The following is a 72,089-nucleotide window of genomic DNA, read 5'->3' as shown; positions in this document are numbered from 1 at the left end:
GCTATTGAGCAGACATGTGAAAATTAGCACCCTGTTATGCAAAACAGCATAAATGACCTTTGAGATGACCAACAACTGTCTGTTGCATTTCAGCCTCATGAAATTGAAAAGCAGTATCCGTGTATAACTATCTATAGTACACATGGACCAAATATGTCTGAAGTCCGAATTCCTAAAGAAACCTTAACAACTCCCCCCCACAGAGGAACAATAAAAGCTGTAACTTGAGGAGGATGCATGCAAGGAACAGGTAAACCCACACTTTCTTAAATACATCAGTAACTTATCCCATGTATTATGGGACCACACAGTTATTCATAATGTTAATAACTGTGTGGATAACAATGTAAATGATTAAACTTCTCTAGGTTTACAAGAGACTGCTAATCAATCGCAATCAATACAACCTTATCGCCACAGGCCAAAGACAAAGAAGTCACCAGCATGACTAAGGGCCCCATTATACCCGCCATGTGGCACCTGGCGAATGGCACCATACAACAAAATTGATCCACTGTAGCACCTCGCCATTTCTGCCGGCTGTGCACCTCTCAATTTCTGTAACCTGGCGCGTTGTGCCGCTGACACCACAGCTGAAGAAAAGTCAGTTGAATCATTCAGTACAGAGGAACAGAGATTCATAGATTATAGGTATTGCAACAGTTTGAAAAGATGAGACTTTGCGCCATAATGGCAACCATAAATGGATGTGGCTGTGTGATGACATTGTCGGTGGTGCACTAAGCAACTAATACAGCCTTACCAATTACTGGGGCCTTAAAGGGGGGCAAAGATCACTGGTTGACTGGCCAGGTTGCTCTCTCAGGCATGTGTGGCCATGCTGAGTATGGGCTTTCCCCCTCATAGCTGAGATATGCATCAGAAACTGTTCAATAAACTGAAATTTTCAGACATATTTCTGAGAAATACTTGCACACAGTGAAGTTGAGATAAACACTGGAAATACTGGAAAGGCCGCCTGTTTTTGTGCACACCTGGAATTCTCGGTCTGCGTCTTTAGCCGTCTTTTTTGCCTGCCTGCTCACATTTGTACCGGATCACAAATACACCCTACTGGATAGATGTAATTTTAGCAACATTTTAAAACTAATACTAATAATTTTAGTGTCATTACTTTCATTTTATCCACTTTGTGGTCACAATTTTATTATAGAGCAGCCAGAAAATTCACCACGACTCGATAAGGAATACTCATCCCAAATGTGGTTTGGATGTTTCTGTCTAAACATAGCACTGCTGTAGGGCTGACGCACACGTCTGTGTAGAAAAACCCTTGGAAAATGTTACTCATGTGGTTAAAACTTTGATCATGGGGAGCATACATGGAGTCAAAGGCAGAGAAGAAGACAGTTGAGGAAAGAAGAACAGACAGCTATGTTGGGAATGGCATTATACTGTTTTTCAGCTTTCCAGAATTAAAAAGTCATTAACCTTCTTCTGTGCTTCATCTGCAGTTTGTTCTTGTCTGTAAAGCTCATTTTAAAATTCAGCCACCTACAACCCAATTACTCAAATGGGTCAGACCTGTTAAACCACTGAGCGATAACCTACATGTTTGTGAAATGAATGTGGAATCCATTTACAAAGCATGTGATAAACAGCCTGAGATGTGTTAAGTAAAAGAAGTAAACTTTTAACAATATGTCTCAGTGTTTCCACATTCACCAGCTTAAAACAGCCGTGTCAAACATGCGGCCAGGGGAACCTGCCAAAGGACCCAATTTGGTCCACTGAAGTAATTATTTACTACAGTTTTTTAATGAAATGCATTGTTGCAAAATAAAGCATATTTCTTTATCTTGTTTGAATAATAATAAAGGAAAAATGCTTTTATACTTACTGATGTATAGCTTATAATGAACATCTAATGTCAGACTTATTTTCAAGACATCTCAAGCTGTTTAGCAAGAAAAATTCTTAGACTTTTTTTTTTTTTTTTTTCCCCATGTAGACGATTACACAACGGTTTGACTGCTCTGGCACACTTGATAGCAAATCGGGCTGTATGCGGTCCATAAACCAAATCTTGATAAACAGTTCCCATCTTTAGGGTTCAAACAACTCTGAACTCTGGAAATATTCACAGACATTTTCACTCCTGAAGAGCAAGGCTGGCACACCACACAAGGAATGGAAACAGAGTCAAAATCATGACTTCACCCCTAGGCCGCATGCTTTGACACCCTTTCAGTGTGGCACATTTTGACTGAGCATAGCTGCAAATAATGGATTATTTTCATTACTGATTCAGCCATAACCTAATCCGATTATGGTGGGGGGGACAAAAAAACTGATCAGACCCCAGGGTGACGCTTCCAGTCTCTCACGCCAGCGTTCATAATAAACACACGTTTATATTTGATAAGCTGCTTAAATGTTTACCTTATTTGACCCCCAAACGGTCAGGTCCAGCAACAAATAATTTCAAGTGAGTCATTTAGCCCTACAGTAGAATAATACTGCATGTTTAATGAGAGCACTGCTTTAATAATGCCGTGTTTTCATGTTTGTTCTCACTTACTCCCGTGTTTTTGTTTATTCTTTAGAGTTTTCCTAACGAGGAAAAGCATTTTACACGTGCGGTCCTGTTCCCCGAGTGCCTCAGACTTTCCTGGAAACTTACTGGGCCGGTTAACTTACTGAGGACGGTCTTGTTCAGCTGCTCGATATGACTGTTGTTGCTGACAGTAGGGGAAAAAACAAACTCCTCCCGGACCGCCTGAACTCACTTACTTGCTTTCCGTCAGCTCGCAGTCACCTCGACAGCGGCGAAAAAGTGAAATAAATCCATCACGTGTCGTTCCCGGCAGATAATCGTCTTCTGTTTTTCGAAGAGCGCCTGTGTTTTCAATGCGCCGACAGCTTAAGTCTCCTCCTCATCGGTGCCAGTCTATTATTTTTCTAACCGTTCCGGCTGCGCTCCCTGAGCGGTTCCTCCCAGCTCCTCCCTGTTTCATGACATCCTCGCGCGCGCCTAACTTAATAGGTTTAAACTGTACCTGCCCCGAGGAGGAGAAACCGGTTAGACCGGCCTAAATCCTTAGAAATTTGATTCCAGGCTCCCTTCTAATAGTGCTCTTGAGCAATAGTTCTTCAGGCTTTCTCAAGGCCTTTTAAAAATTTTTCTTTGGATATTGGCTGCTTTTTCACTCATTTGAAGTCCAATCCTTGCACCTGACCATGTTCAGAGAATATTTTTTTGTTTTTTTTTTAACACTGGTCTATGAATCATTTGCATAAAATAGGCGTTTACCATAAGAATTGAAACAGTATTGTGTCTACATATAATAGATAAAACAATTTTAACTTTGCTACTAGCAGCCTGTTGCAAAAACATATAATTTGCTCCCATTTAATTAGTCAAAAGCCTAGATAATACAGTTTTACTGGAATAAAATAATATTTTTGCAAGAAACCATTCTTAAGGATGGGAAACAGGGAGAAAAGGGCTGAGGTATGCCAAATTAGACAAAACTGGACGGTACAATAGTGGGTGTCTACAGACATCTATAAAACACAGGCTCTGTCATGGTTTGGGGCTGCATTTCAGTCGGCGGTGTTGGAGATCTTGTCGGAAAGGATGGAATTACGAACCCAGAAAAGTACCATCAGATTTTCATCAAGCTTGCAACACCACCTGGAAAGCATCTGATTGGCAACAGCTTCATTTTCAACCTTGCTTCTCTAACTTTTGTTTTCTCTTGTCATGTTCAACTCCACCTCCCGTCTTTGTTAATGCATCGTCTCCAGACCACACATCACAGCATGTCTCACTTCTCACTGCTATCCTTCTGTCATAAGTCACCCCTGATGAAACTCATCTCCACCCACTCCACCCTATCTGTTCACTCTTCTTGTAGTGCCTGTTCGTTGCTTTCGGTGGTTGACCCCAGGCATTTAAACTCACTTACTTTCACACATGTTCTGTCTTGCTTCTACTAACTTTCATTACTCTTTCCTCCAGTGTATACGTGTATGCGTGCAGCTTATATAACAGTGTACATTTATTCTTCCCTCAAAATAACTCAATATACAGCCATTATTGTCTAAACCAGCAGCAACAAAAGTGAGTACACCCCTAAGAGACTACACCCGTAAATGTCCAAATTGAGCACTGCTTGTCATTTCCCCTCCAAAATGTCATGTGACTCGTTAGTGTTACTAGGTCTCAGGTGTGTTCAATTTTGTAGTACAGCTCTCACACTCTCTCATACTGGTCACTGAAAATTCCAACATGGCACCTCATGGCAAAGAACTGTCTGAGGATCTTAAAAGACGAATTGTTGAGCTACATGAAGACTGTTATATAAGCTGCACGCAGACTACTTTTCATTGTGTCAAAGTGTCATTTTGTCAGTGTTGTCCCATGAAAAGATATACTTAAATATCTGCAGACATGTGAGGGGTGTACTCACTTTTGTGACACACTGTAAACTTTCTGTCAGCACCTGGAAAGGAGAACAGTTCTTTAAGCAAAAATGCATGATGTTAGAAATGAAACTGTCGCTTTTGACCGACTGAGTCTGAGCTGTCTGATAGCTGAATTTTAATGACTTTATATGAATTTTCTTCCAGGAACACCCAAAAAAAAAGTCAGTGTTTTAATGAAGATATTTTTGTTTAGATTAAAGTATTTGTCTCCTCAAGATACGTATATATTGTGTAATAGATGACAGATACAGAGTAGCAGTAATTTAGCATGTCAAAATAACAAATATAAGCTCAAAGTGACACTCTCTTGCATAAGTAGGTAGGTGAGCATGTAGTCACGATAATCTATCCAGCCTGTATATGTCACACTCTTCTGCTTCAGAAGTTATCACATATATCATGGATTTTCTTTTAATCTTAACAAACAACTTGTACAGAGCACTGATGAAGGGTGAAAACACAACGGACAGCCAGAACTTGGAGGTGTGTGTTTGCATGCGGATGTGCGAGATGGGTGTGTGTCCTCCAAACAACAGGGGGTAACTACCCATTCTTTTTACGCCTAATGACTGGGACCAGGACAATGGAGGTCTGCTGTGTGTAGGACTTGGGGGTGGTAACAGATCCACAGCCGGTGCTCCCATGGAAACAATGAACATCCACCCTGTGCTCATAAATAATGAACTCGAGGATCACATATGTTTAGATGAAGGCTGGACCATGCATACTTTTGTGTCATTGAAGCGAGATTTTTGCCTTTTAGCCCACATGCTTTCAGTGCTTCCTTGAAAGCAGAGAAGATTGAAGGACTCAAACCTTTTTGATGATGCTCAAATGGACAGTTGCAGTTCATTTGGTACCCTTGCAATGTAGTGCCTCTGCAGACTCATCAGATTGGAGGGTATGCAGATATCTGCATGGAATCAGGATGTCCACAGGACGGCCTTACAAAGTACTAAGATTGCTATTTTGAGTATTGAAATTTTACAGCTTACTATGAGCCTAAAAATGTTGGTATTCTATGTTATAGCTATCAACAAATTCTGTAAACATACCAATGGCCCCATTTACTATAGTAACACCCCACACACACATAAGCATGAATAAGCTACAGCACTGTGCAAAATATAAAGAAATGAGCCACCCCTCATGTCTTTATATTTTGCTTGCAAGAACTGAGACTTTTGTTTTTGGACATCGGCTGTTTTTTCCCTCTCCCATTTTCAGTCCAGTCCTGGTGTCTGCTATTTTCAGAGGAATGGTTTTTGTTTGTTAAGTCACTTAACCCTGACCTCTCATTTCCTTCAAGCACAAAGAAGGCACCTAACTCAAGGGATAAAACAGTGTTGTGCCTACACATGACAGACAACTTAGCAAAGAAGCAGTTTTAAACTGTATCTTTAGGCACTTTCTTACTAACAGCCTGTCATAATAATACATAATTTACAGTGGGGGAAATAATTAGTTGATCCTCTGCTGAATTTGTAAGTTTGCTCACTTATAAAGAAATGACCAGTCTCACCAATGGTGTTCTTGGTGACTGTGGTCCCAGCTGGCCTCAGATCATTAACAAGCTCCGCCCATGTAGTTTTGAGCTGATCCACCACCTTTCCCATAATCATCCTCATCCCATGAGACAAGATCTCTCAAAGAGCTCCAGAACATCATTTTATATTTCTTACATTTCCAAATAATCACACCAACAGTTGCCAGCTTGTGCAGATCTTACAGTCTTGTCCCTGATGTCCTTAGGCAGCTTTTTGGACTTACCTGTGATGGTGGAGAGGTTGGAATGAAAGAAATCAGTTCTGTGGGCAGGTGTGCTGTGTGCCACATGGGAACACGGCCAATCAGTGGGAGCCAGAGTTTGGGCTGGGCTGTAGGGGATCAAAGACTTATTTCACTCAAAGATGTGCAAAACAATTTGTAACTTTTCTGTAATGTGATTTTTAATTTCTTCATAGGTCAGCAAACTTACAAATTCAGTAGGGGATCAAATAATTATTTCCCCCACTGTATTCCAATTTCTTTAGTTGATACTACAAAATAAAAGGGGGAAAAAAGAAAAAAAGAAAAGCCAAAGATAAAGCTGGTTTGACAGGAATATTATCAGTCATGGATTGCCCCCCAGAGCAATGTTAATGAAGCACTGTGGGATCATCTTGACAGAGAACAGAACAAAAGACAGCCAACATCCAAAGAGAGTTCAGGCTGCGCAGTACTGCAAGATGAGGCAATCCTGAGATCAACAGGATGTTTTTAATACATTGATAACCATAAAAAATGTCTTCAGGAAATCCCTGTCGTATGAGCAACATGATGGAGAGCCTGATAACAGTACTCCAGTAGTCACATAGCATCCCTGCAAGAGCAAAGAGAGTTTGACAGTTGATCCACCACAGAATATGTTGTTTCACCTCAAAACTCAGTGTAAAATTCTTACATGATTTAAATCAAAATCTAAACTAAAGGGAGTCACGAAGTCTGCTCAAATGAGACTTGCAACATTTTATGAAATACAAATATTCACTTTCTTGCTGACAAGTAATGCGAGTTGATCGATACCTCTTGATCAAGTTCAGTAAGTAAGATAAGATAAAAAAAGATAAGATAAAACTTTAATGATCCCACGACGGGGAAATTTGTGAATCAGTAAGATCAGTAAGTAAAGTTTATTTATATCTTGCTTTTCACAAAGCGCTGTACAATTAAAACACAATATCAAAAATGAACCAAATAGAATTACCATGAAAACATGACTGACTCTCAACAAAAAGGGTATTTTTTATTATATATTTCATTTCACAAGATGCTGAAATTCTCACTGAAGGTGCTGCATACCAGCAACAGACTTGACATGTCTTCATCTGAATCTTTAACACTTAGAGACAAGGAACCAAAAATGTAACTTCATTGACCATTGAAATAATTAAGTCTCGTTACGTCCTCCAATAACACTCCAACAGTATTTTAATGAATGCCTCATAAAGGGTTGAGAATAATGGTTAAAAAAAATATGAAATGTGAATTATCCACTTAAATCTACAGATTTGTGTTAAAATTTATTAACAAATTAATAACTGAGTTGATTGGGCAGGGAGTCTATTAAAGTCCCAGGTGTTCATACTATAAATTATACATTAACTAGTGATCAGAGTTCATGCTCACAAAGACAGAATGCAGGTATACAACACTTCAGGAGATTTGAAATTACACTTTTTTCCCAGTGGAAAGTGTGCTTTGACTTTTTAAATACTAGACAGCAGTTATTCATGATTAAAAGTGAGGCACAGACTGCAGTGTGATAAACAGGAAATGAGGACACATGACGTAACCACACAACAGTGTCAAAATATAACTAGAGGTGGCCAGTCTTTTGCACAGTAGTATGCATCAGCTACTAGTTAGTTAGGTAAAACTTGCACTTGAAAATTTCACTAATTATACAATCACATTTTCTACAGAAAATGATTCCACTTGCCCATTAACTCAGTTTCCCAAATGTAAGAGGAAATGCTTTTATTTTTCCTGACAGATTGAATGTAAATAGGCATAGATGTGGTCCACACCCTGCGGGGAGTTAACATTAATTGCTCCATGCATATTAGAGATCTTCCATCAATCACTGTATCTTCAGGACAGGTGAAGGCTGCTTATCCAGGCTAATAATGTTAACGAGAATAGGATGACCATGGGAGCAGCGGGTGTGAAGGAGGCCACAGACAGCCAGGACTCAGATGTCTTTCTTGTCTGCCTCGAAGAGACTCAGGTGGTCAGTGAGATGCTTTTTACTGTGTATGATCACTCGAGGGTGTCTGCAGAACACAAGGTGTCTCTTCTAGCCGCTGCTGCCAACCAGCTGCTCAAGTATCAGGTTTACTCAAAGTGGGATTAACATGTGGTACTGCAAGTAAGGCGCAGTAAATAAAAGATGTGCAAGAAATGTTTGTACAGATTAAACACAGATTCAATCTGTTTTTTTTTTTTTTGGATTTATTCATTTTGTTTGCTTACAACACTGACTGCCAGAAAGACTTAAATGACACCAAATACAACATGGAACAAATGGTAAGAGGAAGCTGCCCAAAGAATAAAAATTACTCACAGCTGATATGCAGTAAGTCATAAGTAACATTTTCAAATGTTACTTAGAATGAAAACAAAATCCTTAAGAAGGAATTCGCTTGACTTTGTGGTTAAATACAATGCACATTACTTTGATTACAGCTGTCAATGGGAATATTTTTCATAATTGTTGTGTTTTGATATTTTTAAGAGGCTTTTGCAGCTCACTCTGGGGCGCTTTTGTTTTCGGGTCAAAGCAGAATTTGTCTGTATATTTAATGAGACAGCCAGGCCTGCACACGCACACACACACACACACACACACACACACACGCTCTTACCAAAAACCTGGTAACATGGCACAAAAGAATGGAAATAAAGACTAACAGCCTTGAAAGTGGGGGATATTTCCATATTAACAGTTCTCCTAAAGTAGAGTAGCATCATTTTGAACCCAAGGGAGCATGTTTGCAAGGTAACAGTTAAAACCTTGTTCATTGCTTGTTTGATGATTCAGATCTTCAGCCCTTTAGAAATGAAACCATGAGTTTTATTGTAAGAAATAACTGTGTCCTTTGTGGTAAATGCAGAATGAAGTGTCAATTTCACCTTCCGCAGTGAAACCTTATTTCTCTGTCTCTCTCTCACACACACACACACGCACACACACACGGACAGAGTGAAAATGAGGAAATTAAAGGATCAATTGCAGCAACGTTAAGCAACGTGCTGTAATTTTTATTGTAGATTTAACGGTTGAAACTGTCAGACACGCAGAGACACGCACGCACGCACGCACGCACGCATGCACACACACACACAGATCATAAAACTCATAAAATGTGTGTTTATTTTCTGCACATCACAAATCTGTTAAAGGACAACAGCTGCAATTGCTATTGTTGTTTGCCATTAAACTGACTTCTGTATTAACTGAAGGGCAAAACTTATCAGTATTTTGATTCTGGTGATTATCTTTAAAGTGCGATAGACTGTAGATGCAGAATTTACTCATTATAAACCCATGGGGATTTACCAATTAGATGAGGTACCAAATTCAGAGTGATCAGTAACTACAAAGGTGTGTCTTACTGCCATCCTCTGAATACTGTGTATGGTTTGTGTTTTTGTGTGTGTGTGTATGCGCACTGGCAGCAGAGACCTTTTGTTCACTAAATAAAACAGTTGTTGTGACAACATGTGATAACAATGAAAAGTGTTGAATCTCACTGAAATTCTTCCATGCCAACACCAAACAAAAGACAGACGAGTTACTTCATGGGTTAATGTTCCTGCTGCTGAGTACAGACAGCCTGACGCCACCTTTGACAGTGTGTGTTCACTTCCTTCCTACTGTAGGTGCAACTGCTAGGAAACAAAACTCTTAGAAAAGTACAAATGGAGCTACTCTAGGTAACAGGGACTCATGCTAAGCATGTACCCTTTGTGCATTGACTGCAAATGTCACAGAAAGACACATGAAAGCAAATTCCAGAGCAGTGTCCATTTGTATCAGTTAAAGTAACTTTCAGGTTTTTCATCTTCAAAGTATGAATGCAAAATATATAAAAGAAACAATTAAATTACTTAACCCCTTAACTGGCAGCAAATAAAATCACCTGAAACAACTACATAACACCCTCTGGTTATTATTGGCTCTGAACAACCCATTTCATAGCCTATTAATCGGCTGCGTCTGGTCCGCGGGCCGAATGAAGTGCATTTATATGGCAGGCTAGACCCGCCCATTTTGACTGACACCTCATTCGGCCAATCATGTTAAGAAATGGGTTTCCCAGAGCCAATAATACTCAGAGGGCGTCACGTAGCTTTGTCAGGTGATTTGGTGCAGCCAGTTACATGATTGGCCGAATGACGTGTCAATAAAAATGGGAGGGTCTAGCCTGCCATATAAAAGGGACTACAAACGGCCCGTCACCGGGCCCTTGCCAGTTAAGGGGCTACATTACTTTAAGTTCCCAAATTGCAATTCATACCCAAAAAATAAGACAAGGAAAAATAAGACAAGAAACAAACAAAACCAAGTTATACATCTTAAAAACACATTTTAAAACACAATGAGGGAAAAAGAGAGCTTACAAAATTTAAGGGGCCCAAAGTGTGCCAAAAATAAATATTCCCCACAACATTAAAACACCACCACCGTTAATGCAAGGGAGGATGGATCCATGCTATCATGTTGTTTACGCCAAATTCCAATTCTACCATCCACATGTCACAGCACAAAACTCATCAGACCAAACAATGTTTATCCAATCTTTGGTGAACCCTTGTAAACTGTAGCCTCATTTTCCTGTTTCTAGCAGACAGGAGTGGCACCCTTTGTAGTCTTTGGCTACTGTAGCTCATCTGCTTCTAAATTTGATATGATGTGTATTCAGACATGCTCTTCTTTATATCTTTGTTGTCACAAGTGGTTACTTGAGTTACTGTTGACTTCCTATCAGCTCAAAGCAGTCTGGCCATTCTCCCATGACATCAATAAGGCATGTTTATCCAGAGAACTGCCGCTCACTGGATAGTTTCTCTTTTTCAGACCATTCTCTGTAAACCCTAGAGAGGTTGGAAAATCCCAGTAGATCAGCAGCTTCTGAAATCCTCAGACCGGCCTGTCTGACGCCAACAATCATTCCATGTTCAAAATCACTTAAATCGTCTTTCCTCCAAATTCTTAACAAGGTCCATGTCACGTGTTGAGGATCCAGCACATACTGAAGTGGGCTACTGGAACAAGAATACAGCACAACTGGACATGAGTAGAGGCTTTTAACTTTATGTTAATTCAAAGCCATTTTTAAAGCAATCCAATTACTTTTAATTTATTCACATTCTCGCTCTTATTATTTTGACCTGCCTCTCTCCCCTCAGCCCCATCCGGTCACAGCAGATGACTGTCCCTCCCTGAGCCTGGTTCTGCTGGAGATTTCTACCTGTTAAAAGGGAGTTTATCCTTTCCACTGTCGCCAAGTGCTGCTCATAGTGGTCATTTTGACCGTTGGGTTTTCTCTGTAATTATTGTAGGGTCTTTACCTTACAAAATAAAGAGCCTTGAGGCGACTAGTTGTTGTGATTTGGCGCTATATAAATAAAATTGAATTAAATTGGATTATAAAAATTAATGATAATATCACATAACATCTTACACAATAATCAGGTTGATGTAATAAACATGCTAGGAGCACAATTATTTGTCATTGTTAGGTAATTACAATATATAGGTTTTTTTTAGGGCATATCAGGCTCTTTATCTGATGAGTGCTTCACCATGTTCACCATAAATATCAGCTTGCATGCTGTTTAGTGCAGATAGATGTTGTTTCCTGCAGACAGGTAGTGGGTTTTCTCTGGAAACAGGTGCCTGTTTCAGTGTAAAGTAATATTGTAACTGAAAAGCTGAACAATAAGCTGACATTTGCTCTACACACGACACAAGTGCTGCCACAACCCCAACAACACTTCAAAGTTTTATTCAGCCGACCCTCACCTCAAAAAATGCACGCATGCATGCACACTCAAGCATGAATGTATGCACACACAAAAGGATATTGAAGACACTTACTGTAACCTGAAAGTCTTGAGAAAAAAAAACAGCACACTAGTGTGTGCAACAGAACGGGTCACAGTCATGGAAAAGTACTGAAACCTAGTCAAATGGCACAAATAACCCTTCCCACCCATTGGATCCAGCCTGCAGGCATGCAAGATTAGCTATCTGGGTACTGAGGTCATCTTCTCTGTATTAGGAATTTAGGTAACTGCAGTTTTCAATTGTTGTATTCTCCACAAAACAGGATTAAACAGATTGATTTCAGTATATTTTACACTCCATGTATTTATACATGGAGGATTAACTACAATGATGCTTAAGATACTCAGTAGTATAATTAGTACTGTATGTGTTTTAGGGGTTTTTTTTGTTGCCAGGTAATAGTCATTAGGAAACTTCAGCATCAACACTGATTTAACCAAAATATAAACTTAAACTAACTGGTTATTCAGATTAGGTTTGTTTCTGTATTAAATACCTAGAGTTTCTGGCACGCATGTGGAGTGTCGAGCTGCAGATAAAGACAACATGCAAGAACTACTGTAGGATTACATTTTAATTTAATAATCATAGAAAATCAGAGAGAAAATGTTAAATCAGTTCCTTTCTTCATTTTTTTTTTACAGGAACTGTTGTAAGGAGAAGAAGGCGTTGAAATTCTTTGTCATTTGTCTGTTCACGCTTCCTCTTGGAGCAACAATAGCAGCCTTGTAGCTCTTTGCTCAGATCCTGGCAGCGATGTCCTTGTGTCCTGTGACTTTGCCGGTCTGTTCATTCCCCTTACCCAATCCAAGCACTCTCTTTCTCAGACTGATGTGAAGCGATCAGAAGAACATGTGACCACAGACAGTCGATAACGCGTATCAATTAGACGGTAAATATAAACCTGAACTGGATCTCCTGGCTTATCCACAATTAAAACCATCCATTACAAGCTGTGCTATACACCTTTAAAAGCTCTACACTCATACACAGCTCTTGGACAATATATTGGCTAATAGTAGTAATATAGCGATTTAATCACTGACTAAGCTGTCATCCAGATGCTTAAATTAATTATCATGATTGCTTAACATGATTAATATCACTGAGGAAAGACATAGCAGCCATTTGGTCATTTTTTAAGAAGCAGTGTCAATGTGCTAATAATCTAATCATTGTTTTGTGTCTCTAATATCACATGATGATGAGTCTCAGATTAAGTTATCTCCTAATATCTGTGACAAAAAGACAAAACTTGTTCTAGTTTTTGAAGCAGCTTTTAAATTCAAAACAACTTTTCTTCTAGTGAACCTTTCACACTGTGATCCTACTCTGGTTGGTTTATTCATTGTTTGGTTGGCCTAACAATGTTTCCTTACAACATGATGAAACAATATGTTAATCAATCACTTGCTGGATCTCTAAGCCTGTCCTGACTCAGGTGCCGTTTACACGAGCCCGTTTTCATTTTGAAACGGTGTCATTTTGATGCGTTTCGCCCTTCTGTTTACACGACAATGGAGTGAAAATGATGTGTTTCGGAAACGGGGTCCAGAGTGGAGCGTTTCAGAAATGCACCGGCTCTCGTGTAAACACTTGAAACCGAGGTGATTTGAAAACGCTCGACTCGCACATGCGCACTATGGTTGCGACGGCCACAGTTTTTCACGCAAATTGATAAACAGTACTCGCGGATTCACGAGTGCTTCTTGTGCTTTTCTTGTGTTTTTACCGTTTTGTAATTCAGTGTTGTGTGCACCAGCGATCCAACCTCATCGTCAGTCCACACAAAACCTCTCACATTGGCCATTTTGTAAGTAATGAACAATTTGCCGCACTACCTACTGTCACTCCACGCATGCGCGTCTTGCATAAACAAACTTTGCAAAGAGAAAACCAACGCCAACTTGTGGCCTGGCATGGGAACTACATCGTTTTCATGGTTTCACATGTCATCGTGTAAACGCGGATCGTTTCTGAAACGCTATCGTGTAAACGAAAGGCTGAAACGCATCACAACGACACCGTTTCCAGTGAAAACGGCTTTGTGTGAACGGGGCCTCAAAGAGTTTTGAGGGTTGGTTGGTTGGAATAACAAGGTTTTCTTACAATATGATAAGGAAAGAATCTCCAAGAAGTTCTGTTTCAAGTAAAGATTTTTTTTTTTTAATTTGGTTTGTTGGTTTAACAATGTTATCTTAAAACATATTAAGTGCATAAGCTCTCTTCCCACCTCGTGATAACCAATCACTTGTTGGATCCAATCACCCCCCAAAAAACCTGTCCTGACTCAAACAAACAGCTAAGGATTTGAGATGTAGTCATTCATTTCTAGCTTATCTGTTCTTACTGGAACACTGAGAGCTCCACACCCAGTACACAGTATTTAACCTGATTAAATCTGATTGCTGTTTAACTGAGCCATTGACTTGTTTTTATTTTTTTTGTTTTTCTGGTTGGTTGGTTGGTTGGTTGGTTGGGGGGAGGTTGCCTCTGGCACAATCTATACATTGATTAAAAAAAAAAAATGCAGGGTCCAGAGAGTTCACTAGGTGGACACAATGTTTCTGAGAAAACTTAGTAGGCATTTAAACATAATGCATGTGCACCACCAGATCTAATTTAATGTAAATAAAATAAAGAATCTACTATTAGTGTGATTTTTAATGAGTAGATTTTAAAATGTAGTGCACACATCTCCAGCGCTGTTGTGTGTCTCAAACATAATTCTTTGTCTTGAAGTTCAGGGTGGAGGATCTGAGGCTTGGAGAAGCTACTTTACTACTTACTACTTTACAAGGGTCAAATAGATTAAGAATATTGTTCTCAATGTGAAATTGCAAAGAATCTACAGAGTTGATCTCACACTTTGTAACATCATCCTGCATGCTTCACTTAAATAACCCAGCAGATATAGAGTCACCATTGGCAGTGATGAGCAAACAAACACCATCATCCTGGTGTAAGAGATTGAAAGAGATTTTTTTTGTGCCTCTATAGATGAAGACATTTTATGTTTTATCATTCAGCAAGAATCGGGGCTTCAACGCCCAGAAATTTTTGGAAAAGTCCCAGCAAATGTCATTATTTAAATGGCTTTCTAGCTCCTCTCAAAAGGAAAGTTTTTGTTTAAATAGAAAAATTTGCTAATATTTTTGAATGATAAAGAGACTTATTGCATTTCGAATGCACGTCAAAGTCTCAGGCACCATGTTGGGGGGGGGGTGTGAGCACAGCTTTTTTGATAAATGCTCGATAAACTATCAAACACACAGTTTGTCACCGTAACAGTGTTTTGTTGTACCAGACGTTAAAGAGCACAGAAGCTGCAGGGAAGGCTCTGCTCTGCACTTTGAACACTGTTTTCTCAGGAAATCTTCTTTCATGCATTAAAGCCTTCCTCCCATCTTCAGTTTCTGTAAAGTCATCGCTTTGACTTGTTTACTGAGAGATTTTGTTAATACAAATTTCATGTGAATTTCACAGGTGTAGGGAGACAGGGGTCAGCCTTCCACAGGAGGGGCTGGCAGCACCCTAAGAGATGTGAAGAAGAGAGTGGAGTGGGTGATCTGTGACAGAAGGATAGCAGCAAGAGTCAAAGGAAAGGTTTCCAAGATGGTAGGGAGACCCACTATGATGGATGGTTTTCAGAGACGCAGCCACTGACAAAAAGACTGCAGGCAGAGGTAAAGAGGTTAAGATCTTACCTGGGAGGGACCAGGATGGGCAGGATTAGAATTTGATTCTTTTGGAACAAAACTACAGCGTTGTCCTGTATACAGAGATGTATCATTCCATGTTTATGGTTATCATGTTCTCTCGCTTCTTTTTAATAACGTGACACAAAACAAAGTGAGACATCAAATGCTTTATTCAAGCAAGCAGACACGCATATAATGTAATAAGAAAATGTTATCATGAGCCAGTGGATAACCCACTTTACTTTTCCACATAATCTCTGGAGCTTGAAAAATGTAATAATGTAATAAACAAATTTTCATAACAAGAAAAAGAGTTTTGTTTCTGTAATGTCACAACTCATTCGTTGGTAGCAGTCTCAAACTTAGGAGGTGTCTGTGGGGTCCACCATGCGGGGACATAGAGTGGGTCTTCATCTTCAACCCAAAGTGGCTCAGGGGTCGGTGCTTTCTCCGCTCCATGGAAAGGCGGCCATGCCCACTCTGAAACATCACTGTCGAGAGAATTGTGGAAGTGCCACAGATCTTCCTCGTAGCTGGTGTCACTAGTCCAGGGTTGTGGTGATGAGGTGCTCCACACTGACCCGGACGCGTCATCACTCCAGTTTTCAGATGTAGGGCTGCTGGATGGGCCTCCGGAGGACGAAGCCTTTCCGACGTCTCCGCTGCTGTCGCTGGTGGTTCTGTTTGTAGAAAGTTCCGTAGCGCAGAGCGTTGTTTGAGCAGATGGGTTGTCTGATGCCACCCCTCCCCGTAGTCTGTGTAAAGAAAATATATGACCCTTCTGTTCACCAGTCTGTCCCAGCTTTTAAAGAGGGTATTTTTGAGTGAAAGGGCGGGGGTGTTGCAGTAGAGCCTGTATTGTATTGGCCAGTTGAAATCAAAACCTCTCAAAAAGTAGTAACCCCCACTCCCACCCCACCCACTTAATATGTTGTAAGATAACATTGTTAAACCAACCAACCAAATTAAAAACAAAACAAAACAAACTCTTTACTTGAAACAGAACAAGCTCGGGGAGATTCTTTCCTTATGTTGTAAGAAAACCTTGTTAGTCCAACCAACCCACCCACCTACATTCAAAACTCTTTGTTTGAGTCAGGACAGGCTTAGAGATGATTGGATCCAGCAAGTGATTAACATATTGTTTCAATTATCATGTTGTAAGGGAACATTGTTAGACCAACCAACCAACCAATGAATGAACCAACCAACGAACCAACCAGATTAGGATTACAGGGTGAAAGGTCCACTGGTAGAAAACTGAAAAGTTGTTTTGAATTTAAAAGCTACTTCAAAACCTAGAACAAGTAAACTTCTTTTTCGTCACAGCTGTTAGAAGATAACGTAATTTGAGACTCATCATCATGTGATATTAGAGACACAAAAAAATTATTAAATCATTAGCAAGTTGACACTGCTTCTTAAGAAAATGACCAAATGGCTGCTATCATTTCTTACCTCAGTGATATTAATCATGTTAAGCGGTCATTATAAATAATTCAAGCATCTGGATGACAGCTGAGTCAGTGATTAAACCTAAAAAGAGTTCAGTATCTATCAGTGGACATGCTGTAATAGAAATGAGCATGCAGGATGATGAGGAGATTAATACCCAAGACGTGTGTGTGTGTGTGTGTCTCAGAGCTGGTTAAATTGTTAATCATTAACTGTTACATGAGTCACTGTCTGCAGAGACTGCTTTAGTTGTTGTTTAAAAAAAATTGCACCCAGTCAGCCAACGTTCACACTTAATTGTGAAACCTCAGGGTCGTGTTTCCTCTTTTACTGGAAGCACAAAATATTTAAAATGCACTTTTAACATAATGTTTCAACCACAAACCAGCAAAAAACTAATTGTTGTTCCTATTTAGTTCATGATGTTGGTTTCAAACTTAGTGTTGAAGAAAAGAAATCTGCTAATTTCATCTTTCACATCTGACCCACAGGGTCATGAGATGTGATCAGATGTCTGATGTTGACTTCACATGACTTTAGTTTTGACATGTTGCATGTGTGTGTGTGTGTGTGTGTGTGTGTGTGTGTGTGTGTGTGTGTGTGTGGCTTTCCTTCTCCTCATTGCGTGCATATTTTTTTTATTTTTGCTAAAAGCACAGCAGCATGCAGCACACAGAAGGAAAAATAAATAAATAAATAAAAGACAGAAAAACCCCTTGAAATCACTGGAAAGCTTTTATTGTCATAGGAATCATGTGAACACCTCGCAGCATGCAGACTGTGAGCAATTTCAGTCTGTGCTTCCAGCAGGAGATGCACAAATAACATAAATCACACACTATAAAGCTAATAAAGACCATTCCAAGTTATGTGGCTTGAAGGAAATGTAATAAATCTGGGTTGTGGCATTAGAGTGAAATTAACTTTCCAGATCTCTGCAGCCTGCTGCTCAACTGAACTTGAGGCTGATGAAGTTCTGACAGAACCGTAAGCAGTGTCTTCTTTTTTTTCTTATTCTTCTCCTGAATGCTCCTTTTATACGGGGCATCCTTCACACCCCTATTCCTTACATCCTCTCCTTTCACACAGACCCTCTCCTTCACCCATCCTCCTTCATTATATCCATGAACCTCCTCTGCAGTCTTACTCTTTTTGCCCTGCATTGCTGCTCCTTCTTCAACAACCCTCTATCACTGTCCCTCCTCTGCATGTGTCTCTAACTTTGTTTGCAAACTGCTCAACTTGAGCTGCCCCTCTGATATACTCATTTCTAATCCTGTCCATTCTGGTCAGTAACAGTGATAACCGTAGCACCTTAAACTATGCCACCTCCAGCTTGGCCTTTTGGTTTTTTTTTGTCAGTGCTGCCGTCTCCAAACCACACATCATAGCAGGTCTCACTATCATCTTCACTCTCACTGCTTTTCTACTGTCACAAATCACCCCTGACACTCGTCTCCACCCAGCCTGCACTCTCTTCTTCACCTCTCTTGTGCAATGTCCATTGCTTTGGATGGTTGATCCCAGGTATTTAAACGCATCCACCTTCACTGCTTCTACTCCTTGCATCGTCAGCTTTCCACCTGCCTTCTACCATACTTGAAATTAAGGTTAAAAAAAACAAAACAAACAAACAAAAAAACAGACTGAAATATATTTTTTTCTTATTGCAGCTAATTTGGCTCTTGACTCTTAGGTTTTTATACATGCTTACCTGTTTCCACAAAACTCAATGTATATAAACCCCCCCAATTTTAACTTGCAGTCATTAATGGCGACTCCTCCTTTGAAACTTAACTTAATCCCAGCACTGAAATTAGATCGTGCAGTGAATTTGACACTTCCTCTCCTGTTACAGAGCTGTGAAAAGATGGAGAGATTGGGAAAGACAACCCCTCACTGAACACCAGACAATCATATTTTTATAGCAGGGTTTCATCTGCGGTGACCTGTGGCACATGAAAAATCTAAAGTAACTCATTTGCAATTTAAAATAACTAGACATAACTTCACTTGGCAAGAAACAGAAAAACTGAAATACAGTCACAAACAGATGAAGACGACGGGACCCAAATGCAAGACACTGCAGGCTGAACTCCCAATTTAAAAAAAAAAAAAAGAGTTTGAAACAGAATAAACATAAATCCAACCCCCCCCAAAAAAAACAAAAAAACAACATGCACAGGAGCCAGAGCACAGAATTTATTTACTTTTATTTATATAGCGCCAAATCACAACAAACAGTCAACAAACAGAAGATGGCCAGAATTGTGTGTGTGTGTGTGTGTGTGTATATGTATAGGTGTGTCCAGTTTCTTTAATCACCCTGTGTGTATTTCATTCCTCAGTTTTCCTTAGTTCATTGTTGTGTTGTCCCTCATAGTAGTTAGTTTTCCTGCTCTATTCCGGTTTGTACGCTTGATTTGTAGAAGACATTATGTATATACGATGCAAATATTCTCAACCTGTTTGGATAGGAAAATCAGTTTGTGTGTATTTTCATCAGTTCATCCAGGGTTCATCACATTAGATGCTGGAGGTTTGAGTGCGTGCATGTTTGTACTGTGTGATGGTGGCAGTTGTGTGTGTGGTATGTGTGAGTGTATGTGGGGGTGGTTTGTGGCTCAGCTGCAGGGGAGGGGTGGTGTGGTGGGTTCAGGGAGGCCGGCTGGTCAACACGAACCTGATTGTGCCTCTCCATTTGTATGCAGTAGTGTGCTGCGACCGGGCGTGCATGTCTGATGTTCGGATTATGTTTCTTAAAGTATGAACAGTTCCTTTAGAGTGGACTGTATCTTTAAGGAAACAAGTAAACAAGCACATAAATCTTAACCTTTGCTGCTATTAGAATTCCTCCACATGGAGGAAATTCCTGAGACACCACCTACTGTAACCACCTACCAAACCACCGTGCTGAGCATCACTGTTTGCATCTGCGGTCTCCCCACTCTTCTGAAGCTCTGCAGTTATCCCTCCACTAGTCATCACATATGCTTTTGGAATGTGATTTAGAGACTGGGACACAGAGGAACTGGAGATGGTTAAAATCAGAGCAGCCTTAGGACATCTGCATTATAAAGCTGTGTTGTTCTGTTGGGCAACAGTGAACCATTTTAAATAATGTATTGTCAGATGATCCATGCTCGTGACAGGACAAGAGTTAAAGCCATGCGAAGTAAGAAAAAAGCATGGACAGCGACCACAGGATTGCATGATTATGTCCTTGGGTAATAGAGGAGAAAAGCAGAGAGGGAATGAATGAATGCAGAGAGGAGGTTGCAACTTCCTGTGAGGATTATTTTTCCTTTAGTTTGCTTGAATTCTCTTGTTTTCACTTCTTTGATTTGTTTTATTAAAAAGTTGCACAGGAATGCTATCTGTTTTGCACCTACCCCTGCTTCTTTATGTTATGAGGTGTACAAGTATTGTACACTCAGGGTTGCTGCTCCAAATGCAGGATGCAAGGACAAAATGAACAACAGCAAACTTTAGGTTGAATAAACTGATGCTATCATATGGACCAAAATCCCTGAGGAAAGTTTCCAGCACCTTGCTGAATCTATGCCACGAAGAATTAAAGCAGTGCTGAAGGCAAAAGTTTGCCAAACCCAGTATTAGCAAGATGTGCATGACAAAGTGGTCAGCCTTATGGTCTAAGAATGTCATGTTTAAGTCAGTATTTTTGGCTGGGTGGACACTGTCCTCGTTTGTGTGTCCTCTCTGTAACTGCACATGCAGGTTTAATTTTAAAATAATCATTAAAAAATCATGGAGAATTAAACAGATTTGGTTGAAAATGTTGACAATCAAAGCTGAATTTAATGCAAGCAAACAAAACCCTTTTTTTTTAAATTTATTTATCAAAAGAAACACAGATTAACCTGAGTGTGGTCATGTGTCTGTATTGTGTTGCTGTCTGCTGCCCTTGTCTGTGATATAGACTCACACGGGAATAACCCAACAAAGGATGCTAGTTACAGCTTTTTCTCCTGAGACATCAACTACCACAGACGTGGCTGCTACAGAACACTGGATTTGCTCTGTGTCTCCAGAGTATGTGTGTGTGTGTGTGTGTGTGTGTGTGTGAGAGAGAGAGAGAGAGAGAGAGAGACAGAGAAAAATAAGGTTTCACTATGGAAGGTGAAACTGACACTTCATTCTGCATTTACCACAAGAACACAGTTATTTCTTACAATAAAACTCAGTGGTTTCGTTTCTAAAGGCCTGAAGATCTGAATCATCCACCATGCAGTGAACAAGGTGTCAACTGTTAGATTGCAAACATGCCCCCTTGGGATCCATGTGGGGGTACTGTGGGCAGACCCACATGAGGATAACTGGGGCCAGATGGATGGTCGACTGGGGCCCAGCTGGAGGCAAAAAGGGTCCCAACTGGCCCCCTGTGGGGCAGCCTACAGAGTGGGATACCCATACCAAGCAGAGAGGGGCCCACAGTGTCCCCACAAGTAAACCAGTGCACTATAGAGCCACTTGCAAAAAAAACCAAACAAAAAGCTCAAATTCTATCAGACAAGTTAGTCTGTGTTAAAAATGTGGCCCGATAGCTTTCACACTTGAATTTCTTTTGCATTACATCAATAAGATCCAGTTTAGCCTATATTTTTTCTGAGGTTTTGAAACCATCCCCATCTCTCAGCCTTAAATTTTTGACAATGTAACAAAACGTGTTCACTGGTTTCATCTTCTCCACAACAGTCACATTTCCCTCATGGTGTTTCCTTATTATGAATAATGTGCCAGCAAAAATGCCCATGTGAGCCCACGTGAGTAGGTGTGGGTGAACTGTGGGGCTGTGTGGGCAGGGCAAACCCATATTTATCCCATGTGGGTGTGCCAACACAGGGCTCACAGTAGTTTTGGGAAATGGGAAACTAGTAAAGCGGATGCAGTTTTAACGGCAGTAAATCTAGTTTCTATACTCTTGGTTCAAACTGATGCTACTCTACTTTAAGAGAACTGGAAATATCCCCCACTTTTAAGGCTGTTAGTCTTTATTTCCATTCTTTTATGGCATGTTACCAGGTTTTTGATAAGAGTCTCATTTTGGTGTTTTTATTTGCTCTTGTCTTTCTACTGTTGGGTCTCACAGTGCTTGCCTTCTATTTGTCCCCCTCTGTCTTGTGTGCTTGTGTATGTGCCTTCATGATTTATTTAGTTTTTACTTCCTGTCTTTGTCTTACCTCCTTTGTGATTGCCTGCCCTGCTTTAATTGAAAAAGTTCCTTTGTGTAATTGAATTCATAAAAGTAAACTTTCACATCTCTGAATGTTTCACGTGTATCTGTGAAGTGAAGACTTTGTGGTTTAATTTTGATGAATAAGGCTTGTAGCTCATGAAAACCCAAAATCCAGTCTCAAATTACTAGAATATCTTAAGAGCAATCAAAAAGGTCTTGAGCACTTGGAAAAGAAGGCAGCAGGATTAATTTTTGGTTCATTTCACCTCTCATCTAAGAGGCTTCTTCAATTCTGAAAAAAATGCTGGAAAGTCCCAGGTATTTAACCCCTAGTGGGGGGCTTGTTTCCTAAGAGGTGAAACTGTAGTTCATTGACCTGCTGTTAATCATGTGAGTCATCACATGAGCCAAAGTGTGGGGAAGAAAAACAAAAAAAGGAGTGGGTCATTACCCTCAAGGGAAAGATTTGAAATGTCTGTGAGACATTGTCCCAGCCCACCATCATGTGAGCTACTGAGATCTCTTGAGGCAAGGTGTGAGCGGGGGTTGAAATGTCACCACCACCACCACCTCTGTTCAAAAACAGTCAGTCACAGTGTAGGTGACCTCCTTCACTCCTCTCTCAAACTAAAAATGTGAAGGACACTCTTTCAGGCCAGCCTCCTTTAAGGCCCCGTTTACACGTTTCGAGACGTTTCAGAAATGATCTCCGTTTACACGGAGACACAGAAACGGTGAAAACGATGTAGTTCCCATTGCCAGGCAACAAGCTGGAGGTGTTTGTTTACACAACGCACATGCGTGGAGGGACTCAGTAGGACGCACAGGAAAGATTTGTTCATTATTTACAAAACGGCCAGTGTGAAAAGCTTTGTGTGGACTGATGACGAGGTTGGATTGCTACTGCACACAACACCAGTGTTAATTTTGACAGCAAGTTTTGATTTAGTTTCAGTCATAGTCTTTTGACGAAAATGTAATTTAGTTTTAGTCATAATTTAGTCATCTGAATAGTTTTAGTTTTAGTCTAAAATATAAAGGGTGTAAAATATAAATGCTTTTTCTTCAGTTCCCTTGAATTAGTCATTATACACACTTACACAAAATTAAACATTTATTAAAAGTTATGGAATATTATTAATAATATTAACATTAGCGTTTCACGTGCTTCCCACACACCTGATCAGTAACACCACCTCACTGAGATAATACGAGCGTTTTACAGCAGTGCACGCTCTGAAAGGTACAGGGCAGTGTTCAGGACTAAGATTAGGAAAGGCTAATCTTACCTTACCTTTGCATGGAGAGCTGGGTGACTGGTTTGCAGATGTTCTTTAAGATTTGTTGTGTTTTTATCCGAGATAGTCGCTCCACATAGTTCACACATCATTTTGTTTGTCACAGCGTCAAAGGACAAATGTGTCCATACATCGGCTCTTCTCTTTCTCCCTGCTGACATTGTTTACATAACTTAGTTCTATCGGAAGTAAAGACGAATCACAGGCTAGTTTGTCCTTCCCGGGTTAAGCGCAAATTTGTGCAACTGTGCATTTGACTGGATGATTTTCTAACTTGTCCCTGCCTTTCACAAAATTAAATAAGTTCTCACTGTTTGTCATCCCAATCATGCATTTTTGTCGTTTTCATTCGTTGACGAAAGTGTCAATTAATTTCGTCATTGTTTTTATCATTTTAGGTAGTTTTAATTTAGTTATCATCTCGTTTTCGCCATGAAAAAAAGGGTCGTTGATGGAAACTATGATGAAAATATTTTGTCAACAAAGTTAACACTGCACAACACGCAATTATAAAATGTCAAAAACAAGAAAATATCGACTGGGAATCGTGCTACTTGAAGTACGCTGAAGCACACGTGAATCCGCCATTGAGAGTGTTGTTTGTCTATTAGCGCATACGCAGAAAACTGTGGTGGTCGCAACCATAGTGTGCATGTGCGAGTGCCCCCATTTCCAAAAAGTATCATATTTGTCTCTTTACATGGAGATGGAGGCCGGAGGGCTTCAGCAATGCTCCACTCTGGAGCCCGTTTCCAAAACATATTGTTTTTACTTTGTTCTCGTGTCAATGGGAGGCCGAAACGCATCGTGTAAATGGGGCCCAAGTCAAAAAGAAGTCCAGTTGACTTCTTCTCAAGCACTTGAGACTACCATCACCTGATGACTGATAAACTACAGAGATAACGAAAAGGACTTACTATATAAAAATCAGCAACTTCTCTAAAGTATGTTAATTTATGCACTCAGTGCTTGGGTGAGGCTTGTTTACCACGAAGTACAGCATCAGTGCAAGTGGCATGGAAATCCAGGTTGTGCTGAAAGTGGCCTTCAACTCATCTATTTTTGTTGTCAGGCGTTTCTCATCGTCCACATGAGAATACTACATATTCTCTGGTGCTCAAGTCTGACAGGTTGGATGGCCAATAAAACACAGTAATGACATGGTCAGCAAATCATTTGGTAGTTGTTTTGGTACTGGACAGGTGCTTAGTCCTGCAGGATAATAAAGAAGTTGGCACAGAGTTTGTCAGCAGACAGAAGCATGAAGTACTCTGAAGTCTTTTGCTAGATGCTATGTTGGCACTCCAGATCCAACTGTGAAAAATTCACACTGGACTTCAAACACCTTGGACTCAGCTCTTCCTCCAGACTTCAGGATTTTGATTTCCAAATGAAACCAAAAATGTACTTTAATTAGAGAAGAGGAATTTGGACCACTAAGGAACAGTCCAGTTCATTTTAGCCCAGGTAAGATGCTTCTGACACTTCTGACTCAGCTGTGGGATCATATCAGGAAGATTATAGTTGTAGCCCCTATCCTGAAGACATCTGTATTTGGTGGCTCTTGATACACTGACGCCAACCTTGTGAAGCTCTCCCAAGTCTCTGAATCTACTGTTCTTGACGATCCTCTTAAGGAGGCGGTCATTCTGGTTGCTTGTGTCACGTCCTGCCCCAATGGACTTTTACCATAATACACTGTTTCTTTGTCCATGAACACCTCATAAGTGGTTCCTAGGCAACATGATATATCAGATTATCTAGCAGCCACCTAGAAATGGGCTAGAATGACCCATTATTATATGTTAAACAAACAATATCTATTACCCCTTTTGTAAGCTTCTCAGTGTGATCAAGTATCAGCTTGCCAACAGCACTGACAGGTTAAACAATACTGTAGCACGGGCTTGTATTAGTTCTAATATTTTCAAGAGCCAATTTTCATGATCTATGAGATAGACACAAAACTGGAAAAAAAGGGCAGATTAAGGGAACATTAATTATGAAAAAAGGAGAACTTTCATGGTATTCATTAGTGTATAGTTTTGTCCTTTCCCTGATCTGTTGTACTCCATCTATCCACCTCTGGTTCCACATGCATTGTATTCCTGCAGAACGCATGCAGAGAGAAAGTAGGTTTGATCAAAACTGACTGCAAGAAAGCCATTCAGTTTTCGTGACTCAGTGCAGAAGAGAAACGCAGACACGTGTTAGCTGCTGCCTTCACCTGTTTTACTTCCGTTACAGTAACTCGACTCTGCCCTCAGATAAAGGAACATGTAAGATCTATGCCAGACTTGCACAGAAAAAAAAAAAAGAGCAGTTTCTTTTCCCTTTCAGCTGATGTGTGCCAGGCAGCTCAAAGCACATGACGCAACAATGCTCAGTGATGCCATAACCATCATTATTACTACATATTAAACACTGCACAGTGCTGTCAGAGGAACAAATACAAATCTCTGACTTCACTGTGAAAGGGTTGAATGGAGAGATTGTGTACTCTGCTCAAGCTGCATGTCAGGGGTAGGAGGTTCCTGTTCTAGTTCCCCTGAGAAACTTCCTGTTGAGATTGAAAAAAAAAGAAAAAAAAAAAAAAAAGAACCCTGCCACAGATTACTTTTGGATGCAACTTAACAGTTTTGACTGAAAGTGCAAGTTAAGTTAAAATAAGAGTCAGGAAAAAAAAAAATCAGCATTGCATTAAATAAAGGTTCATAAAGGTTTCAGGTCCAGTCCTGAAAAATAGCAATGCAATAATGCACCGCTGGAGTCTGGCGTCCAGATGCACGCTGACTTTATTGAATAAAAGTGTCAGAGTTAGGTTGTGTGGCAAGCAGGGTTGGACCCCAGTGCAGGAGACGGGAGACAATAAACTTGACTTGATGTGCTGTTTTAATACTCAAACATTTAAAAGTACAAAAGCCCTAAGTGCAGAGGCAGAAACAAAGTCCAGAAGCCCAGATAACAAAAAGGGACACTCAGAAAAAAGCACACACAGCTCACAGGAGACAGACGACAACACTGAGACCTTAAATACACACACACACATACACACATGCACACACCAGGTAATCAGGGAAAGAGACAGCTGAGGAGGATGAGGCACAGGTGAACAAAATGACACTAATGACACATAGGAAGCAAAATTCAACACAAAGCATACTGGACAAGGAACTGTCAAAATAAAACAGGAGGTGAATAAAAAAGACAGAAGCACAGACTGAACACATGAGGAGGGAAGCATACTGAAGGAAAACAGACTCTACACAACAGGGAAGAACACGCAGGGAAAACATAAGGAGAACCAAATGCTAAAGCTGTCAGGAACTTAAGAATACAAGATAAACACAACACACAGGAAAACAACAGGAAGTGAAACCAAACACAAAGCAGGAGACAGAGGGCCAAGACACGGGGAAGACAAGGACAAAGAGAAACTAGAGTGAAGTACAATAACTATAACCAAACACAGAATACATAACTATAACAAACCGAGAATCTCAGCAGTAAGGAAAACTAAGATCCACAACTAGAAATATAACAAAAACAGAACCTCACAGAAAGAACACAAAACACTGGGCCAACAGCCCAGGACCATGACAAAAAGTCATGCATGTGATGCCTAAGAAACAGACATTGTAGGGTTATGATGCCACTCTGACAAGAGCAATAGTAAAGGAGGCACTTAGGAGCACTGCTACATGACAATTTGTTAATGAGACCAGACAAAGGCATTTCCTTAAAGTAGGATGCAGTCCTGGTCCACATTCCTTCTTGGTGAGCTTATGTAAAATAAGGCCAAGGCAGAAACAAGGAATCAGTCAGGTCAAAGAGAAGGTAATCACCTGCCATAATGTAGTGAACTTAAAATGCTTGCGTGGTAAGTATCCCATCTCCCCTTCAGACTAGACGACCTCCACATCAGAAAAAAACAAAAAAAAAAACAAGCTGATATGTTAAGGACAAGGCAGCACGCGTAGGTGGACATGTACCCGGGCAGTTGACAGGTTAAAAGAAAAGATGGAAGAGAGTGATCAAATGGCGTGGGCCAATCAAATGGTCTCTATGTTATGGAAAGAGACATTTGATGGGAAAGATGTGAGAAGAGAATGGATGGATGGATGGATGGATAAGTATTCATCTTATTCACTTATGCATTGGTCTCAATTACACCCACGACTACTGCCATAATCTCAGCATTAAGGAGAAGTCCCCCTCCATGATATCACCTTTCCAAGAAATTCAAGAGCCCATTTCACAGAAATTCTTAAATAGTACAATATCAACTGGATTTCAGTAATTTAGGTCACCTTTATGTGTGCTTTATGTTCAAAGGGACTAAACATATGAAAGAAAGAAGCTCCCACATGCTGAACACAGGAGGTAGAAAGAATAAAATCCACTTTTATTACTCAGGATGAGGCCATACACAGATAATCAGTTAGTAAAGCAAACAAGTCCAGCAAGAAACGATTAAAAGTAAACCGAATGCTAAAGATAGCACAAAAGCATGGAACAGGAGGAAAAACATTTGCATCTAAAGCACAGTATGAACACAGATAAGCAAACACAGTGACGGGCAGCAGCTAAGAAGAAGGGCAGGACTACAAATACACAAAGATCAAATTAAACACATGGGTGCAAACACTGGGTGTGCTCATTTTCCTGTGGCTTAAACACAGGCGAGCAAGAAGTGGTGATAAGCAACGGAGGCGCACATGTTTTAAATGGAGAACACAAACAAACCCTGGATCTGTCAGAGCATTATAGTGTCATTAATTGTAGAAATAACGATCCCACAGAGACAGAAGACAATACCAGGAATGACATGCTGCCATAAAGCAGATAAACTGACTTTAGAAATCAATTTAAGGTGGAATTGTTGCCTGGCAATAAGAGTTATCTAGTGTTTGTCTCATGTGGTCAAGAAATGACAATTTTGCTGCTTGAGCTGACCAGGGCAGATATGCCATTTAAATGCTGTGCAGACTCACTTGGGTGTACACTGGTTTTGTAATGGTGTACACCAAATCACAAGTAGTGGGAAGACATATAGAGAAGAAGTAAAACCAAAACAAGCGACACACACGGTGATACTTTCAAAATAAAATGCTACTTCAACATGTAAAGAAAAAAAGGACTAGATCTTTGAAGTCATGTGTACTGGCACCGCTTGTCTGAGTATTTAAAGCACATTGGTTATAATGTATAACTTTACTTTAAAGCTTGTGTGAAACAAAATCTCTGTTTACACTACATCCTGATAAATACATTCTCACAGCTTGGTGATTCAGCTGCTCTCCATAGTAAAGAATTGCTGCGTGGAGCTTTGTTTGAAATGACGTGTTCATGATATTTAACCTGCAAAACTCTCACGTAAATGTCCATGATCGTACATTACTCTAACACAGTATGTTTGACAGTATATTTGTGCATCATTTTAATATTTTTGCTCACCAGGAAATACAGAAATAAGCACAATAGGACAACATGGCTGCATATAACCAACCACCTGTGTTCTACTGAGAGGACCTTAGAGGCACCTCAGGTGTGTGTGTAAGCTTCACTCATGATTAACCTGCTAAAATATTATAGTTATTACTGCAAATGAGCACAATATATGTTAGTGGACAAACACAATTCCAAAAAGGTTGGAAAACTGTGTAAAAATGTGAATTAAAAACAACAGAATGCAATTATTTGTAAGTCTCACACACCCATATTTCATTCACAATAGAACACATCAGAAAACCACTGTGTAGCTTCCCCCTTTCTTTCTAAGCGCCCGTAAAGGTCTGGGCACCAGACTTTTGGGAAAGTCCCATTCTTATCTGATGGAGGATTCAAATAGTTCTTGCCTTTGTCATATTTTTTTGTTTCATGATGCTCCAAATATTTTCAGGTTGTGAAAGGTCTGGATTGCAGGTAAGCTAGTTCTGCTACAAAGCCATGCTGATGTAATAGATGCAGTATGTGGTTTAGCATTGTCTTGCTAAAATATGCAAGGCCTTCCCTGAAAAAGATGTTATCTGAAACCTGAATATACCTTTGAGCACTGATGGTGCCTTTCCAGATATGCAAGCTGCCAATTTCACAGGCAATAATGCACCCCCATACTACCAGAGATACGGGCTTCTGAATTGAGCACTGATAACAAGCCACATGGTCTCTTTCCTCTATAGTCTGAAGGATGCAGCATCCATGTTTTGATTTATCTGATCACAGAACAGTTTTCCACTTAGTCTCAGTTCAATTTAAATGAATCGTTGCACTTTTACATTGAGGAGTGTTATTCTGAAACAATTTGTAGACTCTCTGCCCAACCCTTCTGATAAACTCTATCTCTCTAAGATACTCTTTTTATATATATATCTTTTCTCAGTTTAAACATTTAATGTGCTCTTTATGTTCTGTGTGAATAAAATATTGGTTTGTGAGCTTTGCATTACATTTTTAATTTACATTTTACACAGTATCCTATCTTTTTTTTTTTTGGAATTGGGTTTGTAGCAGAATAATGAATAACTAAAATAACAGAATAATAAGAATGGAAGGGGGTGTCCAGCATCCATTATTGTCCAATTAATCCAATATAACTGTAAGTCCCATAATTTCTTTGATAATCTGCTTGACAACAACTAATTCTGCACTCGGTTTGGCCATGGGCACTTTTTTTACTACCTTAAAATGACCTTCTGCACTTGGTGGCTTTACTTTAGAGTATCTATAACCTCTAATGGTGGTACTGGGACTAAAATTGAATGAAGCTTTGTGTTAAAGTTTGCTGCACACACTGAAACAATGATGACCTTCAAAAAGGTTTTACTGAGACATTTCTAGCGCTGATTCTCAGGAAAGGGAAAGCACCAGGATAACGGGGAAAATGGTTTTCAGGTGAACTGGCAGCATTTAAAAAAAAGGGACTCACCCCAGGAAGCAGTGAAGCAGAGAAGTTTCAGTCATGAGGGTTTTTTTTTTTGTTTCATTTTTCTTTAAATTTCACATCTCCTAAGAAACAAGAGTGAAGTGACAGTAAATGTGTGACTGCGTTTCCACAGTGCTGCGTTTCTGTACTCACTTCCTTTTCCTGTCTTTGTTCCTGTAAGCTCTACTGAAGCTTGAAATACACTAAATAGAAGCTGTGATTACCTTTGGGGTGGTCTGATTTTCATGAATGAAATGGATACATTTATTAATTTTATTTAATTTCTTACTTTGGTTCCTATATTTTTATCTAATAATTTATATTTCTTTCTTTAATGCCAGGTCCCCATTTATTTTCCTTCTCTTCTATCCTTCATATTTTCCTCTCTATATATGATATATTGTATTATATGTTTTCCTGAGCTGTACTATCTTATGACATTTCTTAACTTGAGGATGTGGCCAAATTTCAATATTAAAACCACCACCACCACCAACCTGTGACAATGCTGCTCCCAATTCAGGTGGAGACAGGGTTGTAGGTTGTTTTGCAGTATTTAAAATTCAGTTGCTATGTTACCGGTCATGCTGAATAACACACAGACCTTGTTCTACAGAAAAATTGTTCCACTGAAATCTGATCATGAACAAACAAACAAAAAAACAAACAAACATGCCTAATTTAAATCTGGCCAATCTTCCCTTCAAGGTTGTCTCTCTGAGCACCTCTGGACTGTTTCCAGCCTTGCTGCTGTTTTTGAATCTCCGTGCACACCCGTCTTCTATTTTATGATGGACCATAAACCTGTGAAGAAAGCAGTCATAAACTTCTGTGTTAAACTGACTCACCAGATGGCTGCCCCTCCCTCCGTACAATATAAAGCGCCTTGAGGGGACTGTTGGTGTGATTTGGCGCCACATAAATGAACATGATCACTGGTTGTGAGAGACGGGTCTCTGCCTACAAACCACAAACCAACTGAGAGGCTCTTGTCATGGTCCCACAGTGCCTTGCCTTCCCCTCTCTCTCGCTCTATCCCTTGTGTGTGTATGTGTTTGTGTTTGTACCTCACCTGCTCTTTCTGAATCATGGGCCGGTACACCTGTTTTCCATAAATCCATTTACCTGCACATAAAAAAGCTCATTCTCCATTGTTACCAGATCATTGCAGCTATTAAAATGGTAACAAGTCAAGTCTTTGAAAATTTCTTAGTTAAATTATTCTCAGTGGGCCCTTTCTCTGTGTCTGCTTCAGATTCTATCTGGTCTTCCACCCTACTTTTGTTTGAATATGGAAAAAAAAAACACCATTGTCTGCAGGATATGTCTGTATGGAAGGATACTCACCTCCCTGCCTGCTCTCCCCCCCTCTACTTAGTTTGGACTGTTCAACCCTGGTAATCTGTCTTAGCATCTGCTTTTGTGTCCTCAGATTTAGCCTTGATCTTTGCATCTCTAGTGGAAAACTCTGGAGTGTCTGAACCCGAAGGCATTGGTTCAGGTCAACAGTGTTTTCATTGTTTTGTTTTTGACATTCATGGGAATTTCCAGGAGGGTCAGTGGGGTGGTTAACTGTGACATCTATCAGTGTATATGGGAGGAAATTTATGTGAAAACAAACTTAACTTGGGTACATGCCATTATCCTACACATCGGCTTAAAAACGGAGGAGTTTTTTCACCAACGCGATCTGGCCTCACTGCAACATTGTTTGAGTTCAAGTTGAAGGGTCCGCTTTCTAACTCAGTAGAAGAGAACCATTTGGTTCCAGAGTGCAGTCCGAAGGTAGCAGGACGCCAGGGATAACACAAGAAGACGACTTTTAAAGGAAGTTTGGCCGAATTTACAACAACAGTTTGTACAAGGACTTTCACAGCTTAAATTAAAATCCCATTAAACTTCTGAATAATGAGGCAACATTCAGACCTGGATCTTCAACTTAAGCAGATAAAATCAAATCTTAGTTCATGGCTAATTACAACAGGAAATACAGTTCTCTGTTATTTAATGGGACTTAAAAGATGAAGGTTAAATCAATTTAAAAATACAAGGATCAACAGCTCATCTAATAATAGTCTTTCTGATGGTCACTGAATACATGATGACACAAACCAGGCACGATAGATATACTGTATGTAACTGATTAATAAATGCCCAGTTTGCATTGGACCAGACTTTGTGGCTCAGCCAGTGATGCAAAACAAGGAGCCAGGCGGTCTACTCAGAGCAGGAACAGAAGAGTCAGGTTGTGTTTCAGAGATTAGAGAAAAAGATGAGAGGAGCAGCATTGCTGGACCACAGCAGGAAATGCTGCTGGAACCATACCAAGGTTTCTTTAACCAAGAGCCAAAAATACGGTAGAGCTGCAGGCAAATACTGAGTGCACATGCACACACACTCATAGTTTCTCTGTGCTCAGACACACATTCTGAACACATTTGTGTTAAAGGGAAGCTGGAATCAGAAGCTGGTCTCTAATGGACCACTGCTTCTTGAATGAGTTGCTCTCTGAATCTTATCAGAGTTTTTGTGGGTGTGTCTAAACAGCATGTCTACAAACACAGAATCAAACTGTAACTTCATGTTTACAGTATCAGTTCGCACAGAACATCCTGGGAAGATAGTAAGCAGCTGCTAGTGATGATTCCTCATATTGTTATCATCACACAATGCTTTAATGTTTATTAAATTTCCAAATTAAACCATGTAGAATACCAAAATACAGTAATTTACTTACATTTATATTTCAGTGTGTAGTGCCCGTTTTCAGCATTCACAATGTAGAAACATGTTCTGTTTTTACAAAATTAACACCAAAGACACAGAAATCTCATGCTTCTGATAGATTGGTGCTGTTAAAACATATATAAAAACACTCTAAGTGTTACCACTTTATACTGAGATTCTCAGAGTCTCAGACTTACTGTCTTGAAATCCTGAAAAAATAATGTGAAACTGACCAAAATAAATACAAAAAAACAAAACAAAACAAAAAAAAAATCAGCCAAAAACAACCCCACAACCAAAAAATAGACATTTTGACATAATAACCTCAAATATTGATTACAGATAAAAAAAAAAAGGTCATAGAACTATTATTATCATCATCATTATTATTATTATTTTCTCACTGGCTGTAACAAGCTTCCATACCAAACTGAAGAGATTAGACGGTACTAACTTGTGACCTACTGCTTTCTAACAAACTGGAGTAAAATGTTATGGTTCAGGCTGGGATGTTGTCTCTCTTTTTCCCCATTTTCTCATTCTCTAAAGCAGGGATCCTCAAATCCAGGCCTCGAGGGCCGGTGTCCTGCAACTTTTAGATGTGTCTCTGCTTCAACACACCTGAGTCAAATATAGAAATCATTAGCAGGACTCTGGAGAACTTGACCGCATACTGAGGAGGTAAATCAGCCATTTGATTCAGGTGTGTTGAATCAGGGACACATCTAAAAGCTGCAGGACAGGGGCCCTCGAGTCCTGGATTTGAGGATCCCTGCTTTAAAGTCTCTCTAGTTGTAGGTGAGTTGTGGTCTGGTGCCTGTGGGTGAAGCTATTTCCACATCGGTGTCCTTCCTCCCCAGAGACATTAAGGGAGACTGAGAAACTTGGGTTTCGACAGTCCGTCAAATCACGTGACTTCCGAGGCTGCCATTTGTATTTGTCTGTTATGTGGCATTAGGCTCAGTGTGTTTTGCGTCAAGTGTGCAAGAATGACCACCAAAGGTGCTCGATTTTGCTGTAACATAAACCGCAGCAAGACCCAGAATGGGTCAGAAGAACAGAGTCCACCGATTTCTTACTGACAAAGAGAGGTGAGCGATTAATGCTGTGAGTCACCGGGTCTGTGAGTCACCGGGTCTGTGAGTGTGAATTGTGATAAGCAGAGTTCAATCTGATAATAAATATAGAGAAATATGAGTCAGTGGAATGGAGTAAGTGTTTGCTAATTTCAGAAGCATGGTTTAAAACTATTAAAATATTTTATGACAGGTTTTAAACATGTTTATTTCTGCTGTAAAGTTGGAAATTTTAACATGGAAATCTATGGGATTGACTCACTTTTGGAGCCAGCCTCAAGTGGCCATGAGTGGAACTGCAGCTTTTATCATTTGGAGTTGGATTCATTTTAAGCAACTTCCACAGCTCACTCCAAGGAATCTTAGAGATTCTGCATTTGGAATAATGCTCCTTTGCATCTTTAGTTTCTCTTTAACCACATATTCTTCATTTCAAAATGGTCACACCACCTGGTAGTGGGGGCAGCAATCTAAGCACAGACTTCCCTCGCACTGGCCCCCCTCCTCCAGCTTTTCCAGGGGACACCAAGGCGTTCCCAACCCAGCCGAGAAAGATGTAGTTCCTTGAGTGTGTCTTAGATCTGCTCCTGGGCCTCCTCCAGTACTGACATAGCAGCATTACAATTTCCTCAGGAAGAGAACTCAAATCCAGGATGCTGGAGGTAGTGCTAAATCCAGAATCCTAAACTTCTTTGAGTTCAGATACGGGGAAGTCAAAGAAAAAAAAAATTTGAACTGCAGTTTTTGCCCCTTTAGCAGGAAACAGGGGAATACATATATACTCTGCATTAGTGAGCTGATAGTGAAAGTGACAGGAGGGCAATAAGACCAAGAATTACAAAATAAAACTATGTAAAACCATAAAATTCATGGCTGGGTTTAGTCTTTTTTCCCTCAATGAATAATATATCACTGGATGTCATCTTTAAACATTTGATAAAACACAACCCCATCACCAGAGAGTCTTGATAAGAGGAAAGAAGAAAAATAAAAACACTAAATGCTGCACACCTTTAAACTTCAGAGTCTTGCAAGAGCTGTTCGCGGATGAAAATGAATTCAAGAAATGTAAACAAAAGCAGTGCAGAGCAAACATTTATATGAAACGTGGAGAGTAGAAAGTATGAACAAACTGAGAAGATGAAATGTTTGTGTCTGACCCCACTCATTTGGACGAGCTGCTGCGATGGCCAAAAAAGGGAAACCAAATCACTCACTTCCTTCTTTGTAACTAGCGTGATGGAAGAGGCTCTTTATTTCTCTCTGCCTGTTACAGTTACAGAGAGACCTTTGTTTTTCTTTCACTGCTCAACGGAGGTTTCAAAGCATTTTTTTAACCAGTGTTTTTGCCCTACTGTCAGATAGCCAGAATAGGTCAATGCTTGTAGAATTAAAATGTTTCATAATTCAGGCTCCTTATATAAACAAACCCCTTTGTAAAGACCTTAAGAGTACAGATGGGAAAACAAAATTTACTGTAAAATTTTTATCCCATAGATATCACAGTGAATATTCCCTAGTTTATTACTTTCATACACAACATTTATTTTGACTGAATTAGCTTTAAATCAAATCAATGTGAAAGACAGCAGGTCTGTATCCTACTTCTGTGGGTGTACAGTCATACGTCTGCCGCTGCTTCTCAACCTGCTTTCCCAGTCCTGATATTTGGCCGTCTATCCGTCACGTCTTCTCATTGCACAGGGACCTAAAATCAAGCTGGAGGCCAAACTGAACAGAACATGTGTGGAATGGGATGGAGGTTTAAGACAGACAGACAGCTTCTCTAAATTGTGCTCAGGTGTGTGGAAGATTCGTCAAATGTCCCCGTTCATGTGAGCCTGAAGCAGAACAATATCAGGGAAGTTGTGATATCTGACTGGCGTTTTGGGTTTTGTCCAAACCGGCTAATGCAGAGAACGCCAAGACAAAAGTAAAATGCTTTTGATTTAAGCACCTCACCTTAATGAAACATGTGCCATGTAACTTTATGAGACACACTACGCTCTGCTGAGCGAACCTTCCCAAGTGTTTTATGGGTCGTTGTCTTACTTCACTCCCTCCAGCACACGTGGTAACTCTTGCGAGAAACAAAGCTATCTTAGTGAGCTGTGACCTCAGGTCTGACACAAGTGTTAATGTGTCATTATTTCCATATCTAATGACAGCCATGATAACCACAATCACATAACCAATTCTTTCAAACACGCTGGACTTTTGTGTTACTGCATCACACCTGCTCTGGATATTTGTTCCCCTCTTGCGTTATTGTTTTGTCATTCAGTTTCATTTCCAGTAGTCTGCAGATGCCTTTGCATGTCTCTTCCTGTCGGGGACAAAAGAATTTGCCTGTCTGACGATCAAGTACAATCTGGAAGGTCCCCTCACAGAAGCTCAAGGTTTGAGTCAGACAGCAGCATACAGGACAGTGTTCTTTCAGTTGTATTGCGTGCCTTAGGGCAGGTGGGTGGAGGGACGGTCACACTTGTATGTAAGCTGCAGTTGTTATTTTAAAGTGTAACCTCTAAAAGTAGGTTAAAGGATCTACTGACCTACAAAAAGAAGAAAAAAAAATTCGTCTGCAGAGCTGCAGAGCTGCAGAGTGCAGCGACATGCAAGCAACAGGGATCTGTTATCAAACTGATACATGCATTACCCTAATGGTTCAAAGTATTTTACTGAGTTCAGTTCACAGAGAAAAAGTTTTTCTACAGCTTCCTGTTTTTCTTATTCACCCACTGAGCTGAATTAAAGGATCTGCTGCAGATCTTAGGCCTGTTTTTGCCTTTGTGAGCTGCAGTGATTATGATGATTGCATAGGTTCAAGTTTCTGCATTTATTTATTTTTTAATTTTATGTATTCATATTTATTTATTTATTTTTGTGTGTGTAAAAGCTGTGATTGAGCGTCAGTAGTTTGTGATGGCACTCCCACACAAGAGAGATTAAACCTGAAAAGTCCTTTTTTTAAAAAAAGAATTAAGCAAACTAATAAAGGACATAACACATAAGGAGTCAAGCAGTTTATATTAGAGTGGCCAGGCTTAAGGTCGCTCACTCTTATCACTTGCTTATACAGGCACGCATGCCATATAAAAAAAATGTTTTGTGTGGTTACTGTGGGGTGTATGCAGTATACTGAATCAGCAGCAGCAGCAACAGTGGGTGATGTGATGTCCTTTTCATGTTATCAGGAAAGATCAGTATCAGTGATATATGCTGTTAAATGCACACTAGTATGGATATTTTCTCATGACAGTCTTTGAAAATGAAATCAATCAGATAGCAAGGGTACACATGTACAATCTTGATGTGTGAGCCACCCACTGACATCACATCATCCTCTAACAGTTAATGATAGGCTGATTTGGCATTCAGCATGCAGGATCTGTCATGGAACAGCTGTGTGGCAGGCAGGAAGGGGAACCCAATGCAGACGAGGTAGGTGAATAAACAGTCTTTATTTGGCGTAGTGCAAGGTAGAGCCAGAAGCAAATGCAACAAAACTGAATTACAACAAGACATGAAACTCTGAGAACCAAGTAGACCACAGGAGGACCACAGCCAGGGAGCAAATGGCAACGACAGGCAGAGAAAACACGGACTTAAATACACAAGGATAACGAAGGGAGTGGGAACAGCTGGGCAACACAGGAAATACTAATCACAGTGATAAGACCAAGGGAAGCAAAACAGAACATGACAGACAGAGACCAAATGACTATCAAAATAAAACAGGAAGTCAAACGGGGAAACAAGAACGCAGACCTGACACATGGAAACACAAGGAAGTAGAAATAACAAACTGAGGACAAATACAAAGATAACAAAAAACACTGGGCCACGGGCCCAGGACCATGACAGGATCATCTTAAGACACTGGAAGACCACAAAGTGTCCTGAGTTAAACGAGTGGGTTAAATCAATGACGGGACACAGCCTCCTACGAGGCCATGGTCTGCAACATGAAAGGAGCGTAGGCATTGATTGGAACAGCTTCTGGGATTCATTAAAAAGAATTAAGGCCTCTGTGTGATCTGAAGGGACAAAGGTTTTTTTTTTTTTTTTTTTTTGATTTCCTGGATTACCAGATTGTTGTATGATGTATGGTCTCACCCTGGGGATGGGTGTGTGGGTGTGTGTGTGTGTGTGTGTGTGTGTGTGTGTGTCTGCACACCAGCCTTTCTGTTTTTTTTTTGTGTGTGTATGTGTGTTTTTTTTTTTTTTTTTTTTTTTAGTGAACTTAAGTTTTGAAATCAATAAAAAATCTTAATTATATATATATAAAATGATAGGCTGATTCACACTGATGTGTGCTTGCTTTGCATAAAAAATGTATCATACTTCAGGTCTCATCACTCTGATGAAACCTTTCATCATGCTGTATATGTACACTTTCTAGCTTAATAAACTTTTCTCTGCTGTCTTGTTGACAGAGTTAGCTGAAGGACGTGGGCTATTATCATGTGTACTGTGGCTATGTTATAGATAGTGATGTCATCTAACCCCCTAACCCCCAACCTCAATGCCAACCCTAACCATACGGTAACTTAAATAAGAATTTCACTGACCTCAGTTTGCAGACTAAATATTAAACATTTTGAAAAAATTAAAAAATTAAAAAACAATAATATCTCGTAATATCTTCCATTAACAGTTTACAAGCTGAAACTTTGAATTCTCAAGTATTTATGTAAGGTTTCTCATGTGATGTCATGTGCAAACTAGTTGCAAAGAAGGCGCTGCACCAAAAACCTCCCGCTAATGGTTTGGTTTCTGGCAGACTGCCACAGTTGCCTTTTGTTTTTCTTGTCTGTCTGCTAACAACTTGCTGAGTGGTAAAAGTTGTGCCTCGGTGCTGCAGCCAGCATGTTTCAAAAGGTGCAACTTTTACTCTGAAGGCAAACTGTCTCCATTTCTGACTTGTGTTACACTTTTCACAATTGCACTACCGCTCAGACAGTAGCTGAACAGTGTTTGTCACTTCCATTCAAACTATGGACACAGCAATCTCCTAGAGAACAAACCCAGGACAAACCCTGTACAGGTTTCCAGCCTGCACAGAGAGACAAAAACCATTCACACCTATGGGCAATTTAGAACCACCAACTAACCTAACTCCACATCTTTGGACTGTGAGAGGAACCCAGAGAACACCCAGGCAAACATGCAAACTCCACACAAAGGCCAGGGCCAAGGTAGATTCTGTAACTTTTCGGTTGTGTTCAGTGGTGAAGAGGAGGCAGCAGACGTACTTAGCAGACAGTCAAAAACGCACAGCCACACTGGTACTGGGAATTCTACATATTCCAACATGCTCTTCACCAACCTTATAAAACCCAGTTGAACGGCTGCTGCATTACCATAAATGAAGTAAGCAGAGTTCATACAAACCCGTAACATTACTAAAAGTTGGGGAGATAGAAAAATAGAGGTCCGCCTCTGCCAAAACGTTTCTCCCACGGTCTCTACAGAAGAGCGGTGGCGCACATTTGTGACATCACTAGCAAAAGCTTAGACTGTCGTAACGAGACACCACACAATTACGACTGTTACAATTCGAACCCAGACCTTCAACAAGCAACAGTGCTAACCACCACGCCACCATGCTGCCCATAAACTACTTCTGTTCATTCAATTCAATAAACTTATTAACTATCCTATTTGAGTACTTAAATCAGGAACATCCTTAATGTGTCACCCTCAAAATAAAAAATTTGGGAAGAGTTGATAAAGTTATTCTATTTAGCTGTTAATCAAGCAAAATAAAACTCAACTTAAATGGAAGGTTGTTAAAATGTGTACATGTGGGGAAGAGTGGCTTTAGAAAATTAGTAGTTACTGGATGTAACTTAGTTCTGTAAATATGTGTGCACAGCAGCCCTTTGGTGGTGGTGGCTACGTCTTTACTACAACCCCTGCACATGTGTGTCATGTGAAACATCCACACTTTATTTATGCTGGGGTGTTTGAGATTAAATAATAAAAGAAAGATTATTCAGAAAGCGTTTGGCGTCACTCTGTAGGCCTATAAATGAAGAGCACATCTTAGCTGGCTGAACAGCAAAAAAAAAAACCCTGCAAGATTTTCTATAGAGAGAGGAAGTGCACTCTGATATACAGCTTCAGTCACATGGTAAAGAGAAGGTGCTGTCCTTAAACTATATCATGACACAGACCCACACACACACACCCTGTCACTGAAACCTCCAGCAGACCTTTTTCTGGAGCCCCCTTTTTCTGTAAAATACAGAAATAAAATGTCACTGCGTGCACCTTGACTTTTCAGTTTCATATTATCAGAAGCTGCTATTCTGAGTCACGCAGCACTCTGGGGCCTCTGGTTCTATAGCAGTGGGAGAGATGTGGCCTATTTTCTAGCCTTTTATTTTTGGCAGTTATGATGTCTGGTGTACTTTCACTGTGTGGTTCTGTCACAGTACACCGTTATTTAGTTTAATTTCAGTTCTTACATTCTTCTAGTTTCTTCTTACTTGCTTTCACATCCTGTTTTATCCACATCCTATTTGGTAATTGCTTTTCCTTGTGTCCACCCTGTGGATTACTTCCTGCCTCTGGCTCCCTCCCCCTCCTCATTTTTTTCAGTCTGCACATCTTCAACCCCTCTCCTCACACTTTACTCCCTCCCCACCAGGGATATGAGCAGGGAAGGCGACACGAGGAGAGAGAAGTGGAGGAAAGAGGCTTTTTAACAAAATGAGACTTCCTTCCCTTGGAGACTCATTTTAAAGCCATGTCAATAAATACCTACGAGGGGTGACATAGACTGGATTCCCTGTTTTGAAGCTTCGATTCCAGTTATTTTGGTTGCCATTGTGGTTTTTAGAGAACCAGCAAGCCACAATATTAGTCAGATAATCCATGAAAATGCACCAAACGCACCAACACCACAAACAGAGTGAAGAAGTCCAGTTTAATGACTCAAAGCTGACACTAATTGACTCCAGCTGGCTGTGTAGGGACACCAAGGCAGCCACGCCCTTAACTATAGTATGCAGATTAATTATTTAAAAAATATATATATATAAATCACCCCATTCAGAGTTGTTATGAAGGAGGAACTATCCACATATCCATATCCATATCCATATCCAATGCTCTTTAAAGCTTCAAAGTTGATCATTTAACATGGGAATCTATGGGAGCTGATCAGAGCCAGCTACAAGTGACAGTTTTTGCCTCTTCTGGATTGGCTTCATTTGTCAGCTCTGGAGGTTGAGCCTTGTTTTTGCATTGCAGGCTACACAAGATATTTTACCTTTATTATCTTACACAAACAGTGCAGGGGAGAAGGTTGTGCCTGCAGTTATCATCTTAAATAAGTGAAACATCATGAATAGAAGGACGAGCTGTTTGAGGAGTCCTTCTCCCGCCTTGGTTTGCATTCCTGATTACAGCTCCATCAGAAAGCCTCCTCTCGCCTCTGTCCTGCAGATGCGTTTAGAAATTGAGACTTCAGCATGACATACTGTGACTGATTTATGTGATGCAGGCGGGAGGACAGAGGAGAAAAAATGAGAAGAATGAGAAAGCTTCCTGACTGTCTCAACTTATATTCAGTCTTTCTCATATTGGTTGGTAGTTTTGCCTTCAGTCAGTTCTCTTGAATGCTTTGTGCTTTTGATGGTAGCTGCGCTGGTGTTCATGAGAGTCATTTTTTGTTGGTTCTGATCAAATTGTTGTTCTTTTTACACAAACCACCTTTAAGGGTATAACCCAGCAGCCGTTTTTACAAATGTTCTTCATGCCTTAGGGAAAGAGAACAATCATATAATTGGGTGATTTAGCCCCTCTTGGGGCCCTCCCTATTATAACTCCAGGATCCCCCAGAGTGGGAATTGCTGTATTGGAGAGAGAGTTAATATTACATAAATGACAAACCCTCAACATAGCTTAATAAATAATAAAGATGAGTAAAAAATGAAGTTAAAAATTTTCTGTTTCAGTAAGTGTTGCCAATTAAACATCTTTCTTTTTTCTTTCTTTCTTTCTTCTTTCTTTCTTTCTTTCTTTTCTTTCTTTTCTTCTTTCTTTCTTCTTCTTCTTTCTTATCTTTCTTTCTTCTTTCTTTTTTCTTTTCTTTCTTTTCTCCTTCTTTCCTTTCTTGTCTTTCTTTTTTTTTCTCTTTTCTTCTTTCTTTCTTTCTCATGTGAAACCACCAATCACTGTTCCAAAATGGGCAATTATTTGTTCTCTGAGAGCTGTCAAAGCATTCTGGGAAATGTGGGAAACAGTCTTGGATGCAGCGAAAAACAAGGTAACGTGCAAACAGAATGGATGTACTATGTATCAGTTACCCTTTAAACACCAACCAGGAAATCCAGCCAGACTGGGTTTTCTGTATACTGCTCTCCAGGCAACCGTCACTTCATGTAACCGTCCGCTCTCACGTGGCTAAACTGGATTTAGTGACTCTATACAACTTCTAAAACACACTACCTTCCTCCCCTGAATGAGCCCAGGGATAGTGTGCTGGTAAAGGCTACACAGAGTCATGCATAAGTACATCCTCTCGGTGGAACAGATTTTCACAACATTTACATCACGTGACGTCCCTGCAGCAGCTGTGCTGTATGTGCATCAGCATTAAGATTAGAATCTGCCCTGCAGAGCAAATGCAGATGGTGCTTTTAACAGATCTTGTGGCGGAGTCTGTAAACATTAATATGAACATGAGACACTTTGTCTACAGGGTGAAACCAGAAAAGCACTTCGTGTTTGGATTAAAATACAGACACAGCTTAACAATTAAACACAACACGAGATGTATTTTAGCTTGCTGCTTCAAAGACATTCAGGCAATAATTTTTAGATCAGATTCCATCCCAAACTAAAAGCTCTCAATGACATCGGCGTTGCACAGAGGAACACTGACTTGTTGAAACAGCACAGTTGGAGGCACACTATTAACTAAAATATCTTTGCATGCTGTCATTATCTTTGTCATGAAAAGCAGCCTCAGACAAAAGTACCCCAAAAGGGTTGCGTCATCAAATTGCATGTACAAAGAAATCTCGAACAGCCTGCATAACACAGCCCATTCTCATCCCTGGGTGCATCAATTAGTCCTGCTTTGTCAAAGCTGCCGGCGTGGCTAATTCATGCAAAAAGTGTGCTTTTGCATGTGTGGTGTGTTGCACTACATTATGGCATAAATGAGTGATGGTTAGTCCCAGCACATTTATCAGCAAGCAGGGGTACAGTTTTTTTTTTTTTTTAGGGTTGTGTTTTAACCCAGAACAAACATTTAGCTTATTTTAATTAAATAGTTTTTTTGAGCCTCAACCTGAACAAGTCGCTTTTATGACCTAAGTCTAACCAGCGAGTGGAAGCGAAAGCAAAAACCACGGGGGAAAAATAATCCAAGTGCAAAACACTAAAGTACCAAAGGGATGTAAACCAGGATGTCCTGGCTGATAACCTTGGAAGTGCGCCACCGCCACCACACCACCAGCCTCACAAGGACTTTGCAGGTCTGTTAAACCTGAAACAGGGCAAACATGGTGAAGAGGTCAGGTTCAGTGATGGATTAGAGCTGATGACATTCACTGACATCAACTGGCCTGTACAATTGGTATGAAGAGAAAAGCTATTCTGTTTTTGTACCATCATGCATTTTCTTCTGCTTATCTAGTTCAGGATCACAGTTGGGCTGGAGCCAGCTGAAAAGCAAAGCTGGACATTCTCAATTTCAAAATAAAGCACTTCCTGTCCACGGGTCAGTATTGTTTGGCGTGTTCATAAGCTTGACAAGATGATAATTACACCGAGAAAAGTACAAATAAAAATAGGGGTGGCAGAGCATTTGGTACACATTTAAAGCCAGAGAGATGAAGCCCCGAAGCAGGCTATGTGAGGTTAGACCTTCTCTCTGATATCCTGTATCCTCTGATTGCTGATAACTCCAATGGAGCATTTGCACACACAAATTTTTTTCAGAATTGTTTTTCTAGTTCTGCTTACTATTCGAGTGCATTTTGAAGTTTTCAAGCATCTTGTTTGCATAATATATGACAATCACGCTGTACCTCGGCTCCAGCTGGTTGAGGAGAAAGGTCAATCATGCTGCATACCTCTAAATTAAACAGCCAAAACTATGTAGACACTTGAACATTACACCCACACATCACTGCTTAGCATCTCAGAAAAGGTTTTCAGGCTTATTTTTACATACAAATTGTGCCATTTATAGTATTTATTTCAACATGAAAAAAAAATCCATCCCTTCTTTGTTTACATAAGGTTTCAAGATAAACAAAAAAGACTTCATATGACTTTATACCTTATTTTTTTTTAGCGTGGTAGCCATAATTGGCTGAGTCTCACATTTAGACTGCAATCAGCCTCCCACTGAAAGCGCGGGCTCTGTAACACAGCGAGCTGTTTGAGGAAGTTAATAAGCGGGACTTGTTGACGTGAGGGTGGAGTGTTCATTTCAAACACAAACAAGCTGCAAAGTGCTGCTGTTAAGTGGGAGGTTAGCAGACAACAGAGGCACTCCACTGCTGAGTGTCTCTCTGCATCAGTGTTCGTTCCTGTGGAGGACTTAACTTGGTCTGTCTGCACCCACGAGGATTTACAGTGCACTGGCTTCATGAGTGAGTGATTGCACCTGTGTATTTCTCTGTAATCAGATGTAAAATTTCATCCCTTGTATGTGTGTCTCTATCTGTGTGTGTTTGTGTGTGTGTGTGGTGGTGGTTTTGGGGGGGGGGTATTGCGGTAAGGGTGTGGATTTCCACTGAACTGCAACCCTCTTCCAGAAAGGCAGCTAAACTCACAAGGTGCATGATAGCAGTTTTTTCCTGCACAGGGGAATTTTAAGCCCCTAAGAGGCTTTAGTCAGAGCCACAGGAAAACCACAAGCATTATAATAACATTTTAATGAGTTTTGTTAATTGAGGTTTTGTTTTCCAAAGCATAATATGTATTTTTTAATCAAATACTTGATTTGTGAATGAACGGATGCAGCAAAAATGAAAGTGAAAGGTTACAAGATGTTAGTGAAGACAGTGGCTCTGAAAAGAAAGACAGGAAGTCGAGCTGGAGGTGGCAGAGCTGAAGATTTTCATTGGGAGTGACCAGCATGGACAAGATTAGAAATGAATACATCAGGTTCAGCAGTTTGGACATGTGCAGACGAGGAAACAGCAGACATGCTGGACAAAGGATGTTGAATATGGGACTGCCAGGCAGGAAGAAGATGAAGGCCACAGAGAGGTGGATGTACTGAAGGATGACATGGTGTGACAGAAGAGAATGTTCGCAGATTGGATGAGATGGGAGGCAGAGGGGTTGGCTGTGGCGACCTCTATCAAATTCTCAGAAACATGAAGCTACTTCCGGGTGCTCCTTGCCAACAGGGGTTACGCGCAGGCAGGAAACTCCATGTTTGATTTGGCCAGAATTTTATGCCATATGCCCTTCCAGACACAACCCCAAAGGAGATTTGTGTCTCCAGCTAGAATCGAACCATTAAAATACTCAGAAATAAAAGGGAAATAAGGCTCAGACTTCAGCTATATGAACCATAACAAGTACCATATACACTCAGTGGTCACTTTATTAGGTATGCCTTACCAGTACCAGGTTGGCCTTTTACCTTCAGAACTGCAGGCACTAAGGGGCCCAAAGTGTGCCAAAAAAATATTCCCACACCATTACACCATTACCAGCTGCCTCAATCATTGACACATAGTATAGCAGGATGGATCCATGCTTTCATGTTGACCCTACCATCTCAATGTCACAGCAGAAATCGAGGCAGACCAGGCAACATTTTTCCAGTCTTCTGTTGTCCAGTTTGGTGAGACTGTGTGAGCTGTAGCCTCAGTATCCCGTTCTTAGCTGGCGAGGAGTGACACTGGAGTGGTCTTCTGCTTCAAGGTTTGATGTGATGCACATTCAGAGATGCTCTTCTGCATACCTTGGTTGTAGCGCCATCTTGTGGACAGATGACATCTGTGCTATACAAACCAACACCAACGTCTTTGTGTACAGACTGTGATGTCAGGCTATTTATTGAACTCATGGCCTCCATATCAGTAAACAAAATTAACACAGAAGAATAGAATTTTTTACTACATTAACTATTATCATCACCACAGAAATGTATTCACTTATTTATTTATTTGAAAATACAAGTCACGAGGAGTTGTAATGATGATAGAAAAGAAAGCGATAAAATGCTTAAAAACTTGGGCTTTAAAAAATTTTTTTTTTTAAAATGATGGTGTTGACCTAAAAAAATAAAAAAATACTGCAACATTTACCAAAACCTTCCACTAATCTGATCCACAATCACTAACTTCTATTCTTAAGCATGTTCTGTAGAAAATTTGTGAAATTATGATAAAGAATCTTTTAATTACTTATTAGAAGAAGTCCTAATACAGTAGCTGTCCCAGGAAGTGATCAACTGAAAGAACCAGGTGAACAATAAAGTCTTTAAAGTTTTGCATCACGTCATAGCTCAAAGCGGGTTTAACATACCCAGGGTATCTTTCTGTTTTCTGGAGTCAAATTAGAGCTCTGAAACTTTAAACTGGATACATTTAAACATTTAAAGTTACTGTCCCACAGCCTGATAACGGAGACATTTCTCGGTAGATCATAGTGAAATCAATGTGATTGATTAAACAGGTATTCTTGGTGTGTGTTCTGTTTTCTAGCGGCTGCGGCTCTATCACTGTAAAACAGACATACCAGCAGATTAAAATCAAGTGTAACAATATTTCATACATTTTCTAAATCTCCAAATGAATACATGTACATACCTGTGACAAGGCGACACAGTTTGTGTAGCTGGTCTTAGAAAGGTACGTCTGAAGAAGCTACGCATATAAGACCTATTCTCCTGGCAGAAAATCTTTATTGTGCTTAAAAGATGCTGTAAATAAATGAGTGGCACTTCCAGCTGAATCTGGTTCTGTGAAAAAGTCCCTTTATTAAGCAGTGATGCACCAACCTGGTCAGCTGCCTGTGTTTAAAATACCTATAAATGATAAATTTGTTTCACCATATCAATCAACATTTCAATCTTACATTGTTCTTCACATGTTTTACCATTTCTAAAAAGTAAATAAATTGAAGTTGGGACTCAGTTTGTTGCCACTCAGTTGGTTTTGTGTATTTTTCCACGTCAGCAAATCCTATCAAAAGCTCCACTGAACAACAAATGAATAAGACATACCAGGATTTGGAAACATGCCAGTACTGCCATTTCTCAACATCTGTTATTTATATGTCCCAGTTTCAAAATAAAATCTTACATTTTTTTATTCTCCTTAATTTTATGAATTCACAAATACATAATAAGGCAATCCCATGGGACCTGCTCAAAGTCTGTTGGGTAGCTCAGGTCCAAATAAATGGCAGGCACATTTGCGATGCTACCAAGTTGTGAAACACTCCACACCTTTGATGATGACTCAGATACCTTCCAGGTCATCTGTGGGTTCTGCATGTTCACGTATCATGGTGAAACATCATCACCATAGCTTCTCGGTCAGTTGCTTTTCTAGATTTGGCATACCTGCTGTTGGTATCTTGATATCTTTTGTCAATCATGCATATAAAAGACTTTACAAAAAAAAAAGAATGCTGAGAAAATAAGCAGCGCTATGGCAATAAACAGTAGACTTTTACTTCATAAGTATACACGTCATAACAGCTAGCAGTGTCACAAAGTTGCTTTTTGTGCACTGATATTGTAAAAATCACAAGGATTTCACAAGTTTCAATAATTTCTTTTTACCATTAAATACAAATTTTGCTTTGGCAGTTGTGCCACCGTCAAAAACCTTTGACCAGCACTCTATGCGAGCATCTTTCTGTGTGTGCAGAGGGAAGCATATGTTAAAGATATGGCAACATTTTACATTTTTCTCATTGTCAAATGTTTGGATCCAAACAAAAAGGCACTGAATTAGTAATAAGCATTATGTGTGTATTTAAAGCCTGATAAATCATATTCTATGTACAGTACTGTGCAATGGTCTTAAGCCACTCCAATCATTTCTTTAGATTCTGTTAGACAAAGAGGAAAAAGGTCTATGAAACCTTTTCTGTCAGCTTCTTCCCCTTAAAAATGGTTTCTTGACAGCCACCCTTCTGAGATGATTTCTGATGAGGACTGAAAATGAGTAAAAAAAAGCAGCCAAAGCTTTGAAACTTTCTGAAATGTTTAAAGACCTTCAGAAAACCTGGATATTGATGTTGCTCATGGTTACTTCAAAAAAACTGCAAGTATGGCTACTTGGAGGGCAACACAGTGGTACAGTGGTTAGCATCATCTGGGGGCGGGGGCTTTCTGTGTGGAGTTCTCAGTCCTAACACATGCAGTTAGTGGGGTTAGGTTAATTGGTGATTCCAAATTAGCTGTAGATGTGAATGGTTGTCTGTCTTTCTGTGTTAACCCTGCAACAGGCTGGCCTGTACCCCGCCTCTCGCCTTAAAGCAGCTGGGATAGACTCAAGCCAAGTAAGCCAAGTAAGGACCCTACAATAATTACAGAGAAAACCCAACAATTAAAACAATCTCCTTGGGGGACTTGGTGACAGTGGGAAGGAAAAGCTCCCTTTTAACAGGAAGAAACCTCTGTCAGAACCAGACTCAGAGAAGGGCAGTCATCTGCCAAGATCGTTTGTGGGTGAGGGGAGAGAGACAGGACAAAAGACACACTGTGGAAGAGAGCCAGAGATTAATAATAACTAATGATTAAATGCAGAGTGGGTTATAAACAGAGTAAAAAGAGGTGAATGAAAAGAAACACACAGTGCATCATGGGAACCCCTCAGGAGCCTAGACCTATTGCAGCATAACTAAGGGAGGGTTCAGGGTCACCTGATCCAGCCCTAACTATAAACCTTGTCAAAAAGGAAACTTAAGCCTAATCTTAAAATAGAGAGGGTTGTCTGTCTCCTGAATCCCGAAAGGGAGCTGGTTCCACAGAAGAGGGGCCTGAAAGCTGAAGGCGCTGCCTCCTATTCTACTCTTAAGTATCCTAGGAACCACAAGTAAGCCAGCAGTCTGAGAGCGAAGTGCTCTATTGGGGTGATACGGTACTATGAGATTATTCAAAGTCTTGTATGTGAGGAGAAGGATTACCATATTACCATGGACCATATTAATTTTGGAATTCACTCAGCTTGGTTGTTTCAAATTAACTGGCTTTTTGTGGCCTTAACAAGTGCATGTTTTAAGTTAAACTTGCTCAAGGCCCCTAGGTTTAAAAAACTAATACAGATATATTGCTTACACTGGAAATAGGTATATTTAATTGATTGAGCAACTCATCAAGTTAATTTTTTAGAATGTACCCTAGTAAGAAGTGAACCACCTACGTAGTAAAGAAAACCCAGGGTTAAAGTTACCTGGGAAAGCCAAAGTCCTGCTTCATAGTATGGACTTCAGGAGAGTTTCCTGTGAGAACTGTAAGATATCAGGTGGTTTAGTAAACCACTGAGGCTTGCAGCACAAATACAGAGCAGGATCGTGACTTTACACAGCCGGAGGAGAGAGCCAAGCTTGTGATGACTGTTTACTCAGCCCCACTCCGAGTGAACACTGCCACTATTCATCCCATGCCAGTGCTGGAAAACCAGACACACACACAAGCACACGCACAAGCACACACACGCACGCATACGCAGACAGTCATAGGAAAAACAGAAGCTTCATACAAATTCTGATCCGAGTCCCATCCATTAATCTATTTTCCTCCAAATTTCCAATTCAGGGTTGCAGTTCTTGTCCAAGTCCTACGGCCTATTTAAATGCATGATAGGGTGTAAGACTGATACTGAGCAGATGGATGAATTCACATTGTAGTACTTCTGCCTGGGTTAGGTGAGCAGCAGCTTTTGCTTTTAATCCCAGTTTAACCTCTAAACCTCTGCAAAAGCCCCCCAAGATAAATTTCAATGAGAAACATGAAATTTCTCATTGGAAGTTTAACATTAGCTCCCATTTTAAGCTTACCTGTCCTGTTTCACACCTGTACTGTAGATCATCAGACTGTGCCTACTGTTTTCTTTATTCTTTTTTACTGTTTTAACTTGTGTCTTGCTGCGCTTCAGTCAGTGGTTGTCGTGCCTAAACCTGTTACATAAATAAACAGACTTGCCTTCCTCTCTCTGTCACACAAAGGAGAGTTTGTGCATTGAAAACTTTCACCGGAAAACTGCTGGAACACTCTTGAGGGCAAAGTGTTCCAAGAACTGCTGGAGAAAAACATAAACACCCTAATTCCAGTAAGAACGATGTCAGGGTAGACAAATAATAATGATGATAATATAATAATAAAAGTGTCTATAAATGTAAGTATCTGCCAAATCACCACTTTAAAATATGTTTTGATTTTAAGTTCAAATACATGTTTTGTTTTAGTAATATGTTTAGGGTGGGAAAATAGTAAATTTAAAATGAACAGAACTTTCACGCGAATTTTGTGGACACACAAAAGCCGCTTATTGAGCATCATAAGTATGGAAACGGAAATAAAAGTGCAACACCGCCATCTTGTGGACAGATGACATCTGTGCGACACAAACCGACATCGTCTTTGTGCACAGACTGTGATGCCGGGCTGCTTATTGAAGGCACGACCTCCATATCAGTAAACAAAATGAACTCAGAGGAATATCATTATTTTTTTTTTTTGCCACATTAAAAATGATCATCCCTGCGGAAAACAAAATTATTCCACCTTTATTAGATTTTCCACATCTTGTTACTTAAAGATTTACAGAAGTGTCCTTTGCATCCAAAACATTTACACTCACCTGCCACTTTGTTAGGTACACCCTTTCAGTTGCTTATTAATGCAAATAGCTAATCAACCAATCACATGGCAGCAAGTCAATGCGTGTAAGTCCACACACCATGATTGTTTAAACTGAACCAGAATGGGGGAAGAAAGGTGATTCAAGTGACTCTGAACGTAGCATGGTTCTTGGTATCAGACGGGATTTTGAATCTACTGGGAATTTCCCACACAGCCATCTCGAGGGTCCGAAATAGAGAAAATATCCAGTGAGCAGCAGTTCTCTGGGCGAAAATATCTTATTGATGTCAGAGGTCAGAGGAGAATGGTCACACTGCTTTGAACTTACAGGAAGGCATCAGTAAATAATTATTTGTTACACACAAAGTATCCAGAAGAGCATCTCTGAATGCACAACGCATCAAACCTTGAAGCAGATGGGCTACAGCAGCAGAGACGATACAGAATGCTAATCCTGTCAGCTAAGAACAGGAAGCCGAGGCAACAGTTCACACAGGCTCACCAAAACTGGACAATCAAAGATTGGAAAAATGTTGCCTTGTCTGAGAAGTCTTGATTTCTGCTGCAATATTTTTATAGGGTCAGAATTTGGAATAACAACATGAACGCTTGGATCCATCCTCCCTTGTGTCAGCAGCAATGTGGGGAATATTTACTTTGCACACTTTGGGCCCCTTAGTACTTACCTGAGTATTGTTGCTGACCATGTCCGTCCCTTTACGACCACAGTGTATCCATCTTCTGATGGTTTCTTGAACATGACATTATGTTCACTAAGCAATTAAGTAAAGTTTATTTATGTAGTACTTTTTAAGAACAAATAAGTGCTTTAAGATAAAAAAAAAAAGATTTTAAAAAATAAACAAAATGTTATAAAAACAGATCAAGCTAAATAAACGCAAGCCTGCACAGATTTGCATCATCTAACAAATCTGCAGAAACTGTGTGACACAATCACAGCACTGTGGACCCAAATCTGAGAAATGTTTCCTGTACTGAATATGAATATGATGATTTCCATGACAAAATAAGGCATAAATAATAATAATAAAAAAGACCAAATGCACAAACTCATAATCCAAATATTTTAATTTAAAACTGCTGGTCAAAACTCATCTTCTTTCTCAAGATAAAAGCCAGCAATGAACTGATCAGTCTGCTGTATATAAATATCAGATCATTGTGTTAATATTTTACTAACCTGAAAAATGAGTCCTGTAAAATATGGGCTAGAGACACACTGACTAAACATCACAAAGTGCAGAAATGTTTTTTGAAAAGCAGAGGTATTGAATTATTAAGAGAGAAACAGCTTATACCTTAAATCCTGTAAGGCTCCTAAGTTCCTTTACAGCAACTTTGCAGAGGTTTTAAGACTTTCTTGTAATTTGTAAAAAAGTGGTCTTGAGCAACAGTTCATCGGGCTTTCTGAAGGCCTTTCAAACTTTTTCTTAAGGGATAAACCAGTGCTGTGTCTACACAGAACAGGTGACTTAGCAAAGAACCAGTTTTAAATTGTATATTTACACACTTTGTTACCAGCACACATCATTTGTTCTCATTTCTTTAGGCGACTCTATGACAAAGCAAGAAGTGGCGTGCCTGAAAAAATATCTGCAGCAGATGAACAGTGAAAGCCGTGTCCTTAAGAAATATGAAGAAAAATACTGACCTGAGAGATGCAGCTGATCTGTTTACTGTTTGCTGAAATGGTCTCACAGGAAGGGTGGCTGTCAAGAAGCCATTCTTCAAGAATATGATTTCCATGAATCATATTCTTGAAGAAAAAAAGGAAGCATGTCAAATACACAAGAATTGGAATAAAAAAATCTGTAGCAACAGTTCTCGTGCAAAAACAATTTAAATGATAAGAAAGAAACAATGCTCTTTATTAAAATTCTTGAAAAAGTTGCTCTAAAGAGAATGTATAGGGCCAGGAAGAAGAGTTTGCTGATTTTAAGAGGTGATAAGAAATAAAAATAATTAAAAAACAGGTTGGAAACCTCTGCTTTAAACTATCTAATAAATATGGACATTTGTGACACTGATCATGTCTCTGCTCTGTCTGCGGCTCTTAGGTGTACAAACAGAGGATGAAATGGAAAGAGACAGGTGACAGATGGGGAGAGTTTTCTACCATGAGGTGAAGTCTTGTAACGACAGTGCTGAGGAACCCGAGTAAACGGATTACCACATTGGTAGGTGTCCTCCCTCTCCAGCTTCATCTGTCAAATCCTAAAAGTCTGAACCAAACTGAGGTCGAGCTTCACCTCACTTGGCCTCAAACTATTAGATATTAGACTCAGAGTTTCTGTATGTGGTATTTGAAGTCAGCAGTGCAAGTGGGCACAGGTGAATAATGACTTGAAAATTCCTAAAGGAAATGGATGAGGAAAGAGGAAAAAGAACAGGCTGTCCAGACAATGAAATCTTCAAACTGTAGGTCAGGGGTAAAATGATCAACACCACATCACCAACAGTATTCACTTATCCATCCAAGTCACTGAATTCAGCTAATGCAATCATGTCCATGGCCACAGGTAAATAAACCAAGCACCTCGGCATGCAGACTGCTTCTGCAAACATTAGTGAAAGAATGGCTCGCTCTCAGGAGCTCAGTGAATTCCAGCACGGTTCCGTGATAGGATACCACCTGTGCAGGAAGCCCAGTTGTGAAATTTCCTCACTACTAAATATTCCACAGTCAGCTGTTAGTGGTATTATAACAAAGTGTAGCGGATGCTGAGGTTCATAGTGCTTTCTCCAGAATCAGTCTCTACAGACCTCCAAACATCATGTGGCCTTCAGGTTAGCTTAAGAACAGTGCGTATAGAGAGCTTCATGGAACGGGTTTCAAACGCCGAGCTGCTGCATTGAAGCCTTACTTCAATTCAAGTGTAACGCAGAGTGTCGATGCAGTGGTGTAAAGCACGCCACCACTGGACTCTAAAGCAATTGAGACCTATCCTTTGGAGTGATAAATCACGCTTCTCCATCTGGCAATCTGATGGATGAGTCTGGGTTTGGTGGTTGTCAGGAGAACGGTACTTGTCTGACTGCACTGTGGCAAGTGTAAGGTTTGGTGAAGGGGGGGGGGGGGGGGGGGGGGGATTATGGTGTGAGGTTGTTTTTTTAGGAGCTGAGTTCAGCGCTTTTAATGCTTCAGGATATTAAGGCATTTTTAACAACTTCATGCTCCCAACTTTGTGGGAACAGTTTGGGGATGGCTCCTTCCTGTTCCAGTATGACTGCGCACCAGTGCACAAAGCAAGGTGCCTGAAGAGGTGAAGCTGTTATAGCTGCAAAGGGTGGGCTGACATCATATTAACCCCTATGGATTAAGAATGGGATGTTACTCAAGTTAATATGTGTGTAAAGGCAGACGAGCAAATCCTTTTTTGGCAATATGGCATTTTTTTAACTTAAGTTGTGAGGAGCAATTCAATCCAGCTGACAGGGTAAGATCAGGGAAAACATTTAATAACCACTCTACAAACCAGATTTTAAAGTACAACCCTAATTATAATTATTAATTAAATTCCAACAATGCTGATTTTTATTTTTTTGGTGATCAAAAGAAATTTGTCTACAGTTATGAATGATGAAGATATAGAACAGTCTCAGTCAGTTCTATCAGTTCAGTTAACTGTACCATCCACTGCACTTTGTGTGGGGCGTGAAAAGATTTCATCCGGTGGGGTGAAGTGGTGTAAACAGTATGAGAATCAGTGGTCTACACTAACCAACCTGTACTGTATGTGGATGCTGAATTTTCTGTCTAACCAGCACCAAGCAGTGAGGCTGCATATTTTGTTTCCATTTCTGGCACTGGTGTTCCAAAAGGGTACAGTACGTTCTCGGTCCTTCTTCATGACTGTTTAGCCTCCCATAACACCACTGAAGTCCTGATCTACTTCAAACAACCTACACCTTAATATAAAAAAGCCAAAAGGAGACAAAGAGAGCACAAAAGCATTCGCACTTCCTAAAAACTGCGAAAAAGACCAAAGTATCAAAGAAGCTATTGGAGTCTTTTTACAGGTGTGCAATAGGGAGCATGCTCACCTGTGCAATCACCATCTGGTTTGGCAGCTTTATAGCTCAGGGTAAAAATCCACTAGAAAACATTATTAAACCAGCTGAAAAAAACTTGTGCTGTATGAAAAGAATATCATACATTATGAAAGATGGATGTAATTTGTTTGCACTTCTGGGAGGAGCTACAGAACATTAAAAACTTCACACAAACGGACTGAGAAATGCCTTTTATCCAAGTGCTGTTGGGCAGTTAAATCAGTCAGGACAAAAATCACGTGTGCCAAACTTTTTTTTTTTTAAATACTGACATATTTTTTGTATTATTTGTTCTCATTGTGATTTTCCAATTGGTTTATAAGTGTATATTTCACTGTATCTTTTTATTATCAATTCCTTTTTAAATGTATACTCTGCACAATAAGGCAATGGCAATTTTGTTTTATGTTCACTTAAGTAATTGATTATATTTGGTTTATTTATTCCTCTTATTGGCTTCTTTAGCAGTTGTCAAAGAGGTTGGATTGTGTGTTGTTTTTAAGTTATTGCTAAAGCAGTTTGATGTTGAAATGACAATAAAAGATTTTCAGTTCAAATCAGTTATTTCAATCTGATTTTACTTTCAGTGTAAACTCCCATCTGTATAAAAGCTTTTTGTATTTGGGTTATTATTGCAAGATTTTGACTTACTAATTCAAACTTCTTAGAAAATAACTCAAAAATGAGAAAATAATTTAAAATTTTGGGTTATTAATTTGAAATTTTGAGATAAGAACTCGACTTCGCTTTGCCAATTAGGAAATGTTTTTTTCAATGCCAGAAACAAACTACAATACCATCACAGTTTGGCGTACTAGGTAAACCTTTCACTGATAAAGTATTTTAGTATCAAAATTATTTAACAACTGAAGTCATAAAAACAAACAAACTGGGACTTACAACTATTGAAAAAAAAATGCATGAAAACCAAATAAACCATTATGGATGGAAAATCACCAACACTGGAAAAAGTCTATTCAGGGCCAAATGACAAAAAAAATGTGTAATACAGGTCATCTTACCCTGCTCACCCAGATGATTAGAACAAATATTGAACATGGGATTTAATATTCATTATATTTTGTAGCTTTTGCATCCACCTGTTTGACAACTGCAGATAGATGGCAAATCTGGAGAACACACCTCTTCCTTATTGCCCTTCTGTGCATTTTCCCTGACAAACACACAAGAGATTTATCTACCCCAAACATAAAGCAAATTTTTACTGTATTTACTGTATGATGGTTTAGTTAGTTACCGGTAAATATACTGTATAGAGGTGTTTGTACGATGTCACATTATTGTCTGACATGTTTCACACCACAACAGGTGTGGCCTGCAGCAGAAAGTTAATCTGTAAATCAGATTGGGAACGTCCACACTGACATCAATCTGACTTTGAATAATCATCTGTTCAAGTGAAAAGCCACCAAACCATCTGGACCATCTGGCCTGAAGTCGTGATTCCTCCTGATGGTAAGAAGATAAGGCACTCAGCCTGTGTGTGTGTGTTAGAAAGAGAGGATAAGGAGTGTGTTAATCTTAAACTATTTGCTTTGCAGGTCAGTGTGCTGAGCGAGGTGGCAGAGGACGTGCAGAACTTGTGGCTGTATTTCTGGAATAAAAAAGGAAAAAGATGGCAGTTATGTACAGATCTCCCTTTCTGGAAAACAAGGAATTAGTGGCTCTGTACGGAGGGGAAAGAGACTGTTACTTTGACAAGGATGAAGACTGCATCAGTGAGGTGAGGAAGCTAAAGTTCTAAAGATAATAAATTGCACTTAAATCTGCTTTCAATGTCTACTATTACTCATAAAAAGATTTTTTCATACAAAGTTAGAGGGTAATCATTTTGGTTTTAATTATGTATTCAAACAAGTGAGAATCAGGGCTTATTAGTGTCATGTAAAGTAACAGAATTTAATTTATAAGCAAGCTAGAATATACTTATAGTGCAGTGCACTTAATTATGTTACAGTATCTTCATTTTAATAGTAGTCAGGTGCAAATAAAGATGGAAATCCCCTTACTCATTTCTCACTTCCTTACCTCATGTCTGCAATGAAGATGTTTAACTGATGGATTTCATGCAGTGCAGACAAAGCAGTCAGTGAAAATGACAAACAAGACTTTTGACTGAAAATAAAGTTGTTTGTTGTAGAGTTTGGAGGATTATTTCTGTAGTCTCACAGCTAGAGGAAAGAAGTCTGGAAGCATGATAGGTGACACTTCCCTATTGCAGACTGTGGTGGGTATTTTTTTCAATTACAATTTGAAGTGTCTAAAAATAAAAATGGAAATCCCTTTTCAAGTTAATTCTTCTCCACATCCTCGCCACATACTTACAGGATCTTTCAGTCAAAGAGAGATTCACTGCACTGCTTTGCATGCTGAGCATCATTGTGTAATGTAATGTGTAATGATGTTGTCAATGGCACTAAAGGTAAGGCCATTAGAGAATAATGAGAAAGCATTTGGTGCCAGCCGAATCCACCCACTATATGGCATAATGTTCATAACTTCTAACCTTTCAGGAATATGAGCTGGAGTCAGAGTCCAGTGAGGAAGGCAAAGGCGGGAGAGGCATTCGCAGCTCCCTGTCTCTGGAAATCTACGGCCTGCAGAGGGAGCAACATGTTCACTTCTCCAACCAGGAATACTACAGGAGGCTGGAAGACCTGAAGAGCAATCACCTGAGGAACATGGCAGAGCTGGAGAGGATGTACATTAGCCAGGGCAAGGAAAGGAATGGAGGGGGTGATGATGGATGTCTGGAAAGAAACAAAGACGCCAGACAGTTACTCAGGTTGGGTATGCTCTAAACCAGGGGTGGGTAAAACTTTTTGGCCCTGGGGCCACATTGACTTTTTGAAATTTGACAGACGGGCCGGGCCAGCACCAGAACATGAACATAAAAAAGGCATTACAGTGTTAATACTTACATTTATTTCTAGTGGGAACAGTGTTTTTTTTTTTTTTTTGCCAGTGCATCAAAGTCTGGTGTTAGTTTTATTGTAGCAAAACTCAGAATCCTCGACATCAGTTATAATTATGATATGATTTGATTTGGGTAATTCTGTACCAATCTTTGGCGGGCCGGATCAAAAAGACCAACAGGCCGGGTGTGGCCCACGGGCCGTAGTTTGCCCACCCCTGCTCTAAACTCATCATAATTACAGAGAGGGACTTACATGCAAGCACTTAAATCTTGAAATCATAGAGGTGGAAATATGTGCATTAAGGTCTAAAGGTCTAAAGACTCCAGTAACTATAGCTTAAATGATTACATGATTGACACCCCCCCCCCCCCCCCCCCCCCCCCCAAGTCAACAGCCATCAAGGGTTAAACTACATTTGCTTAAAATAAATAGAATGATGAGTTTCTGGCAATGTCTCATATACCTGTTGTACCCAAAGGAATTCACTAATTATTCTAAAGTAACTACAAGTTAAATTTGTTACCGAATATTAATCCCTGGTAACTCTGTTGGTGAAGGATAGAGGTTATTTCAGTCTTTTTTAAATTCATTCAGGAATATACCTTTGCACTAAATTAGAAACTCACAAACCTAATTCATTTTCTTGTCTTTCCTACTGAGGCAGGGGATTTTCAAGGGAAGTGGCATTCAAAATGACGTAACAGTTTTTTCAGGTTTTAAAGGTCAAAATTCATGATTTTTGAGCTGTGACTTTTGACCTTTAAAATGAATCAGCCTCCGCAAAATCATTCCCATAAAATGTGTTTAATGTTTTATAAATGGCTTTTTTTCTTATTAGGAATTAAGTTATCCAAATAAGCTATAATATTGTATTTTTTGGAGAGACCCTTTCTGAAGTTCAGGAGGGGGAGCATAACCCAAACACACCCTTATTCAATTCAATTCAATTTTATTTATATAGCGCCAAATCACAACAAACTGTCGCCTCAAGGCGCTTTGTATTGTGGGTAAAGACCCTACAATAATACAATTATTGCCACGCATTTACACACCTGGCCTGTACACCTGTTTGTTCTCATTTATTACTCCCCCTCAACAGTATTCCTTAATAAAGGCTTCCCAAATGTTAACACTGGAATAGCTCTTTGCTTACGTGTTTGACGCCGTGGTCCTTGATAGTGAATCTAGCCATTGTTAATAAATTGATCAAATAAATGTAGTTTAAATGGATGATTTTTGAAAATGGCAGCATTTTATTTAGTGTTAATTTAACCAAGAATGTTAATGTCTGCCCCTCTCTGTCTAATCTGACCCAGTGGCCCTGCCAGGAGACTCCAGAGGATCAATTCCCAGGAGGAGCTGGACTTTCATGAGTCTTCAAGTAGCTCTGACCACTCAGAGCACTGTGGAGAGGACAGCATGGGGGAGCTGGCCTGGACTCCCAGCCAGGAGCGAATCTTTGAGAGGTTGGTTATGAAGACATGAGTCCAGGTTTTCCATGAATCATCTAACAAAATGCTACTGGTATCAGATGATTTTCACCTCAAGGTCACCAAACTTTGAGAGGACAGAAAGAACTGGAGCACAATGACTAATGTACAACATGACTGTGTCTTCACTAGATACTGGAAAAGAAAATGGAAAAAAGGCACAGGGAAACAAATTTTGCCAAAAAACTCCTCACATGTGCCAGTAAATCTGCAGGTCCTCCTCAGCACGCTGAGTATTGTTAAATTTTTAGATTTACTGTAAATTTAACAAAATACAATAAACTCAGGCTGCTTCTTGAATGGCGTCTCATAATTGAACAGGTCTTGAGATATACTAGATAATAAAATTCAGTTAAATTTTATTTATGTGGTGCCAAATCACAACATAAACAGTAGCCTCAAGGTGCTTTATAGTGTAAGGTAAAGATCATATAATTATTACAGAGAAAACCCAACAATCAAAATGACCCCCTATGAGCAAGCACTTGGTGACAGTGGTAGGGAAAAACTCCCTTTTAACAGGAAGAAACCTCTGGGAGAACCAGGCTCAGGGAGGGGCAGTCATCTGTGAGCGGTTGGGGGTGAGGGGAGAGAGACGGGACAAAAAATATACTGTGGAAGAGAACCAGAGATTAATAATAACCAATGATTAAATGCATGTTAAATGCTGTTACTTATACCCCCACCATGTAACAGAAATTCAGGGGCTACAGATAAATCAACATAGATGAGCAGATGAATCACTCTTCACCGTCAAATTTCTTTCTCCTCTGTTTTCCCTCAGAGATGTCCTGCTGAGCCCAGAGAGGATGATGAACCAGAACCAGTTCAGGTTCCAGCCCACATCCTCCTCTCCAAAATCACAGGGTAGAGTGTCCAAGGTCACTGTGCCCAAACCCTTCCAAATGATGCTGAGAGAAGAGGAGAGGAAGAAGCACAAGGTGCGGACACGTTCAGAGATCGAGTTGGAGAACATGCTGCTGAGACGGGAGCTAGAAGAGCTCAGAGAATGCCAGAAAAAATTCCGGGCATCACCTGCTCCGGCACACATACACCTGCCTCTCTATGAAATTATCAGCCGTCGCAATAGTCAGCGGTCCGACCAAAGCAGAAGCAGCAGCAAAAAAAACAGGAACCCTGATGCGAACAACAACCAGACCTCTACTGCAGTCTTACCACAGCCTTTCCATTTCTTGGAAAGAGAGAGGAGGAAGAGGGAGGCAAAGATTGTGGAAGAGCTTGGAAACTTTGGTCAGAAAATGGAGCGGCAGACCTTCAAGGCAAGACCATTGCCCATATCTATTTATGGCACCAGACACAGAGAGGGCCCCATGACCACAAGCTGCAGCCTCCAGTCTCAAAAGTTCTACATGCTGGAAAGAGAGGCTAATGATGGCCAAAGTGATCAAAGCTCAGACCCGGAGCTGGATATGCAGCAGTCTGACTCCTCTCTCAACTCCTGCACGTCTCAGAGAAGTCTTTTCTCCAAGCCAGTGAAGAAGCAAATAGAGCTGTCCATTGAGATGGTGAAACAGAGGGAGAGGCCCAACGCTGACCCCAGCAGCTGCAAGAGCTGGGTGGCCCAGAGCTTCTGCTGAGCAAGCAAAGTGACTACATCAGTGTGTGAGAAAGTGTTAAAAGCTCACAGCAAAAGGGAGAATAGCAGCAGCTACAATTACACTGTTTTTATGTTAGTTTTACAATGCAAGCAAATCAACATGGTTGCTCTTTAGCCAGCAGTAAAACACAGTTAAAGCAATGCATGGTTAAAGTATTTCCAGTTAAAGCATGTGTTATTTTTATAGTACATTTGTAGAATAGTTGTTTTAGTGGAGAATACAAAAATACATTCACTGTTTTCTGCCATAATATACAGCCTGTGTCTGGTTAAGTGTGTTGAGCGCTTTTCTTTCCTCATCAAACAACTGCAAAGGTAACTGTTGGAAGAATCAGTTGATGCTGCTTACCTTTATCCATTGTCTGCCTTCATCTGCATTGGCGCAGTGCCCGAGGAATGTGGGATATTTTGATATTGGTATTCCAGCCAAACAGGTTCTCACAGTGCTGATTAACATCCATGCATCATCCTGTTCAGGCTGGAGCCTATCCCAGCTGTCATAGGGCGAGAGGCAGGGTACACCCTGTACAGGTCGCCAACACAAGAGAGACAGACAACCTTTCACACTCACATTCACACCTACGGGCAATTTAGAGTAGCCAATTAACCTAACCCCAGTAAGTGCAAGTCTTTGGAATGTGGGAGGAAACTGGAGTACCCGGGGGAAACCCACGCAAGCACGGGGAGAACATACAAACTCCACACTGAGAGAGGGAGAAGCCTGGGCCAAGGTGGAATCAACCTTCCAGATGTTATTCTAACTGTGAGGCAGCAGTGCTAACCACTGCGCCGCCGTGCTGCGGTGCTGATTAACAGTGAGACAATAATAATAATAACAAGAATAGTAAAAAGTGCTTCACACTTTGCATAAAAACCACACATTACAGTATACACGTTCAAACACACATACACAGTGCAGTGATAAGATCTCAGGAGCTCCATCATATAAACACGGGCATGTCCATGTAGAGCTTTACATCTAAATAATAGGATTTTGAGAATGGATGGATGGGAAAAGGGGGGCCAGATTCACTAACGTCTGCTGAGCGTCACTCTCCACATATTTCTGGTCCTCAGTAATGCTGGGGTTTTATGAAACAGCAGAAATAAATTGAACTGAGCTCTTTTTTTTTCTCAGCAGTCCGCACGCTCTCTAATCCGTAACGAATAAAAGTGAAATGTCAATGAAAATGCAGGTATTTATGAATTCGTGTTAGTGTGTTAGATTGATGGAGGAACGCTGCAGCGTGTTATTAAAAAAGGGAAGCGTGCATTCACCCGTGTGGCACAGTGACAAAGTAATTGAAACGGCTCGTGACAGCATGTTTCTGCACATCGTACAGGCCACAAACAGCAGATAAGTTACAATCCACACTCCACTTCCACAAATAGATTTTTAAATTTGGCAACATTTCTGCATTTTATTTATCAGTTTCTTAGGGCTAAAAAGAGGAGCAATGGAGACAGAGAAGTCTAAAACAACTAGGAGCATGGTGGGAAAAAAGAAAAAAACAAAAAACAAAACGGGTGGAGCCCAACGAAATATGCTATTGTTGCAGATTAAAAAAAAAAAAAAAAAACGTCCTGGGGAAATACTCGAGGAATCCCCCAAGGTTCCCATATCCCATTCTCTGAGAGTATCCATACCTGGATGCAGCGAAACAAAGCCGGTCAAAAGAGTGGGGTAACCTGTCCTGCAACCATCAACCTAGGTCTCGGCACAAATCATGACTGGGCACACCCCCACGCAATCTTTTTTGATGACACAATGACACCATTTCCTTGAGGTGCTATTGTGCGGCACTCTCTCTGAAAGTAAGACGTGGGCTAAGAAGCTGCAATACAAGACGTCTTTGAGGATAAAAGTACGGATTACAGGCACCGAGCAGGAGGAAAAGACTACCCAGCTTTACCTTTCTCTAAGTGGACTCCTCACAGTTACCACCCCAGGCTATTCATCGGAATTCATACGCAGAAATGATGGAAATTCTGTGCATTCTGTGTCTCTGTAAGTACACTAATATTGTATAATCTTTTACTGAATAACTGAAGTCAAATAAACTCTGAATTTACTCCATGAACTTGCAGAGGCGGATTGCATCAGTTTATTACTGTGAATTGTTTACCGCAAATCAGGTGAAGTGCTGCGTGGGTTGCTTATTGAGAGGAGAGGGGAATTCTAGGGGGAAAAAACGGTGCGAGACACTTTAGCGCGCACTTATATGCAGTTTATTGTGAAGCCATTTCATGTCTTTGAAACAAACGGCACTTCTCGACTGCTGTAGTCACAAGCACTCCCGCAAAACTTCATCAGACGCCCAAGTGCGCACGTGCGTCTGCGTAAGGAGACTTTCTTGTTCCTAGGCAACCAGATGGGAATCACGTGGGTGGGTGGGGTGGGGTGGGGGAATACCACCAGCTCCCTAAAGTTTTGTCCTGTTATCAGATCAGACATAAAGTTTATACATGTGGCTCACGGTAAAAGAGCCCCCATCTCCCCCCACACACTCTGCTGGAGATATGAGATTGTCAATCTAATCCTCTCACTTTAAGCCAGGGCGAGCTCTGTCCTCCGCCTGTCCCCTGCGAGAGTTGTTTGTGTTTCGTGTAGCAAGTGCATGATGCCTTTTCCTTCTTCTTCTTTTTTTTCCCCCCCTTGGGCGTGGGAGGGGTAGCTAGAAGTTAAACCTGACCTTACAGTAGCAAAAAGTGATCTAAGCACTGTTTGCCTTATACAGTAGGGAAACAGAAAGTAAGCAGAGGTATATAAAAAAATATTAGGAAGATTACCAATTGTTTATGACTCAAATGCTAAATTGAAAATTCTCTCAAATATGTATTTTTGACAAGTTATTTCAGTAGATTATTTTGAAGTTATATGGCCCCATCGGCATATATAGACTGGCCATTGTTTCATTGCACCTGTGTAGTTACATAGGTATTCACTGATTGCTAACATTGATGCGCTGACTTGTAATAGACACACAAAACATATGGCCAGGACACACTGACACCACATAGAGTAGATGAGTAGTTGATGCCAAGGGAGAGATCAGCCAGACACTGGTGGAGCTTTTAGATGCTATATAAAGAACAGACTGTTAGTTTCACCTCTCATTTCAAAACCTCAAGTTTTGTGGTTAAGTGCTTTAAGTATTTCTAACTTTTTTTTAAGGAAGCAAGAAAGTGAGAGAGTGGAGCGCTATATTATCGGCTAAATTTGAAAAGCTTGATATGAATGTGGGCTAATTAAAAAATACCAGCAGGCCACCAAAAAAATAAAAAAAATAAGAACAAACTAGAGGAGAGTTTGATTGCACAGTGAACAACACAGCGACTGTGACAGTGCCTCATCAGATAATGGCGTAAAAAAAAAAGGAACAGAGGTGAAACCAGACAAGAGAGACAGAATAAAGTGTCATACTTCTCAAACCAGCCACACCCTTAAAAAGGCAAAACTTTAAGCCTCAGAGGAATTAATTCCCTCTACAGATTTTTACAAATGTGTGAATAAGCTAAAAAAATGTTTTTTTTTTGTTTGTTTTTTTTTGTAGCAGGCTGTAAATATGCTTATTCTTTCTGTAAAGTTGATTGTGACTGAGTGAGGAGCCAGCATGAAGGGGCCATTGGTTTTTTCCCCTGTCACTGCTTTTAGACACAGTATATCACTTTGCATTTTGCCACACAATAAAGACGTGACTAATCATGCCCCTCGTCTTCTTTTCTTTTTTCCCCAGTTGCCTTCCTGAATCTTTGCTGTGTACAGGAGATCCCGTGCAATGCCACTCAAAGTTCTCAAGGGACCGTTTACAGTGTCCCAGAATTCCAGGCGTTGGGTTGTCACTACCACTGGGCTAATGCATCTGTAAGTTAAACAGTTGCTTAATTAAAATTTTTATTACCTGGCATGACCTGTGCCTCTATGTTAAAAAAAAAAATCACGTACAGATGTTTTTCATCACACAAAACAGGAAAAGCGCAGGTGCAGCCAATAATAAATAATTCATGGCACCTTTTGAGTTTCTAAACCTTTAAAGGATTCATGAACTCGTTTTGATATCTCCAGAGTCACCATTTTAACCCTCAGACTGACTTAATTTGTAAAACTGTTGTGATTTTGTTGTATGTTTCCTTCAGGGTCATGTGCTGGCAAATCACAAGGGGCAAATAGATGACCTGGTACTGAACAGCAGCGTCAGGAGTGTCACGACCCACACATGCATGCCAAAGCTCAACTATACTCGAGACTGCATCTCTGAGGTGCTACACTCCTCACATTTGAATTGCATACAGAGTAACATGAATAATTTAATGCAGAGCAGCTCTAAAATTAATGCCACCTGTAACCTCACTGCATTTCTCTTTGCATTATTTTGCTTAGGGGATACAACGCACAACATCTTGTGTCAGTGAGTATCTGTCTGCTTAATTTTTTGGGGCATTTGATGATATGTTTATTTCCATTGAAATAAGTATAGGTAATGTTTTTATATCTTCCTTTTTTACAGCTCAGTGCATGACTTCTGAGCCTCTGCAGAGTGCAGGTAAAGAACAAAGTAGGCAGTGCAGTTAAGATTTGTGGTAGAAATGAGTTACAACTTTAAACAGTTATGAAGACTTATTTGAAAAAGGGATGACATAAACATAAAAACCAAGTGACATTTTGGTGAATGAAACAGGAGTGCTGTTGTCACGCATCCACTTCCTGTTTATGAACGAGTCACTGAGGATGTGGCTGTCTCACTTTTCATTCACAAATAAGTAGCTAGCATTTGTAAAATGAACACACCCTGTCCCCAGTGAAGGAATGTTATTTGATTTCTGCTGTAGCACTGTGTATTCTACAGCCTGCCTTTGTTAACATGAACTCTTATCATAAATGACAGTACAATTCAAGGTCTTTAATAGACTCCCTGTAAGATCAGCTCAGTTATTAATTTGTCAAGAAACTGTACCACAAATCTGTGGATAGATAGTGTGTAATTTCACAGTGAGTAAATTATTGTCAAGAAATGTGTGTTCATACAAAAGGGGAAGTTAAGAACCTGTGTGACTAGTCAGTGTGCTCTGAGAGGTCTGAATTTATGTCATAGCATACCAACACAAGTTTTGATGTAGTCACTTTAAATCATGCAAGAACTGCATGTTGGTGGTTTGTGGTCACATAAAATTTTCAGCAGGCTGACTGTCAATCTCTCTCTGCTCTTGCAGAGATGCGTCGGCACTACTGGAGTATGATTATCAGTCTCTCTATCACGGCGCTGCTGGTAGTGCTGGTACTACTGGGCTCCATTTGCAGGTATTTCATCAGTGTATAAGGATTAAAACACTGTCACATTATTCACCTCAGGGTTGCCAATTCCTTCGCTTCTGGCATGTGATGCACACTTTAAACTTAAGTGTCCTGCCCTCAGGTTGAGGGGTGTTCATACAGAATAGGAGGGGTAACCTGTATCATTAGTCAGTGGTTAAATGAGAGTGGGCACAGTTAGAAGCTGATTTGCATCAAACATGTCAACACAAGTTGAAATGTTTCAAAGTTTTGACAGGAATTTAGCATTTTGGAAACTGGCTCATAAACATATTAACATGTAACAAGTAAATGTTAGGAACACGGAAGGAAAACTGCAACGTTTTGATTCATTATTTATTGCTCAAAAATGGCATCAGTCACCTCACATTACCCCTTAACCTGGCTGATTACCATAAATAATGTGACCTCATGATGTTACATATAAAGATCTGTTACTGCTCTGTTACAGCGCTTTCACAAGGAGGAACAAACTACCCAGCACGGATAATGTGGAGGCACAGCTCACCTAGAAAGCATGGGAAATTCATTTTTCCCCCCTAAGCTCTTACAGTGGTACTGCTATCTTATTCATCATCAGCACCACCTGCAGATGTTATATTTTTTATTTTCAGTTTAGCAGTTACCACTTGTGCATTAATGTTTGCTGAAAACTATTTTACAAGTGTGCGTTATGTGCAGTATCAGATATTATGAGCTATGCAGTTTAATTCGTTTAGACTTAGAGTGACAGACGTTGAGGTACAATATTCATTTCCCCTATAAGCTGCACTTCATCACTTTAGTGTTCCTGTTAAGCTAAAACCCAAATCTTCCACTTTGCCTGGGAAACTGGCCGTCATCATAGCCACCCAGCTCTGATGATGGGATTTAATCAGCTAACAATACACCCGTCTCAATCAAGTTTTTACAATAGGTGTTTTTACATGGCACAGGAGCAGCACTTTTAAGCACTTTTTAATGAATTAGTGGTTTAAACAAACAAACAAACAAACAAAACAAGAAAAAAAAAACAGACACCCAAATCAAAGTTGCTCTCAGTGGCTGGACAAAACCTTCGCTGAGTGTGAATATTCTCCCCTTCAAAGAGAGAAGTGAGCCAATAAGTAGCCAATATGTGTCATATGATTAATTTGGTCAGAGTTTAGTAATATCAGTTTCTGTGTTTGTGGAAACCTGAAACCAAGAACCAGCAGTGATGAGTAAATTAACCAGGACACAAAACCGGCCCCTCTTTTCAGTGTTAACAAAGCTCTCAAAGCTTCTTGTATATTAACATACTTAACCTACCTAAAATTGTGGTGAAACTGTAAAAACATTAATGCTCCAGTGTTGGCATATTTTTGGAGGAATCACTGTATAAATATAAATCATACAGTACCTGGTATAAAGTACTCTGTTATATTGGGGATAAGTTATATAAAGATGTATATAAAATAAATAAATTATGAATGAATCTGCCAACCCTGCCTGCTTCGTGGAAGCTGTGTTCTTATTTAACTTCACTGTGTCTGATTTCTGGTCTGTCACTGTATTTTTTTTTTTAATTAAAACTTTAAACGTTTATATTTAAAGAAACTTGGGAGTGCTATTTTTATATTTATCCTTTGCAGTAAAAGGTACATGCTCTGTGAGGTGAGTGATAGGAAGTGAGTCATAGAGATCTTAGTGTCTATGATGGGAAGAATCGCTGTGCAGCTCTTCAACTTCAACTTTGTGGACAGGAAATGTGTTCTTTTTTTCTAAAGTAAAGAATAATCGCTCCAAAAATTGCCACCAGCTGTTGCACAGTAAAAGCTTTTTGCTTTCACAACTTCCTACACAAACGGTTACTGGACATAATTAGTTGCACTGCCCTACTTTTTTTAGGTACTGTAATCTTTTTGTTCACTCTCACCACTCTTTCAGTATCAGTTTCTGCTGGGAGCTGTTTTACAAAAGAAGCTCTACATGATTATATATAATGTTGCTCATGTAGGTTTCAACTTAATAGCTTATGATGCGCAGGTCACAAATGCCATACATATATCATACATACAGCCAGTGTCTGTATTTCACTGGGGGCAAATAAACGGGTGAAATTTACTTGGTGATACAGGAAGCTGGAAAATACAAATAGCCCAGTGGTTAAAGTTGGCAGGTGGTGGAATTTCAAGATCAAGTGTAGGGAAACCACTTGCTTATGAAGAAGCTAATTAGAAAGAAGAAGTTATCCTTTCTGCTGTGAACCTCTGTGAAGTGATTAACAGACATGTGCAGCTGCTGTTTCTGAGCTTTGCTGCTCTTTGTGGATTTAATCAGCTAAATTCTACAATATATAAGCAGGAGCTGCATGGGTTTACCTCTCCTGTCCTCTTTTACACCTTTCTCCATTTCTGAGAGGGAAATAATCCATCAGTGATGCCTTTAGCTAGCAGACCGGTTGTCTGCCAAATGGCACAGAAGTTTATTGAGTTGTTTGAATCTTTACATTGAAATGGAAGCTGTAAGCAGTGACGATCAGGCTCATGCACCTCTGCAATCAAGGTGTATGTAATGTGTTGTTGTATGTAATGTGTGGAACCTGCATTGCAAATGTGATGCATATTGGATGATGCTGTTAACCTAATGTTGATTTCCTTTAGCCAGTAGGTGGCTAAAGGAAATCAACAGACATAGACTCTCATTAAGCATGTGAAATTTGGGCAGGCTGCACAATATGCAAGCATGTCTTTGTACTGTGGGAGGAAGCCAGTGTGCTCATGACCAAGAACCAAGCAGACATTTGGAGAACATGCGAACTCCACAAAGAAAGACCCCAGTTGGTCGGCAGGTTCAAACCCAGACCTTCTTGCTGCAAAGTGGCAGTGCCACTGCACCACTGTGCCCCTCCCCCTACATGCACACCTGCAAATTAGTGCTACATGATAGACTGATTGAGAGCAAGAGTTTCACCCACCAAAACTAAAGCACAAGCATATTGTACCACACAGGATACCTTATTGTTTGTATGATAACACCATTAAAAATGTTCCAAAAAGCATCAAGAACACAAACATGGTGGAGAAGCCCAGTTCAGCAACTCCAGTTATCGAAGGTGAAGCCTAATCATTGGTTGTTCAAATCAGCAGTTTCAGTTAAATATATCATATAGCAGATGAACACAGTGATATTTGAGAAGTGAAATGAAGTTTATTGGATTTACAGAAAGTATGCAATAATTATTTAAACAAAATTAGGCAGGTGAATAAGTTTGGGCACCCCAATAGAAAAATTACATCAATATTTAGTAGATCCTCCTTTTGCAAAAATAACAGCCTCTAAACCAGGGATCCTCAAATCCATACCTCGAGGGCCAGTGTCCTGCAACTTTTAGATGTGTCTCTGCTTCAACACACCTGAGTCAAATATAGAAGTCATTAGCAGGACTCTGGAGAACTCTGTAAAGGCATGAATGCCTTAGTAGATTTTGAGCAGTGTTTAGGGTCATTGTGTTGTTGAAGTATCCAGCCCTGGTGCAACTTCAACTTTGTCACTGATTCTTGTTCTCAAGAATCTGCTGATATTGACTGGAATCCATGCAACCCTCAACTTTAACAAGATTCCCAGTACCCGCACTCTCCACACAGCCCCACAGCATGATGGGACTGCCACCAAATTTTACTGTGGTACCAAGTGTTTGTTTTGGAATGCTGTGTTGTTTTTCCATCATGCATACCGCCCCTTGTTATGTCCAAATAGCTCAATTTTAGTTTCATGAGTCCACAGCCCTTTATTCCAAAATGAAGCTGGCTTGTCTAAATGTGCTTTAGCAGACCTCAAGTGACTCTGTTTGTGGCGTGTGTGCAGAAAAGGATTCTTCTGCGTTACTCTCCCATACAGCCTCTCCTTGTGCAAAGTGCACTGAATAGTTGAACGATGCACAGTGACACCATCTGCAGCAAGATGATGTTGTAGGTCTTTGGAGCTGCTCTGTGGGTTGACTATGACTGTTCCCACCATCCTTCGCCTCTGCCTATCTGAGAGTTTTCTTGGCCTGCCACTTCGGGCCTTAACTAGAACTGTGCCTGTGGTCTTCCATTTCCTCAGTATGTTCCTCACAGTGGAAACTGACAGCTGAAATCTCTGAGAGGTTTTTGGATCCTTCCCCTAAACCATGATGTTCAACAGTCTTTGTTTTCAGGTCATCTGAGAGTTGTTGCCACTCTTCAGAGAAGATGCAAAGAGGAGAAACACTTGCAATTGGCCACCATAACCCTTTCTCATAACTGGATTCACCTGTGTATGTAGGTCAAAGGTCAATTAGCTTACAAAACAAAATTTGTGTTCCAATAATTAGTGCTAAAGGTATTCAAATCAAAAAAATGACAAGGGTGCCCAAACTTATGCACCTGCCTAATTTTGTTTAAATAATTACTGCACACTTTCTGTAAATCCTATAAACTTCATTTCACTTCTCAAATATCACTGTGTTCGTCAGCTATATGATAGATTTAACTGTAATTGCTGATCTGAACAACCAATGATTTATAAAGGAAAATCATGAAAATTATCAGGGGTGCCCAAACATTTGCACACCACTGTATCTGATCTGTTGTGTAACTGTTGTGTTCTCACTTATAGCTCCATCATGTAACATCTTGGGAAGTTCAAGGGCTGCAGTTAAATCAAGACATTATTACACTTCATTCTCCTCTGTTTTCCCTCAGATGTCCTGCTGAGCCAAGAGAGGAAGACAAACCAGAATCACTTCAGATTCCAGGCCAAGGCCTCCTGTCTAAAACCACAGAGATGAGTGTCCCATCAAACTGGTGTCAGGATTCTTCCAAACTCCAAGGAGCAAGGACTGGAGCTGTTTGTAGCCAACAGTACAGTACATTACCTGTTTTCTGTCATAATATACAGCCCATGTCTGGTAAGTGTGAGAGCTTTTCTCTCCTAGACAAACTTTTGCAAAGGTGACTGTTGGAAGAATCAGTTGACACCATTGTTTTACCTCATCGTGATAGCCTCACCTGCACTGGCACAGTGCAGGTGAGGCTATCGGGGGGGATATTTATACAAATATATATATACAAATATGCGGGGGATATTTGTATATATATTTGCGTTACAACTGAAATTCCCACAAAGCTGATAAAGTAGTAACGTGCTATTTTTGCCCTCACCTTCATTACTTGATGTCCCGCATCCCTCCCATTGTATCATATGGCACAAGCTGGGCACTTGCAGTAGTAACAATTCCAGGCAGTGTCACTGCACACCTAAGAAACCTCAGTCATGCACTCTCCACTTTGGAGTGAAACTGTCACGCTATCTTCTTTTTTTGCAGACACACATCACTATATACGGTTCAATGTGTGGTTGCAAGTCATGGTGGCTTTAGGTGCACCTCGTAATTGCTTTCATGTTTCATAAAACCTAA

At 40.1% G+C, this 72,089-nt stretch overlaps 1 protein-coding gene across 2 annotated transcripts; it reads left to right on the top strand.

The window, feature by feature from the left end:
• Nucleotides 1-44,923: 44,923 nt before the first annotated feature.
• On the top strand, nt 44,924-61,620 carry LOC115793494 (protein FAM161A). Of its 2 annotated transcripts, none has more exons than XM_030748521.1 (7): nt 44,924-45,065; nt 53,332-53,451; nt 56,747-56,803; nt 56,890-57,071; nt 57,862-58,133; nt 59,583-59,732; nt 60,541-61,620. In XM_030748521.1, exons 4-7 carry the CDS (start codon nt 56,964-56,966, stop codon nt 61,352-61,354), a joined length of 1,344 nt encoding a protein of 447 aa, XP_030604381.1. In that variant the 5' UTR covers nt 44,924-45,065; nt 53,332-53,451; nt 56,747-56,803; nt 56,890-56,963; the 3' UTR covers nt 61,355-61,620. The 2 variants fall into 2 exon arrangements, with proteins under 2 accessions (XP_030604381.1, XP_030604380.1); XM_030748520.1 differs by having other exon boundaries at nt 56,657-56,803.
• Nucleotides 61,621-72,089: the final 10,469 nt, after the last annotated feature.

Source organism: Archocentrus centrarchus, chromosome 15 (assembly GCF_007364275.1).
Source record: "Archocentrus centrarchus isolate MPI-CPG fArcCen1 chromosome 15, fArcCen1, whole genome shotgun sequence".
Lineage (NCBI taxonomy): Eukaryota > Metazoa > Chordata > Actinopteri > Cichliformes > Cichlidae > Archocentrus > Archocentrus centrarchus.
This window is presented reverse-complemented; position numbering and strand designations above follow the sequence as displayed.

Coding starts and splice junctions, on each gene's coding strand:
- LOC115793494 (XM_030748521.1), top strand. CDS start 56,964: ATGGCAGTTATGTACAGATCTCCCTTTCTGGAAAACAAGGAATTAGTG. Junction 57,072..57,861: donor ATGAAGACTGCATCAGTGAG/GTGAGGAAGCTA, acceptor CTAACCTTTCAG/GAATATGAGCTGGAGTCAGA. Junction 59,733..60,540: donor CAGGAGCGAATCTTTGAGAG/GTTGGTTATGAA, acceptor GTTTTCCCTCAG/AGATGTCCTGCTGAGCCCAG.